This window comes from Rhinoderma darwinii, chromosome 1 (assembly GCF_050947455.1).
Source record: "Rhinoderma darwinii isolate aRhiDar2 chromosome 1, aRhiDar2.hap1, whole genome shotgun sequence".
Taxonomy (NCBI): domain Eukaryota; kingdom Metazoa; phylum Chordata; class Amphibia; order Anura; family Rhinodermatidae; genus Rhinoderma; species Rhinoderma darwinii.
The window spans coordinates 308512882-308574405 of record NC_134687.1 but is presented as its reverse complement, the minus strand read 5'-3'; the positions used below and the strand labels follow the sequence as shown (position 1 = coordinate 308574405).

The 61524-nt window shown below is 44.1% G+C and overlaps 1 protein-coding gene across 1 annotated transcript; it reads right to left on the bottom strand.

Annotated features, from left to right (window-relative positions):
- Positions 1 to 1551: 1551 nt before the first annotated feature.
- PLVAP (plasmalemma vesicle associated protein) lies at positions 1552 to 32231 on the bottom strand. Its single transcript, XM_075851232.1, has 5 exons — positions 31745 to 32231; positions 19045 to 19111; positions 14839 to 15422; positions 10073 to 10120; positions 1552 to 2834 (listed from the first exon to the last, which is right to left on the bottom strand). Exons 1-4 carry the CDS (start codon positions 32117 to 32119, stop codon positions 10079 to 10081), a joined length of 1068 nt encoding a protein of 355 aa, XP_075707347.1. The 5' UTR covers positions 32120 to 32231; the 3' UTR covers positions 1552 to 2834; positions 10073 to 10078.
- Positions 32232 to 61524: the final 29293 nt, after the last annotated feature.

Below are 61524 nucleotides of genomic sequence, written 5' to 3'. Positions count from 1 at the left end.
TATCAGTAGTTTATCTGTTCCTTCGTGCTAACAGTAATTCGCTGCTATTTCCTATCAGTGTACTTGGCACTGAGCTTTCCCAGATTCCTGAATCCAGTAGCCTAAGAAAACTGGATGACAAGCATAGTTGGATCTAGTTCATATCAGTTTTGACAACAGCATTCGTGTGCAAGAATAATCTGCTATATTCATATAACTATATCCAGATTTATGCATATAAATATACAGTGAAACTACTGTGAGACTACCACCAAAATTGCGTCAATGAATGAGTATCGCATGCGTATTCGCTTGTGGAGTGCGGTCTTAATAAGGCACAACATTCTGCGTTTATGTTTGGTGCGACCTTCTAGTTTAGTCCCGCAAAGTATAGACCGACCTATGCAACAGTCATCTGCGCTTTTTAATACAGTTGGATCTGCGGGATCTGATATAGCTCCACCAAACGTATGCCAAAAATATGTTTGCCCATTTAACTCTATGGCCGTGTCAGCATATACACCAGGAGATTTTTCTATCATATATGCCGACATTACACCACAAACCTAGCCTGTTTAGTTGAACTATTTGTTGGATCTGTAATAGCATCTGTACTGGTTGTCATCCAGCCTTGTCAGAAAAAAATATAACCAAGATAATGTTAGAAAAACTAAATTTTGCACAACATTTTTACAACATTCTGAAAATCTGTACAAAATGTTGAATATGTTTGCAACTGCTTTGCTGTACAAGTATATTATATTTTATCCTCCATTCAGAAATATAACTAAATTCTAAATTTTGCTCTATTCCTGATGCCAAGGAGCAGTGCATTGTAGGAGCTCATATAACAGTTAACGCCGTTAACTGTCAGGTCACATGTCTGTGATAAACCGCTGTCTGTTTCCAAGGGCAACCAGCAGAGTTTTGAAAGCAGCTGTGTATATGAATGGAAAAGACATGGAAAATATAAAAAAAACGATGGTTATGTTCCTTTTTAACAACTTGACAAAAGAGAACTAATTGGATTTTTTTTATTTTAGATGGAGCTGCTCTATAATAACCTCTAGACATATTACAGTGTGTTATTTCTCTCAGTGTCTATCTTTTTTATATTATGATATCTTATAAAATCAAACAACAGATAATGTGTGAAGGTTTGCAGAGCTGATCTCATTGTCTACTTATAGGCAAGTCATCTGTTAATATTGCATACAACATACTATACAGAAAACAATCATGATCAATGATGTATTAGTGAAGTAATATTGGTATATATATATATATATATATAAAAATATATATATATATAAAAAAAAATAAAAAAAAATAAAATATATATATATATATATATATATATATATATATATATATCTATCTATATCTATATATATACAAAAATCAGGCAGCACTCTGAAGGTGTGAGCAAAATAGTGATAGTGCTTTATTGGTCCATAGAAAAATACGACGATTAAGCTCAACACAGGAGCCTTTCTCACTTGAGAAAGGCTCCTGTGTTGAGCTGAGACTTCATATTTTTCTGTGGACCAATAAAGCACTATCACTATTTTTCTTATACCACGGAGTGCTGCCTGATTTTTGGATCTACTTGCATTGGGTCCTTTGGCCTTGACCCGGGCGGATCTGCACCCACATACGATTGAGGCTGTGCGGCTGACATTTAGTTTGGAGTTATATATATTTATATATATATATATATATATATATATATATACACATATATATATATATACACATATATATATATATATATATTAAGAACATTCGAAAGTTTTACTAAAGCTATAAATATAATTCAAAAAAGTTTTATTCTTAATCCCAAATACAGTTTTTCTTAATTGTTTTTTTTTCTGGGTTAATCCATGTTATTCTGAATGATCAATGTTACTGTATGTCTGTTACTCTGTCGAAGATATACGTTGGGAGGATTTGGACGATGTATAACTTTGATGAAAGGCTGTGAAGTATATGCATATAGTGGCATGCGTCGCCAATAGGCTCTCATAATAAAAAAAAAAGTATACCGCGCAGTATACGTTTTTTTTTTTACTGTATCCCTCTGTATAGAATAGCATAGTCTACTATGCTATTTTATACTGCAGAAAAAAAAAATGCCCATGCATACCAGTCTGGAAAATGTCAAACGGACAACCTTATCGAGACCTATGGATACGTTTGGCGTATGCGCCGGGAGCTTTCACGCGGCATATGCTGAACGTAGTCTCTGCTCACATAGTGTTAGAGCCCTAACACTCCTATATCAAAAACCAAGAATGGGAAGGCACACCGCCTATCTATGGAATGCAAAGTCTATACCCTAGGGTACCCCTGAGGAAGCTAGGTTTCTCCTGGCGATAAGCGTGGGGCTGATCTTTGTTTTTTAAATGTGCGCCCCTCTTCCTGGCTTGTATCTATTGTCTTATCCTTATGCTGTTTTAGGTATGTGCCATTTTGCATTGTATGTCACATTTATTCATGATCTTTTCCTAAGTTAGGAATTACCACATGTATTGAAGTGGGAACCTTATTAGGGACGTTTGTGTCCGGCAGGTCTGATCTAGTTTGGGGCTCGTGCGCACTTTATGGTGTATCTTGTTATGGATCACTGTTTGAATTTTTGCATAGAATGTTTTTAATTTGTTTTTCTTCTCCTTTTTGGTGTCAATAAAAATGTTGTTACTGTTTTGATATAATTTTGGAGGTGCATGGCAAATTTTTTTGCCCTACTTTCTCTGGTAGTTCTAACACTCATATATGCTCCTCTTCTCCTAGCACGGGTTGCAGGCATCTTCATTTTAAATAAAATCGTGTCTTTCTTCACATTTTTGAAATTTCTGCAGACAAAAACAAACAATCAACCAATTATTATAGAACTTGCAGGCTATTAATAATACTAGGGATAGACATATTTACATTAATGGATTCATTTATTGTTGCTAAACAGTAGCGTCCTTGCACTTTACTTCTTATTGCATCTATAGCAGTCTCACATTCTGAAGCACTGTACTCACAATGTAATGACATCAGTTGCTGTCTCCAGTAAGGTTCGTAATCTTAGGCTATGTCCACGTTTTTTGCATATGTTTGACGTATACGTCTGTTCTGTAAGTAGCTCCCGTCGTATATTTTTAACAGTGGCATCTGTCACCATAGACTTTAATAGTATCCATTAAATGGAAAGGTCATAAACTGGGGTCAAGAGAGGTTATGACGTGCTAAACGGATACCCTTATAGTCAATGAGTGACAGATGCCACTATTAGGCATCCGTTTAACGCATTCATTGCCCATAAACGATAAATATCCGTTTAACGTATATGTCATAACAGGTTGTTGAAAAGCTCATGGCGTATAAATGGTCCGATGTTAAAAAAATGTATACAGTGCAATATAAGTTTTTGGTGGGATAAGGCTAGATGTAATAGCATAGTCCACTATGTTCTTCCATACTTCAAAAAAAAAAAAAAAGTATGCTGATGTATATCAGTCAACAGAGGCCAAGACCATACCCTGTTGGCCTCCATTAGGCTAATGAAGCCCTATAGACACATTGAGCTTTCCCGACTGACACGCTTAACGTAGGGAAAAAACATGATCTAAACAGGGCTTTAGACATACATACTCTAGGGCAAATTGCATAAGAAACGAATCAACCTATTAGGCTAGATTCACACATCTGTGGTGTACTGTCGGCGTATACGCTGGGAAAATCTCCTGTTGTGTAGGTCAACACACTTATGTCTCATGCACAAGACCTTTTGTGCCGGCCGGGTCCCATCAGTGATCCGTGGAAAGATAGGACATGTCCTATCTTTCCACGGATCGGAAAGTCTGGTCCGTTTTCACTGACCCGATTCACCTGCTAAAGTGAATGGACTCGTGAAAACAATCGGGTGCCACTCGGGTGCCATGAAAAACTGCCCGAGTGGCACTCAGTCGTGTGCAACGGGCATTAGACTTTCATAGCCAAAATGGTGTCCTTTTGTTAGACGTTTGGCTGCTATACGTTGGGGTTCTGACGTCCAAACTTTATTGATAAGTGCAGTTGACAGCGTGTTATTTTTTAATGATAGTCAATGGCAGACTTTTGCAACTTTTTAGGTAGAAAGTTGCATAAGTATGTGTATACATTACATTGGCCTGGACCGTTTTAAGCGGTCATATCAATGTAAACACTAAACACAGTATAAATCTAGCCTTAGAATATTTTTTAGACTTTAATAAATCAGAATTCTATTTAAACTTTATGAAATTACTTAAAAAGTCCTGTTAACTATAGTGGGGCTCATTTAGCAAAACTGTCTCAGAAATTGCGCCTTGTTGCCACAGGACCCAATTAGAGTCCACGACACCAGCGTTGCCCAACAGTACCCTTTTAATTTAATGGGTTCTGTCATGGTGACCTTCTGTAGCGTCCATGGCCGCGGGCCGTCAGGTTTACTCACCTCCTGACGCCCGCAGCCATGGATCCGTGAGTGCTGGTCCCCATGTCCTTCCTAGGAGACGCCAGCGCTTACTTCCGCTCCGTTCTGCTGTGTCCATAACATAGGAAATCGTCATCATCATCAACTGCCACAATTTCTTGGTCTATAAGAAGGCCCCAGGCCTTCTGGTCCTTGCCTGAGCGTTGTTAGTTTTCCCAGTCTGTCTTGCAAATGGTCACTTAGTGTTTCCCATTCCAGTTGTTACCCGTACTTTGTTCCCTGTTCCTGCTTCCCATGCTGTGCCTTTAGTATCTAGTCGTGCCACGTCCTGTGTCATCTGCCACGTCCGGAGGAATCCGCCACGTCCTGTGTCATCTGCCACGTCCAGAGGAATCCGCCACATCTGGCGCAACCTGCGGCACCTGTGTCATCCGCCACGTTTGGCGTTATCTGCTGCAACCATCTACATCAGTGCCAGAGCTGCGGCCACCGTCTGGACTATCCAGGTACACTTGTGCGGGACATTGTATTTCTGAGGTTTCCTGTTGTTTGGCCAGCTACCTCCCCGCTACGGCGGTACGGCCTAGTGGGTCCACTAACCCGCTTCGTGACAGTATGCTCAGGCCATGGACCCCGCTGGTCAACCTGAGACTTTGACGACACAAGCCATGCTGGCCGAGATGGAGGATCTCCAGTCACGACAACACCAGCTCCTCCTGTCGGTGAATTCCATAGCCCATCGGCTGCTTGCTCCCACCATAGTCGTCACCGCACCGATTCCGGCGGTTCCTCCTGCTACACGTCCTGTCTGTACCAGTACCAACCCCCTGTGTTTCTTGCCGCTACCTCCATGCTATGACGGAGATCCGAGGTCCTGCAGGGGATTTTTGAATCAGTGCCTGATCAATTTCAGACTACATGCCAGGTCCTTCTCATCGGATGACGTCAGGATTGCCTTCATCATCTCTCTCCTTATTGGCAAAGCCCTGGCATGGGCTAATCCTCTGTGGGAACATCAGGGACCAGAGACCTAGGACTTGCAGTGCTTCTTACAGACCTTCCGCTCAATCTTTGAGGAACCTGGGACAGTTTCTTCAGCTGCTGCATCCTTGCTGACCCTACATCAGGGAGACCTCTCCGTGGGCGAGTATGCCATTCAGTTCCGTATCCTGGCTACTGAATTGACCTGGAACAACAAGGCTTTGGTGGCCACATTCTGGCAGGGACTGTCTTCAGGGATCAAGGACGAGCTGGCTGCTCGCGATCTGCCATCTACCCTGGACGATCTTATCCTACTCGCCTCCCGGGTTGACATGAGGATCCGGGAATGTTCCCAAGAGGTTCTCCGGGAGAGAGAACTTCCTAAGCTGGATTCTACTTTTCATCAATCTTCCTCAGTCGTCCCACCAGAGGATCCGATGCAGAGTAACTTTGTCAAATTGTCTACCCAGGAGAAACAACGCAGACACACTTCTGGACTTTGTCTGTATTGCGGCCCCAGAGGCCATATTGTGCGTTTGTGTCCCCAGAGGCCAGAAAGACCCCATTGCCTAGGATTGGTTGGAGAGACAACCCTAGATGGAACGGTACCTAATAAAGCCTTCTGTTCCAAGTTGACTATTCCTGTGACCCTAGTATCCGGCGAGAGGATGCATCAAGTTTCCGCCCACCTTGACTCTGGTTCTGCTGCAAACTTTATCCAGAAAGAGCTTGTGGATCATCTTCAGTTGCCCACAGTCCCCCTAGAGACGTCTTTGGCTGTTGCCTCAGTTAATGGACTTCCTCTGCCGGATCCTATCGTTTCTAAAAACAAACCGTTGAAGCTCCAGGTTGGAATACTTCATTCTGAACTAATTTCTTTCCTTGTTATGCCCAAGGCCATCAATCCTGTTCTGCTGGGCCTGCCTTGGCTTCGACTACATGCCCCAGTCCTGGACTGGAATTCTGGAGAGGTTCTCCAATGGGGCTCCGAGTGCCATGGTCGTTGTCTGTTGCATATCCATCCTTTCAAGCCTCCTCTGCCTCAGTCATTGGCGGGACTGCCTCCCCAGTTTGCTCAGCATGCAGATGTTTTCAGCAAAAGAGAGGCTGAGACGCTGCCTCCACATCGGACTTATGACTGCCCCATTGAACTGGTTCCTAATGCCTCTCTCCCCCGTGGTCGAGTATATCCTCTCTCCTTGCCTGAGTCTCTATCCATGTCGGCCTATATCAAGGAGAATCTGGAAAGGGGTTTCATACGAAAGTCTTCCTCCCCGGCCAGGGCTGGATTCTTCTTTGTTAAAAAGAAGGACGGATCCCTTTGACCCTGCATTGACTACCGGGGTCTCAACCAGATCACTGTCAAGAACAAATACCCGTTGCCACTTATATCTGAGCTGTTTGATCGCATACGAGGAGCCAATTTTTTTTCTAAGCTAGACCTGCGGGGGGCTTATAATCTAGTCCGGATTCGCCGGGGTGAATGGAAGACGGCTTTTAACACCCGGGACGGGCACTACGAATACCTAGTGATGCCCTTCGGACTGTGTAACGCTCCCGCAGCGTTTCAGGAGTTTGTTAATGATATCTTCCGAGATCTCCTCTATGTCTGTGTTGTTGTTTATATCGATGATATTTTGATTTTCTCCCCAGATCCGACGACTCATCGGAGGTATGTCTGTCATGTTCTACTACGATTAAGGGAGAATCGTTTATACGCCAAGCTGGAGAAGTGCGTCTTTGAGAAGAGTTCTCTGCCCTTCCTGGGCTACATCATCTCGGATCAAGGCCTCAAGATGGATCCTGAGAAAGTGAAAGCTGTCCTGGAGTGGCCACGTCCTCAAGGCTTAAGGGCCATACAGCGGTTCCTGGGATTCGCCAATTTCTATCGGCAGTTTATTCCTAACTTCTCTTCTCTGACGGCTCCCATCTCTACCCTTACCAAGAAGGGTGTGAACGCCAAGGTGTGGACTCCAGAGGCAGAGTTCGCATTTATTAGCCTCAAGAATGCCTTCACTTCAGCCTCGATCTTCCATCATCCTGACGTATCTCGGCAGTTCTCACTGGAAGTGGACGCCTCCTCTGTTGGTGCAGGTGCACTTCTGTTCCAGAGAAGCTCCAAAAGAAAGGCAGTAGTATGTGGCTACTACTCAATACTTTTTTCTTCTGCTGAGCGCAATTACTCTATTGGAGATCGGGAGCTGCTGGCCATCAAATTGGCTCTGGAGGAGTAGAGACATCTTCTAGAGGGCGCTGCTTACCCCATCCTGATCTTCACCGACCACAAAAACCTCACCTACCTTCAGTCTGCACAATGACTGAATCCCCGTCAAGCCATGTGGTCGCTGTTCTTCACCCGGTTTCAGTTTGTGCTCCACTACCGTCCCGCGGACAAGAATGTGAGGGCCAATGCCCTGTCCAGATCGTTTGAGACGGAAGACACGGTGGAGTCCCTTCAGACTATCATAGACCCGTCCTGCATTGTCACTGCCAATCCTCTGCAGGTTAGAGACATCCCTCCTCGGAGGACTTTTGTTCGGTTGGCAGACAGGAGAAGAGTTCTCCGCTGGGGACACAGTTCTAGACTGGCTGGGCACGCTGGTTTCCGTAAAACCCGAGACCTGATTGCTCGTCACTTCTGGTGGCCCACACTACCTAAAGATGTTCTGGACTTTGTCTCTTCTTGCACGGTGTGTGTGCCTCTAACAAAGTTACTCACTCCAAGCCTGCCGGCCTGCTTCAACCTCTGCCTGTACCCAATGCCCCCTGGCAGCACATTGCGATGGACTTTGTCACAGACCTTCCCCCCTCAGCAGGATGCAACACCATCTGGGTGGTGGTGGACCGGTTCTCTAAGATGGCACATTTTATCCCGCTGACCGGCCTACCTTCTGCTCCTCGACTGGCGAGTCTCTTCATTCTACACATCTTTCGTTTGCATGGTTTGCCTCTACACATTGTGTCCGACCGGGGGGTTCAGTTTACTTCAAAGTTCTGGAGAGCCCTCTGTAAACTCCTGGATATGAGTTTGGACTTTTCCTCAGCCTATCACCCCCAGTCCAATGGGCAGGTGGAGAGGATCAACCAGATCATGGAGAATTATCTCCGCCACTTCATCTCAGGTACCTTCATGCTGACTCTGTATATGGAGACTTCCTGCAAATCTGGCAACAGACCCGGTCCTCTATTTTGCTGGCAGTAGATCGCATGAAGCGAAAGGCAGATACAAGGAGCCTCAGTATCTTCCGGGGACTAAAGTCTGGCTGTCCTCTCGAAACATTCGCTTGAGGGTGCCTTCATACAAGTTTGCTCCCAGGTTCCTTGGTCCTTTCGAGATCCTGCAACAAATCAACCCTGTCTCCTATAAGCTGCGGCTGCCTCCTACCCTCAGAATCCCCAACTCCTTTCATGTGTCCCTCCTGAAGCCAGTGGTTGTGAACCGCTACAGCAAGACTTCTAGTTCCACAGTTGCTCCCAGCGGTCCTTCTGATGTATTTGAGGTAAAGGAGATCCTGGACTGCAAAAGGGTAGGAGGAAGGACTTTCTATTTGGTGGACTGGAGAGGGTTTGGTCCTGAGGAGAGGTCCTGGGAGCCAGAAGAGAACCTCAGCGCTTCTGCTCTAATTAAAAAGTTCCTCTCTCACTCTGGGCCCAAGAAGAGGGGGCGTAAGAGAGGGGATACTGTAGCGTCCATGGCCGCGGGCCGTCGGGTTTACTTACCTCCTGACACCCACAGCCATGGTCCCCGTCTCCTTCCTAGTAGATGCCAGCGCTCACTTCCGCTCCGTTCTGCTGTGTCCCGTAGGGTGCGGGCGCACGCTCGTGCCCGGCCTTAAAGGGCCAGCGCATGCACATAGGAAATCGTCATCATCATCAACTGCCACGATTTCCTGGTCTATAAGAAGGCCCCAGGCCTTCTGGTCCTTGCCTGAGCGTTGTTAGTTTTCCCAGTCTGTTTTGCAAATGGTCCCTTAGTGTTTCCCATTCCAGTTGTTACCCGTGCCTTGTTCCCTGTTCCTGCTTCCCGTGCTGTGCCTTTAGTATCTAGTCGTGTCACGTCCTGTGTCATCTGCCACGTCCGGAGGAATCCACCACGTCCTGTGTCATCTGCCACGTCCGGAGGAATGCGCCACATCCGGAGGAATCCACCACGTCCTGTGTCATCTGCCACGTCCGGAGGAATCCGCCACGTGCTGTGTCATCTGCCACGTCCGGAGGAATCCGCCACGTCCTGTGTCATCTGCCACGTCCGGAGGAATCCGCCACGTCTGGCGCAACCTGCGGCACCTGTGTCATCCGCCACGTTTGCCATTATCTGCTGCAACCATCTACATCAGTGTCAGAGCTGCGGCCACCGTCTGGACTATCCAGGTACCCTTGTGCGGGACATTGTATTTCTGGGGTTTCCTGTTGTTTGGCCAGCTGCCTCCCCGCTACGGCGGTACGGCCTAGTGGGTCCACTAACCCGCTTCGTGACATCTTCATTTTGCCGGACAAAATAACGCAGCATGCTGCAATATTTTGTCCGCCATTTTTCACCGGATTTACGATGAAGGCTCCTACGCAACTATGAACATAGGCTATCATTGGTGCTTTATAAATAATAAACAAAAGATAATTACACAGAATATGCATTACAGAATAATCACTTTGAACAAATCTTCTTACCTAATTTTAATTCCGTGGATATAGCACACCAGGCATGCGTCCTGCACTCTAAAAAAAAAACAACAATGTACTAAATGTTATTATTTTACGTCGATATGTTCGAATTCGACATCACAATACATCACGCATCACTTCCATGAGGTGTGTAAACTTGCAAATATTTAAAGAGGCTCTGTCACCAGATTTTGCAACCCCTATCTGCTATTGCAGCAGATAGGCGCTGCAATGTAGATTACACTTAACGTTTTTATTTTTAAAAAACGAGCATTTTTGGCCAAGTTATGGCCATTTTTGTATTTATGCAAATAAAGGCTTGCAAAAGTACAACTGGGCGTGTTGAAAAGTAAAAGTACAACTGGGCGTGTATTATGTGCGTACATCGGGGCGTGTTTACTACTTTTACTAGCTGGGCGTTCTGACGAGAAATATCATCCACTTCTCTTCACAACGCCCAGCTTCTGGCAGTGCAGATCTGTGACGTCACTCACAGGTCCTGCATCGTGTCGGCCACATCGGCACCAGAGGCTACAGTTGATTCTGCAGCAGCATCAGCGTTTGCAGGTAAGTAGCTACATCGATTTACCTGCAAACGCCGATGCTGCTGCAGAATCATCTGTAGCCTCTGGTGCCGATGTGTCCTCGCTCGTCTGACACGATGCAGGACCTGGGGAAGTGACGTCACAGCGTGATCTCTCGAGAACACGGCTGTGTCTGCACTGCCAGAAGCTGGGCGTTCTGAAGAGAAGTGGATGATACTTCTATACACAACACCCAGCTAGTAAAAGTAGTAAACACGCCCCGATGTACGCACATAATACACGCCCAGTTGTACTTTTACTTTTCAACACGCCCAGTTGTACTTTTGCAAGCCTCATTTGCATAAATACAAAAATGGTCATAACTTGGCCAAAAATGCTCGTTTTTTAAAAATAAAAACGTTACTGTAATCTACATTGCAGCGCCTATCTGCTGCAATAGCAGATAGGGGTTGCAAAATCTGGTGACAGAGCCTCTTTAACAAAAACATTTCTTGCAGGTGAAGGCCTCATGAACACATCTTTCACCGTTTTCACGGGCCATAAAAAAAATGGATTCGTGTGTCCGTTTTGACATCCGTATGGTTTCTATTTTGACTCCGCATGTTCCATTACTCCGTATTTTGCGTTCATTGTGCTTCCGTATGTCGTCCATTTTATACGATCCGAAAAAAAACATGGAAGGCAGTAAAATTGAGCTGAACTTGTCACATGTCATAGGGAACACCTGGAAATTGAGCCCGCTCTGCCATTGCTTGGCAACGGATCCGCAAATAACAGCCTTCCGTGTGTGGTCCGTTATTTTGACGGATCCATAGGCTACAATGGGCGAGATGGAACCTCAAAAACGGACAGGAGTAGGACATGTTCTATTATTTGTTGAACGGACACACGGATCCACCAAAATAACGTAAGTGTGCATGGTCCCATAGAAATGAATGGGTCCGTGTGCTATACGTTAAAAAAACGGATAGCACACTGAAGAAAATCACTGAAGTGTGCTTGAGCCCTAAGACTGTTCACATTTGCGCTATGATTTCGGTTATTCTGTTCCGTCAGAGGAACAGAATAGCGAAGAGAAACGGAAACGCCCGATCCGTCGCATGACAAAAACCAACGACTCCCGACTGATATTACAGCCTGGGACTATTTAGTCCCACTTCAGACTAAGGGTATGTGCACACGAGGGCGTCCGTAACGGCTGAAATTACGGGGATGTTTCAGCCTGAAAACATCCCCGTAATTTCAGCCGTACCGGCATGTGCAGGAGCTTGAACCCCGCGTCAATTACGGGCGTAATTGGCGCTGCTATTCATTGGAGTCAATGAATAACGGCTCCAATTACGGCCAAAGAAGTGACAGCTCACTTCTTTGACGCGGGCGTCTATTTACGCGCCGTCATTTGACAGCGGCGCGTAAATTACGCCTCGTGTGAACAGACAAACATCTGCCCATTGCTTTCAATGGGCAGATGTTTGTCAGCGCTATTGAGGCGCTATTTTCGGACGTAATTTGGGGCAAAAACGCCCGAATTACGTCCGTAAATAGGCCGTGTGAACATACCCTTAGAGACGCCGAGTATATACACTGGCGCCTTTTAGATGTGAGTGTAAGAATATTATAAAGTGAAATTACAACTTACCTCTTCCTCCACAGACATTATCACGGTATATATTCTGTCTATGTTGGATCTTACTGTGTGATGTAACTCTGCATATTGTTCTGGTTTGACATATACTACTGTCATTTGTTTGGCCACTTTAGATATGGCTGTTTAGCCGTCTTTTAGAGCCAACTCTTTTTGACACCTATGTGCTCTTTTGTCCTATGTGCAACTTATATGCAGTTGTCCGATTTGAGTTCTCGATTTTAACTATTTGTATTTTGTACTGTGTAATAAAGTTTATACATTTTCTATGCCGTTGGCATGTATAAATCAAGATAGTATATGACTCCTTTTTTCGATTGTTCTGTTTCACCATATTCTGAGAGCCATAACTTTTATATTTTTTCATCGATTGAGCGGTGTGAGGGCTTATATTTTGCAGGACGAGCTGTAGTTTTTATTGCCATAATTTTTTGGTACATAGGATTTTTTTAATCAAATAATTTTTTACGCTGTTCACCGTGCAAGTTAAATAATGGTATATTGTAATAGTTTGGACTCTTACAGACGCAGCGATACAAATTTTTTTTATTTTTTACATTGTGCTTGGGGAAAATGGGAGTTTTTTTTACTTTTAATATTTTTTTATTTTTTTTTACACTCCTGAAAATGTATCTAACTATTTCTTACACATTTTATTAGTTCCCCTAGGGGACTTGAACCAGCGATCGTTAATGTATTGCAGTATATTGTAATTTCTACAGGCTTAGCAGAGGCAGATAGAAGGTAGACCTGGGGGCCTTCATTAGTGCCCCCGGGCTGCCATGACAACCATTGGCGCCCCCAGATCAGGTTGCGGGGGGGGGGGCGTTGGGCTGTCAGAGGGGGCCAGCCCCTTCCTAATGGTTTAAATGCTGCGGCATTTAACTAGTTAAATGGCCAGGAATAGCGTGATCGCTGTTCCTGGCCGTTAGGGCAGCGTGTCAGCTGTAAAACACAGCTGACACCTGCAGTGTATTGAGCCCGCTTTAAACATCACCCCAATGCTTCATGACGTGCCGCCACGTCATAGTCGGGAAGGGGTTAGAGAAGTGGTCAGGGGGATCTGGTGCAGCTGGGCCCCTTGACTGCCAACTATAAGACGCAGGGACTTTTTAGCAAGATTGTTCTTGCTAAAAAGGACGTCTTATAGTACGAAAAATACGGTATGTACAAATAAGTAAAGATGTTAGTCATTTGCATATAGAAGAGTAAGGATGCAATAACATGCGGCACATTTTGTTACTGCAAAACCAAACCCATTCAGATGAATGGAACTGATTTTTAGTCGTAGAAAATTTCCCCAACAAAATCTGCCGTGTGTGACTTCACCCTTAGGCCTTATTCACACGAACGTATAATACGTCTGTGCTACACGCGTGGAAATCACGCGCAGCGCACGGATTTATGTTATTATTTTTACTACTGTTGCGCGAATCACGCGTGGCACCCGGAAGTGCTTCCGTGTGCCAAGCGCGATTTGCATGCACCCATTGACTTCAATGGGTGCGTGCTGCGCGAAACACGGGCAAATATAGGACATGTCGTGAGTTTTACGCAGCGCACATACGCTGCGTTCAGACTGTCAGTGAATTTCACGCAGCGTATGTGCGCTGCGTAAAACTCACGACATGTCCTATATTTGCCCGTGTTTCGCGCAGCACGCACCCATTGAAGTCAATGGGTGCATGCAAATCGCGCTTGGCACACGGAAGCACTTCCGGGTGCCACGCGTGATTCGCGCAACAGTAGTAAAAATAATGACTGAAAACAGAAAAGCACCTAGTGCTTTTCTGTTTGTAAACATAAAAACAGTGTTATAAGGATGCCGGCTGCGCGAAAATCACGCAGCCACGCACCATATGCTGATAACACACGAACCTTTTGCGCGGAAAAAAATGCAGCGTTTTTTGCGCGCGCAAAACGGACACGTCCATGTGAATAAGACCTTAAAGGGCCCATGCACAAGGCAATATTATTCATCTGAGTGGTACAGATTTATAATCCAGCACCTGTAGACTGCTTCGAGTCCATGCTGTACATGACTTATTTTTCTCATGGATTCCACATGACGTATTAGTGGAAAATATAGTGCCTCGCGGAGACAACATATGGAGGCATATGGAGTACCTATGTGTCCTGGGCACACAAATTATTTTGTTTTTTAACCATAACGATGAAGCCTGGAACCTCAATCTCTAGACCCTAGGCAGTAAGAGGAGCTTGAGAGTCACAGAACACCTTATTAGTAAATAGGTTCCTCCATGACCAATCCTCTTTATTAAAACAGTTCAAAGAAATGTTCCCAAGAACCATCTGCAGAAAAGTGCATGTTAGCTTCCTTGCACATGGGTAGAAATTCCGTGGATTTTACCATGAAGATTTGCACACAGAAAATCCACACAAATCTCATTCACATACTGCGGAACATTTTCCACATGGAAATCAGAGCATGCTGCAGATTTCTCAAAAGAAGTAAGGAGGAAATAAAGAAACAAATCGAAGCACCGATGGCATAGATAATGGCTATTAATGAAATAGTTGCATATGAAAAAGAACAACCGCCCTTATTAAGCTCCACCTACCGGCATCTTCCGACAATTCTCTAGTTCTTCCTCCTTTTTCATATATTTGGAGTAAGACTTGGCGAGTTCTTCCTTTTTTTCAGACAGCTGCTTTTCCAGTCCTCCCTTTTCTATGGCCAGATTGGACTTCTCTGAAGTGATAACCATCTTTTCTTGGCTGCATTTCTGAAAACTATCACTTACTCGTAGATTGTCTGTCTTCAGCTGGCTGTTCTCAAGCATGACATTGGTAACATCTTGTTTCAACCTTAATATGGTTTGGTCTATATTGTTTTTAATGTCAGCACTCATGGACCAGCATTTTGTATATTGAGAGGATTCATGGGAGCCGATAATAGTCTCAAGGCGATTTTTCATTCGTTCTAGCTCATTAGCGAACCGTTGATCGATTTTAGTACAATCACTTTGTAACAATTTATTATTAGTTTCCAGGTCTTCCTTCTCCTTCTGAAGCTTTACCATTTCAGAAGTGGCCACATTGGCTTTGTTGGTAGCAGTGACAGTTGCATAGTTGCAGTTCTCTTTTAACCTGTCATGATCTCTTTGAAGAATTAGTATTTCATGCTTTAACTGAAGTGTTTCAACTGCCCACAAAGAAAATGACAATTAGATAAAAGTACATGACACATATTATGTTAACAAATAAAGGACAAACAGATAATAATAATAATAATAATAATAATAATAATAATAATGCTATTATATTACTAAAGTACTATATGGCTGTTGGTATGTCCTAAGTGTACATGCTTTGTCAGTATTTTATGACAGGTTTTAATGTGACAACTTACCATACAATCCGCAGATGACTAGATTACATTTGTATTATGGAATGACCACCCGATGCCCACCAATTTCTGAACAGCTCTGTAAGGGAGCCCATACACATTAGAGGAAAGTTGGCTAAAGCCACCAATTTCATCAGGAACGATCGACTATCTAAGGTGTATGAGGATATCCCAATCCTCCCCCAATGGCAGATTTCAGGGGAAAGAAGGATCGGGCATGTTGGATAAGGCCCCATGCCCACTTCAGTTTTTTCCTTCAGGGTGCTAGCCGTTTTTCTGACGGCTAGCACACTGACCCATTCATTTCAATGGGGCCATGCACACTTCAGTTTTTTTGACGGTCCCGTTGCTCCGTTCCAATCCAAAGTAGAGCATGTCCTACTTTGGTCCGAGATTCTGTGACCGTGAGGTCCATGCAAGTCAATGGGGCCATCAAAAAAACTGAAGGCACACGGAAGGCATCCGTGTGCCGTCCGTGTGTGACGGAGCCATTGCCTTGCAACGGCCGGGCGGGCAGAAAAACATAACAGAAATATTACACTAATCGGCAGCTGATAGAGAAAAGAGGCTGCTGATTAAAAATAAAATAAAAATCAGTTCATACTTACCCGGTCGTTGTCTTGGCGACGAGTCCCTCTTCTTCCTCCAGTCCGACCTTCCAGAATGACGCGGCAGCCTGTGATTGGCTGCAGAGGCCGCTGAAGCCTGTGATTGGCTGCAGAGGCCGCTGCAGCCTGTAATTGGCTGCAGAGGTGGTCACATGGGATGAAGCGTCATCCCTGGAGGCCTGCCTTCTGACGTCATCCTCACGTGCGTGACCGCCACTACAGCCTGTGATTGGCTACAGCGGCGACATGGATGAAACGTCATCGCTGGAGGCCGGACAGGAGGAAAGTAAGTATGACATTTTTTTACATTTTTTTTTTATTACATTAAAATTTCATTTTCCGCGCGCCAAGCATGATACTGTCCAAGGTGCTGAAAGAGTTACCGCTGATCAGTGCAGCCCATTAACTCTTTCAGCACCCTGGACAGTACCATGCTCGGCACACGGAAACGTAAACACGGAGTGTTCACGGAAGTTCACACGGCCGCTAAAACGGCCACACGGATCCGTCACAAACGGGCGTGAAAAATGTGTCGGAAGTATGCACGAGGCCTAACATGGTACAACACTCTGCAACTATAGACAGGAAAGTTTAACCAAACAATTTCTATTGACTGAGCAGACACGTAGGACAGCTACAGTATGTAAATTAATCCTAACACCTTCTTCTGTCATTACTTGTTAAGTTCTTTATTTATTTTTTCTACACTACTAAAAACTTTACTTAACTATTTTTAACATTTTATATTAGGGCGGCGGCGGCAATCGGGCAATCATCTGCACCCTGCAATCGTGTCGCGGGTGGGGGGGCAATGGGCTGTCGGAGGGGGCCGTCCTCCTATTTCTCACGGCCTATGTGTGGCGGTCACTATTGACTACGGCATCTAAATGGTTAAACGGCTCGGACAAGATTTATCTCTTTTCCTGGTCGTAAGGGGGGATTCACACGAACATGATTTGCGTTCGTGCAGCCCGCGTGGTTTTCACACGGGTCGCACGGACCTATGCAAGTCTATGGGGCAGTGCAGACTGTCCGTGAGTTTTGCGCAGCGTGAGTCCGCTGCGTAAAACTCACGACATGTTCTATATTTCAGCGTTTTTCGCGCATCATTGAAGTCAATGGGTGCGTGAAAATCACGCGCACCACACGGAAGCACTTCCGTGGGACGCACGTGATTCGCGCAACAGCAGTAAAAGAATGAATGTAAGCAGAAAAGCACCACGTGCTTTTCTATTTACAAACATCCAAACGGAGTGTCATAATGATGGCGGCTGCGCGAAAATCACGCAGCTGCGCATCATACGGGGCTGACACACGGAGCTGTCATGTGCCTTTTGCGCGCGCAAAATGCACACGCTCGTGTGAATCCGGCCTTAGTGCGAGGTATCAGCTGTAATAAACCACTGACACCAGAAAAGTATTGAGCATGATCAGCCATGATCCCTATCCATACTTCAAACCCCCATAACTAGAGGTACGGTTATGTCCGGTTGCATCGAGAGGTTAAGGAAAATTTTGTTTTTACTGTGCAATTTTTATTTTTGTTAATAAGGGGAATTCACAAAGGGATTGTTTGTAATACCAAAGCATCTGTATACCATTTTTATACCAAAGAATTACTGCCTCTCAGTGTAAAACTGACAGGCAGTCTATTATGCCTAATAGGCATACATCAATGGCAGTCCTGGGGGGCTTTTGCTAGGCCCCCAGCTGCCGTGGCAACCCATCGTGTTCGTGGGCTGCCGATGGGTGACAGAGGGAGCCCCCTCCATCTGTCAATCAACTTAAATGCTGTGGTGGCTATTGACCGTTGCAGCTGGAGCCCGGCTGTCAGTCAACACGGGGTCCAGTGGTGATTGCATAGGCACAGCTTCTGTGCCCGCGCGATCACAATGACGTAGCTGTAAGTCTTGGTGGCTTAATGTAACTTTGTTGTTATATTTCTTGGTGATACATAGAAGACTGAAAATTACTACTAGGGTCAGTTCACACGTAGCGTAAATACTGTGGATTTTCCGCAACAAAATCCGATTTGAAAAAATGTACACATGTGGTGTGGTTCTTTAATCCGCAACATGTCAATTGAATTTGCTTAAACGCTGCTTATCTGTTGCGGGTTTTCCCCATTGAATTCAATGGGGAGGTAAAACCCGCAACAAATAGCAGATGTTGGGTTTTTTTGCTGCGGAATCACAGAGATTCCGCCGCAAAAACGCAACTCAGAAAAAAAATTAAAATCTTATGCTTACCCAGAAGTCTGTGTTTCATTCTCCAGGTGAGCCTCCTGGGATGACATTTCATCCCATGTGATGAAACATTATCCCAGGGCTGCAGAGCGTCATGATGTCAGAGGGACGCGTTGCCATGGTAAGTATCCTTTTTTTTTCTCTGTGTGCAGATTTCCGCAGCAGACATTCCAGCCGGGAAACTGCACCACAATTTAGTGCGGTTTTTCGACCTGAATTCCCAGCTGCACACAGGCCAGATACGCTGTGTGCTTTTACCCAGCGTATCCGCCGCCCTGTGTGAACATACCCATACTGGTAACTTACATTGGGAGCATGATGATGATGGATTTAAAATGGAATTCCGATGACTGATAAGAATAATATTTAATATTATACTCTGTACTTTGTCCTTTATTTTAATCATCTTTGTTGCTAAACAGTTCCTCGCCACATTTCTCTAGGTACCAACATTATACTCGTAGGAAAGAGGTATCAGGAGTCTTATTTGTGGAGAAAGAAAAAAATCTATTAAAATGTCAATGTCTACAAAAAAATTTGATTTAATTTGAATCAATTACTTACTTATGTAGGTTGTGTTAATCCGGTCTAAAGCAATTTGGTAGCTTCTACAGACTTCTTGAAATGGTGGCTAAAAAGAAAAAATTATGCAGTGAATTTAATTAATGTATAATGCTAAAAATACAGATAGTCAGCACCACAATATTTTTGAATACGTATATTAACATGTTTCTTTCTGGTAAAGAAGAACATAAGGCAAGTTACATTTGGTGACCATATACTTATACATTAGGGAATTGTATAAGTAGCATTACCATACTGTGAAAGAAATAAACTAAATCCAGCATTTTGTCTGATTGTTCTATCTTGTTTTTAACTTCAATATAAAATGAATGCTTGGAAAATTACGTTTCTGCTGTGTGCAAGAAAATACTTTGCTGAGTAAAACAAAAATTACTCGACAAGAATAAAAAAAACTTTTACAATGACTAAGGCTCCTTTCATACTACCGTTAAGCTCTCTTCCGTGAGAGGAAGAGAATAACAAGAGTCCAAACAGAAAGCATTGCATCCGTTTGAATTACCATTGATTTAAATGGTAAGGGTATGTTCACACGCAGTGTTTTCAGGCGTAATTCGGGCGTTTCACGCCTCGAATTACGCATGAAAAAACTGCTCCATTACGCCTACAAACATCTGCCCATTGCTTGCAATGGGATTTACGATGTTCTGTTCCCACGAGCCTTTATTTTACGCGTCGCTGTCAAAATACGGTGCGTGAAATGACGGTTCGTCAAAAGAAGTGCAGGACACTTCTTGGGACGTTTTTGGAGGCGTTTTTCATTGACTCCATTGAAAAACAGCTCCAAAAATGGCCGTAAAAAGCGCAGCAAAAAACGTGGGTTGCTACAAAAACGTCTGAAAATTAGGAGCTGTTTTCGCCTGAAAACAGCTCCGTATTTTCAGACGTTTTTGGTCACTACATGTGAACATACCCTAATTCTTTTGTTTCAGTTGGATGCCGTTTTTATTCACAGAACCAAAAGTATTGCAGACTGCACTTTTGCTTCCGTTAAAAAAACCTGAAACGTAGCGAACGGAGGCAAACGGAATCCAAACAAAACAAAAGGATTAGCGTTGAAATCACTGGTATTTCAAACGGGAGCGATGCTTTCCGTTTGGATTTCCGGTCATCAGACCTAAACGGGAGGCAACGGTAGTGTGAACTTAGCCTGTCTGATATGTAAATGTTCAATCTAATTGCTGTATATAAACCCCTGCTATTCTGTGGAGCATCAACCATTTTACTTACATGCAATATGACACGCATGTCATTTTTCTGTAAACCTTCTTGCTTGAACAAATGAATATACATGAATCTGGAGCAACTGTTTTGCTGTTAAATTATCCACGACAATTATGGTGCCGAAACCAGGATACCGAAAGCGGCTGGTGAGAAACCTTTTTCTCATTCGCTTTCCCTTCCTTTGATCCCCAGTCCCTCTGTTCTCCGTCGTGAGTACGGTTTCCCAAGAACCTGAAACAGTTGTTAAATGCACGGACCTGTTTTGATATGTATGTGAATGAATGAATGAGGATGTTGGTGCATAGTGAAAGAGGCTTTTACGACAGAGTGATTAAAACTCCCTCAAGACGCACCTCCTAAGTAAGAGGACCCTACCTTCCTCAGACACAAGTGTTTATTTTTTATTTTTCTGTGTTTGTCAAGTAAACTGTTATTAACCACTGCCTGAGCAGCAGAAGGACAAATGTAAAATAAAGGGTTAAATGTGTTTTGGTGCAGTTACCGTATTTGTCTGTCTTGGTTTGTCAGTACAGGTCCTTTGGGTACCCCCTTCCCTTCGCCTTTGGACATCGCTGATTAAATTCAGCTTCAGTCCACTGTTGCTATTGGGTGTAGGGCAATTCCCTGGGAACGAGAGCAAAACGATCTCTGATCACCTCTTGGTCTGTTGCTTGACAGCCTAGTGTAAGACTGGTGTTGTGTCTGCTTCTAGGTACATTTAAAGGCGTGTAATGAAACTGTACCTGGCTTGCCTCCAGTGGTGTAGCTATAGGGGGCGCAGTTGCGGCCCGGCCTCTTAGCTAGGGGGGCCCACGGGGCCCCTTTGCCACACAGCGCTAACCAGGATAATGAATTCTTTATTCGTGACCCGTCTCTACACTACTGGCTGCCTAGAAATGGATGGGCAGGTCTCCTTAGACTGCACGGTCACATGGTACACTCAATGTACCATGTGACCCTGACGTCACGTGAGGGGCCAATAATGTAATGTATATGTGTTGCATTGTACTGTCTGTGTTTGCGGTAGCAAGAGGAGAGGGGGGCCTGTAAATTATAGCCTCCCTTCTCCTCTCCACCGCAAACACAGACAGCTCAATACAATACATTACATCAGCGTTTCCCTAACTGTGGGTCACGACCCCCTGGGAGGTCATGTTAAGACCTCCGGGGGGTCGCGAGCCACTCACCGATGTCCTGGTACCAACTGTGTCTGCATCCTCAGGACGCAGATACAGTTGATTTCAATGCTGGAGCAAGAAGCTGATGGCTCCTTGCTCCATCATTTTCTATGCCATGAGCGGCTCGGTGGAGACAGGTATGATGTAGTGACGTCATCGCACCGGTCTGTGCCGATTCATACACTGCACAGACCAAAGGAGAAGAAGGATCTCTTCCACTTGTCGTGGGAACGGGGATAGGTAAGTAATTATTTTATTATTTTTCTATTAGGCACTGTTCGGGGAATTATACTGCGTATGGGGAGGGGGGCCGATATGGGCCAATATACTGAATGGGGGAATTATACTGTGTGGGGCAGCTATGGGGGCATTATACTGTGGTGGGCAGCTATGGGGGACATTATACTGTGTGTGGGCAACTATAGGGGCATTATACTATGTGCTGGCAGCCATAAGGTCATTATACTGTGTGGGGCGTTATACTGTGGGGCAGATTTAGGGGTATTATACTGTGTAGGGATGCACTATAGGAGCATTATACTGTGTAGGCAGGCAGCTATGGGGGCATTATACTGTGTGGGGACAGCTATAGGGGCATTATACTGTATTGGGACAGCTATAGAGACATTATGCTTATAGGATTAAAATATATTCCCCTGATAAGATTTTGGTCCTGCCATTGGGCAAGGCGGCCAGGCATAGGCATCGGCAGGGGTCTGGTGGTGTTGGGGAGGGGTAGGGGGCCCAAGCTGAATTCTTGCACCACAGCCCATGAGCCTTTAGCTACGCCCCTGCTTGTCACCCTCATGAAAAATCATACTGCTATCTCAGGAGATACGATACCTTTCTTAGATTGTTTGACATAGATGATATAGAGGGCAGATCCTTTGAGGGATTATTGTTTTGTTGTTTGACATTTGGCTCTGTTGAAAGGTTAGTTTAATGTATACCGAGGGTATACGGATACGTAGGGGATACGTAGTGTAGGACTTTTCCTAACAGCCAATAGCCATAAAATATTGCCAGTGAAAATAAAAACTGAGGGAGAAGGGTATGAGTCCCCTCCATCATAGCAGGGCTATGGGCAACAGTCAAACGAGAATCTGCCTGATCACCAGATCCGAGTAGAGGGCGTCCGCAGGCTCCTCCATCCCCACAAGAGGAGATGAATATGAGGTATGGCCCATGAGTTAGCAAGCATTTGTTAAAATGGTGTTAGCTTTCTAGGGGATTGGGTATTCCAAAGAAAGAAACTGACCGCCTGGGTCTGTTTCTGTAAAAATTGTAAATTGTAAATCAAGAATTACAGAGCCAAATGAGAAAGGAGCTTGGAGTAGATGGATTCAGTGGCGTAACTACCGCCGTAGCAGCCGTAGCGGCTGCTACGGGGCCCGCGGCATGAGGGGGCCTGTGTCGCCCGCCGGCACGGGCCCCCACCATGGCCGGAGGCTCCGCTAGCAGCCGCTATGGCTGCTACAGCGCGACGCCACTGAACACGACTACAGCAGAGCAGGGAGGTATCTCCCCGCTCTACCATTAAACAAAAGACATGTATCCCCTATCCACAGGATAGGGGATACATGTGTGATCGCTGGCATTGATAGGGAGAACGGGGGACTGAAAGTCCCCTGAAGTTCTCCATCACAAACCTCGGACTTCCGGGGTCTGTGTCGGCAGCTCCGTAGAAATGAATGGAGCGCCGGTCGCGCTTGTGCGCATGCGTGACCTGCGCTCCTTTAATTTTTATTGAGCTGCGCAGACGCTGGAGGTTAGTCATGGAGAACTTCGGGGGACTTTCGGTCCCCCGTTCTCCCTATCGCTGCCAGCGATCACACATGTATCCCCTATCCTGTGTATAGGGGATACATGCCTTTAGTAGGACACACTGTAGGTCACATTTTTTTGGGAGGGGGGACGCTGTATGGCGTTCCCTACAGGGGGGGCTGTATGGCCTTCCCTACAGGGGGGGGCCTGTATGGCGTTCCCTACAGGGGGGGCTGTATGGCGTTCCCTACAGGTGGGGGCTGTATGGTGTTCCCTACAGGTGGGGGCTGTATGGCGTTCTCTACAGGGGGGGGCTGTATGGCGTTCTCTACAGGTGGGGCTGTATGGCATTCTCTAAAGGGGGGGCTGTATGGCATTCTCTACAGGGGGGCTGTATGGCGTTAGCGCCATACAGCCCCCTCTGCAGATAACGCCATACAACCCCCCCTGTAGAAAACGCCATACAGCCCCCCTGTAGATAATGCCATACAGCCCCCTGTAGATAGCGCCATACAGTCCCCCTGTAGATAACGCCATACAGCCCCCTGTAGATAACGCCATACAGCCCCCCTGTAGATAACGCCATACAGCCCCTCTGTAGATAACGCCATAAAGCTCCCTCTGTAGATAACGCCATACAGCCCTCTCTGTTTAGAACGCCATACAGACGCCACTGTAGATAACGCCATACAGCCCCCTCTGTAGATAACGCCATACAGCCCCCTCTGTAGATAACACCATACAGCCCCCTCTGTAGATAACGCCATACAGCCCTCTCTGTAGAGAACGCCATACAGACGCCACTGTAGATAACGCCATACAGCCCCCTCTGTAGATAAGGCCATACAGCCCCCTGTAGATAACGCCGTACAGCCCCCCTGTAGATAACGCCATACAGCCCCCTCTGTAGATATCTACAAAGGGGGCTGTTTGTCGTTATCTACAGGGGGAGGGCTGTAAAAAAGGCACTATCTACAAGGGGGTTTGTGTGACACCCTGGGGAGGGGGGCCCCAGTCAAAAGTTTGCTATGGGGCCCAGTCTTTCCTAGTTACGCCCCTGGATGGATTGTAGAGGGTTTTAGAAAGTAACAAAGAGCCCAAGGTATCTTTAGAGTAGGGGTCAGAACAGAATATATACTTTAATAATCTCAGTTATTTTGCGTATTTATTATCTTCATTGGACTGTTTAGCATCCCAGGCTAGGTTTCCACATAGCGTAAATGCTGCGGAATTTCCGCAACGGAATTCTGTGCAGAAATTCCGCCGCATTTACAATAACAACAAAGTGCATGAGATTTAGAAAATCTCCTGTTCATGCTGTGGAAATAAACCACAGTGTAAATGTTAATAAACTGACCTGCGGTGGGGAAATTAAATTCGAAGCATGTCTTCGTTGCTTTTCTGTTGCGAGTTTTCCCCCATTGAATTCAATGGGGATGCAAAACCCGCAACAGAAATTCAAGTGACGCGGCTTTAGCAGCGGAATTGCAGTGATTTCGCCGCAGTAAGAAAAAAAAGTTCTACTTAACCAGAATTCCCTACTTCTTCTCCAGTCTGGCATCCTTGGGTGACGTTTCATCCCAGGTGACCTCTGCAGCCAATCACAGGCTGCAGCGGTCACATGGCTTGAAACGTCATTTTAGGAGGTTGGACTCCTCACAGAAGTGAAGGAGTGGGTAAGTATAAATGTTGTTTGTTTATTTTAGCGCCGCTTTCCCCAGCGGAAATTCAGTTCGAAAAACTGTTTTATGGACAGAATGTGCTGAGGGTTCCAGCTTTGTATTTTTTACGCAGCGTATCTGACCCGTGGGAACCTGGCCTAAGGCCGGATTCACACGAGCATGTGCCTTTTGCGCACGCAAAAAACGCGTTGTTTTGCCTGTGCAAAAGGCACTTAACAGCTCCGTGTGTCAGCCCCGTATGATGCGCGGCTGCGTGCTTTTCGCGCAGCCGCCATCATTATGACACTCCGTTTGGATGTTTGTAAACAGAAAAGCACGTGGTGCTTTTCTGTTATCATTCATCCTTTTCACAGCTGTTGCGCGAATCACGCTGTTCGCACGGAAGTGCTTCCGTGTGGCATGCGTGGTTTTCACGCACCCATTGACTTCAATGGGTGCGTGATGCACGAAAATCGCTCAAAGAACGGACATGTCGCGACTTTTAAGCAGCGGACCAACGCTGCGTAAAAATCACGCACATGTCTGCACAGCCCCATAGACTAATATAGGTCCGTGCGACGCGCGTGAAAATCACGCGCGTTGCACGGACGTATATCCCGTTCGGCTGAATAAGCCCTAATAGTGACAAAAGTATGAAGTCCTTAATACACTGAAGTTAAATGCAGGAGGTAGTTAGAGGAAATTGATATTTTAAAAAGTAAAGTTTAAAGCAAGTAGTTTTACATTTACAAATGACCTTATAGTAAGTTCCCATACTATATAATTTAGAGGCTGCTAGTTTGATAAGAGATGCAGGGAGGTAGAGAACAGCTGCTAGTGTGATAAGAAACGTGATGTTGTTCTTGAAATGAATGGACAAACATAAAATGCTCATATAGCTATTTTGAATAACAATGTAGAACAGCTTTGTGTCATTTGTAGATTAAATCAGGAAAATTGATAAATGTAATAATGTATAAGTAGTTCTTCATGGCCTAACCATCAGACACCTCAGTTTTGTAATCTGAAACCCTTGATCCTGGCATGGTTTTGGTTTCTTATCTTCTGGTGGCAAGGTTGTGAAGCATGCAGACCTCATACAGGAGCTGCTAGAAAAGTTAAAGCTACCTCGAGCCATAGCAGTTATCAAATGCCAGGGTCGTCGGCGAGCAAAAGATCTTATCACTATGGGTAATAACAGGGCAGATGAAGCGGACAAAAAGGTTGCTCTTATTAACCTACAAGAGTCCCCAAAAGATTAACAAAATCTGACAATGGGCACTCTCAGAACCTTGCAAAAACAAACAGGTCCCCATACAGAATCTCATCTCCCATCTCATGTTTCCAAAGGAGGAATGGTTGTTATTATAAGTACATTTTGGGTTGCACCAGGCATCTCACAATTTGCTACACAATGGTGCAAGAAAAACATGATCTGTGCCAAGACTTACCGTTAGCTTGATTTGCAATGAGGTATACCCCCAATGGGAATGCATGGACTTTCACTGTTTGAAATACTGTTTGGCAGGCCACTGCTTACAGTCCTTTTCTTTCCACAGGAATTACATGGACAGTATGCTTCTCTAATTTACTATGTCCTCCAGCTTCATAAGCAGCTGACTAATTTGAATGGCTTAGTCTTTTCTTCTTTACCAGACCCACAAGACAGAACTGGAACTCATTACCTACAACCTGGAGATTGGGTCGTCATAAGAAGAAACGTGAAGAATCATCTGGAACCCCAATTTGATGGCCCATACCAAGTACTACTGACCACTCCTACCTGAAAGTGGAGGGGAAACCCAACTGGATTCACGCTTCTCACTGTAAAAAGGTCAACTTTCAGGTGGGTGATGCAGATCTGTGTAAAAAGGATCAGGCCCCTCAGAACACTTTGTATACAAGTGTATGAAGAATGGCGGAAGAACTCTATCTCGCTTTTACATCAACAAACCGCTAAACACAACTGACTGTTGGATCTGTTCCCATGTTCCAGGAAATCATAAAGAAATCCCTTTAATCGGCGTACCAATATCAATGAATGACCTCAATCTCACAGACTATAGCTATGATGTTGAAATAGATGTACAGTAGGTCACACTGCTCATGATGCTCTCTCAAACCAAGGAACATACTTAGAAATTCCTGGCCTACTAAATACATCCACTATGTGCGTAGGGCTCATGTATGCTGCTCGCATAGCCAGAATTAAAGGTCGCAAAGTCAATTTACATAAGGTGCACATTGGAGTAACAGATTGTAAAAATGCCACATTACTGTTCAATATGTATATAAGTATGATGCAGTAAAATGTGATGAGGTACACGGTAAGGGTATGTGCACACGGCAGCGTCCGATACGGCTGAAAATACGGAGCTGTTTTCAGGAGAAAACCGCTCCGTAATTTCAGACGTAATTGCTCGTCCTCGCATTTTGCGAGGCGTCATTGACGGCCGTAATTTAGAGCTGTTCTTCATTGAATTCAATGAAGAACGGCTCAAATTACGTCCAAAGAAGTGTCCTGCACTTCTTTGACGAGGCAGTCATTTTACGCGTCGTCGTTTGACAGCTGTCAAACGACGACGCGTAAATTACAGGTCATCGGCAAAGTACGTTGGCAAACCCATTGAAATGAATGGGCAGATGTTTGCCGACGTATTGGAGCCGTATTTTCAGGCGTAAATCGAGGCATAATATGCCTCGTTTACGCCTGAAAATAGGTTGTGTGAACCCAGCCTAATTGTAATAACCAATGTTGGTGTGCAACTAGGATAGCGTCTTGTGCCCCCAGGTGTTTCTGTCCTGACAAAGGAGATGATAATAAATGGGACTGGAAGACTAAAGTGCATGACAATATGAGATGGTTTCAAAATTGGTTAGGGAATCATTGTAAAATAGTTCCTAGGGTGATAAAACCAGGGCTATATTATATTTGTGGTAACAGAGCCTAATCTTGGCTTCCTATGGGAGCATGGGGAAATTGCACCAAAGGAAGAGTTGTTCCAGCCACCAGACAATGCCTCAGGACGTAGATACAGTTTGCACCAGGACATACCACTGGCCGCCCGGGACAGCGGGACACCGCCCATAATCCCACTGAACCTGGACAGTTGGGAGGTATGCCGCTGGGAGCCCTGCCTATCGTGAGAACAGGCATCCTGAACCCCAAGATCCTCCTCACTGCACCTCCTGCAGTAAGGAGCAGCTTGAATTGAGTGGTGGTCAAGAATCCTCCCTCTACTCCATTCAATGTCTATGAGAATGACAGAAACAGGCGAGCACTGTACTCAGCTGTTTCCGTCATTTCCGTAAACTTTGAATGACGCTCCATTCAATGTCCTCCTCACTGCGGTTGAGAAGTAAGGAGGAACAGGGGGTTTGGGATCAATGGGACCCTCAGTGGTGGGGCTCTCAGTGATCAGAAAATGATCACCTATACTGTGGATAGATAATAATTTATGATTCTGGGAAAAACACTTCAACAAGTCTGCATTATTAAGCACATGCCCACATCTGAGTTTGTGATTCTGTTTAGAGCCTCTGTCGCAAGTTCCACCACTTTCGGCAACCAGAATAACGCAGTCAATGACAGATTCGGCACAGCATTGTGGCTTCCATTATAGATGGAAGCCACAATGGAGATGTGAACAGAGTCATAATTAACTAAGATGCTGCTGTCAACAGTGTCCATACAATAGAATCAGACCTAGAACCAACTGTATTATATATTCTTTAGCTTTTAATCTTACTTTTGTAAGCTATGAATTTTAATAATTGTGCGAAGTTATTATAAGTAGCAATATATGCATTTTTTCACGTCCAGTGTTCAGTAACACTGCCTATTTAATAAACGTATTTTTCGGACTATAAGACGCACCCAGGTTTTAGACAGCAGAAAATAGGAAAAAAATTTGTATTTTACTACTTTTACGAAGTAAAAACTATTTGTTAAAAAAAATAATTTGTTCAGTTTCACCACATTCTGAGAGCCATAACTTTGAATTTTTTTCATCGTTTGAGCGGTGTGAGGGCTTATTTTTTGCTGGACGAGCTGCAGTTTTTATTGGCACCATTTTTTTGGTACATACATTTTTTTATCACTTTTTAGTTCATTCATTTTAGCGCTATGATGACCAAAAGACAATGATTCTGGGGTTTTCATTTATTTTTTTTACGCCGTTCACCGTGTGAGTCACATAATGCTATATTGTAATAATTCAGACTTTTACGGATGCAGCGATACCAATTTTTTTCCCAAAAATTTATTTTTTACATTGTGCTTGGGGAAAAATGGGAAAAGTTTTTGTTTTTTTTAACTTTTAATATTTTTTTACACTCCTGAAAATGTATCTAACTTTTTTTTAAACTTTTTTTTCCTTCTGGCACATACAGGAGCTGTGACAACTGCTGTCTCGCCGCAGCACCTTCAGCTGGGACCAATCGCCGTGTGCAAACGCCGTAAGACATAAAAAAATAAAAAATAAAAGAAATTGCTAAACATATAGTCTCGCCGTAATCGTATTGCCCCGCAAAATAAAGTGAATGTGTCAATTATAGCGCACGGTGAACGCTGTAAAAAAAAAAAGGAATATAAAACAATAGTAGAATTGCTGTTTTTTAGTCACCACACATCCTAAAAATAGAATAAAAACTAATCAAATATTTGCATGCAGCCCATGAAAACTACAATTTTTTTTTTTTCAATGGGTCTAGTTTCCAAAATGGGGTCACTTTTAAGGGGTTTTCCCTATACTGGTACTTCAGAATCTCTGCAAATGCGACATGGCGCCCAGAAACGCATCCAGCAAAATCTACATGCCAAATAGCGCTCCTGCCTTTCTGAAAGATGCCGTTTGTCCAACCAGCAGTTTATAACCACATATGAGGTATTTCCGTAATCGGGAGAAATTGCTTTACAAATGTTGGGGTGCTTTTTCTCCTTTATTCCTTGTCAAAATTAAAAATTCGTACCTTTTATCGGAAAAATTTGATTTTCAATTGCACAGCCTAATTCCACAAAATGCAGCAAAAAACCTGTGGGATCTAAATTCCCACTATACCCCTCGATAAGTTCCTTGAGGGGTGTAATTTGCCAAATAGGGTCACTTTTGGGCGGTTTCCACTGTTTTGGTACCACAAGACCTCTTCAAACCCGACATGGTGCCTAATAAAAAGAAGGCATCAAAATCCACTAGGTGCTCCTTTGCTTCTGAGGCCGGTGCTTCAGTCTATTAGCACACTAGGGCCACATATGGGATGTTTCTCAAAACTGAGGAATCTGGGCAATAAGTATTGAGTTGTGTTTCTCTGGTAAAACCTTCTGTTTTCTAGAAAAATTTAATAAAAAGGATTTTCTAACAAAAAAAAAATAATTTGTCAATTTCCCCTTTACTTTGCTTTAAGTTTCTGTGAAACACCTAAAGGTTTAATAAACTTTCTAAATGCTGTTTTGAATACTTTGAGGGGTCTAGTTTCTAAAATGGGGTGTTTTATGGGGGGTTTCTAATATATAGGCCCCTCAAAGACACTTCAGAACTGAATTAGTATATAAAAAAAAAAGAGGCTTTTGACATTTTATTCAAAATATGAGAAATTGCTGCTTATGTTCTAAGCCTTGTAACGTCCTAGAAAAAAAAAAGAATGTTCAAAAAATCATGCCAACATATAGTAGACATATGGGATATGTGAACTAGTAACTATTTTGGGTGGTATAAACCTTTGTCTTACAAACAGATGCATTTAAATTCAGAAAAATTCTATTTATTTTTCACAAATAAACACTGAATATATCGACCAAATTTTACCCCTAACATAAATCCCAATGTCTCATGAGGAAACAGTCTCAGAATCGCTTGGAGAGGTATAAGCATTCTGAAGTTATTACCACATAAAGTGGAATATGTCAGATTTGAAAAATGGTCTCTGAGTCTTAAGGCCAAAACTAGGCTGCGTCCTTAAGGGCTTAAACCAGGACATGAACATATTGCTAATACCCCTTGAAAAAGCTATCTATGCGAAACTTATGTTGGGGTGCTATTTTGCGCAAACAGGCCATGCTTTACTAATGAGTAAGACACTTGTCTAGGGTACCTATGTAAGACTTATCTTCTGTTTAACATATTTATGTATGTGCGGCTTTTAGGGTTTTAGACAGTGAGAGTTGGTTCAGCAATGACCGTGCTGGTATGCATGCTGACTTTGGTCCTCTTGGAGGCTGTACTTACAGTGATACTTTTTGTGCCCTTCCCTTTTGTGGATACTTATACTTTTTTCCATGACTTATCGATGTACAACAGTAAATTGTACAGGCTCTACATAGTTATCTCTAAAACTAGTCTAAAGTGTTTTTGGATCTGCAGAAGCATGCCCAGCTTCTATGAAGTCCTTGACATATTCTTTGATTGTAGGTACCTTGGACACTGGCCAAAGGTAAAACATTTTTTATAGTTTTATAGTTTGTGAATTTACATATGGTCAACATTCCTCCAATAATTTTATACATATATCATGAATATTTTACTTATTATTGATGGTGTAATTCAGCCCAGATATTGGTAACCATTATGATTTATTATAATTAAATAATTTAGAAATCCTTCTCACTGTGTCAAACATACCAGTCGATTATCAAGACACAGCAATGTATGGTCAATTGTAACAATGGTCACAAGTAAAGTGCTAACAAAGATATATAAGCTAGAAATTCTCAATCTTTATGTTATCTAGTATTTTCTATATTCCTGAAAAGTATTCCGTTAAACATGACAGATATGTAACTACTTTTATGGTCAAGAGTTGATGGCTCATCAATAATAATTAACACAGCTCAAATTGACATACAATTCTAGTACTCACCATTATAACAGGTCTCCCAATGAAGGTTCTGTTTTGCAGTTGTTTTACTGCTGTAGTTAATAAGCTTGAGCAGTTTAGATTTTCCTTCTCCAAGCTGGTAAGCTTACTTTTCAACTGAGAGAAATTACCATTTAGCCAGGAGTAATCGAGCATCAGGTTTTTGTAACGACTCTCTACACTTTGCAGCCGAACTTCTGTGCCAACATGGGCATTTCCATACAACATGAACAGAACCAGGCCAAGGATAATGAGGAACTGGATGATAGATAAGAAAAAGAAGAAATATTTTGTATAATACCAGCAGCCTCTCTGCTTAGACTTGAGGATATCCTTGGACTCCAATCCAAACTTTGCCATTGCATAGTTTGGGTCCATGGCTGTTTCTCAGCTAATGTCTCTTTGGCCACTTCGATCCTTTCTCACTGCAGACTTGCTACATTTAGCAGTTTATCTAGAAGAAGGTTGTAGGACAGGGTGGGGTCAGTGACATTAAGTTTTCGAAATGACTGTTTATGTTAGGTTTTTTTTTTTACGTTCCCAAGCCTGGCTCTTTCCTGCTGCTCAGGATGCATCCAGCTTCCTTTTTGTCATACAGTCAGACCTGTGAAAAGACTTGACATTAATATTGCGTGTAATGGACAGCACGCAAGCAAGAAAGCAATGTGGTACCAACTATAGCCTAACCCATAATAATAATAATCTAGAATGCTGAATTACAGGCACATGTAAAGATTGTACAGTGAAATTCCTTTATTCTGCCATTTGATAATCCAGAAAGTTTGATAACCTTTAATTGCTTCCATGACTGCAATAAATGGTCGAATTTCACTAGACAAAAACCATAAGGGCTCATTCAGATGAGCGTAATACTTGTCCGTGTGTTGTGCATTGGAATCACTCATAGCCAGGGCTGGCCTTAGGGGTGTGCGAGCTGTGCGAACGCACAGGGCGCTGCCCCCTCCAAGCATGTAGGGGGCGCCACTGGGCTCTGCCTCTACTCTGTGCTCTGTTCTTAGTTACACACACGGACTAAGAGCCGAGAAACAAGAGAAGAGGAGGAAGCTCCGCCCACAGCCCGTCCTGCACAAAGCCTGTGATCCTGTCAGAATGGAGAGATGGTAAGTGTCTGTGTGTCTCTGTGTGTATATGTGTGTGTATACAGTATGTGTGTCTGTGTGTATACAGTATGTGTGTCTGTGTGTATACAGTATGTGTCTCTGTGTGTATACAGTATGTGTCTCTGTGTGTATACAGTATGTGTCTCTGTGTTTGTATGTGTATATGTTACAGTGTGTGTGTCTCTCTCTGTGTGTATACAGTGTGTGTCTGTGTTTGTATGTGTATATGTTAGTGTGTGTGTGTGTGTGTGTGTGTGTGTGTCTCTGCATGTGTTTATGTATCTTTGTAAAAGTTTGTGTTCATAAAACAAAGATATCTGTGCTGCATCCTATATAACCTGCTGCCCCCTTTATACCCGGCTGCCGCTATATATCCTGCTGCCCCCTATTTATCCTGCTGCCCCTATATATCCTTCTGCCCCCGATATACCCTGCTGCCCCTTTATATCTTGCTGCCCCCTATATATCCTGCTGTCCCTATATTTCCTGTTGTATCCTATATATCTGCTGCCCCCTATATATCCTGCTGCACCCTACATACCCTGTTTCCCCCTACATACCCTGCTGGCCCTATATACCCCGCTGCCCCCTATATATCCTGCTGTCCCCTATATATCCTGCTGCCTCCTATATACCCTGCTGCCCCTTATATACCCTGCTGCCCCTTATATAATCTGCTGCCCCTTATATACTCTGCTGCCCCTTATATACTCTGCTGCCCCTTATAAACCCTGCTGCCCCTTATATACTCTGCTGCCCTTATATATATATGCCTCTGTGTGTGTGTTTAGGTGTCTGTGGGTATAGTTATCATCTACGACATTATCTATACTCAGAGAGTTATCACTGTGTTATCAGCGGTGTTACATAGGACTGCAGGTAACATCTATGACATTATCTGTACTCAGAGTGTTATCACTGTGTGTTATCTGTGGTGTTACATAGGACTGCAGGTAACTTCTACTACATTATCTGTACTCATAGAGTTATCACTGTGTTATCAGTGGTGTTACATAGGACTGCAGGTATCATCTACAACATTATCTGTACTCAGAGTTATCACTGTATTATCAGCGGTGTTACATAGGACTGCAGGCAACATCTACTACATTATCTGTAGTCAGTTATTACTGTGTGTTATCTGTGGTGCTACGTAGGACTGCAGGTAACATCTACTATATTATCTGTACTCAGTTATCACTGTGTGTTATCTGTGGTGTTACATAGGGCTGCACGTGAAATCGATGACATTATCTGTACTGGGTATATATGGGTCTGTTTGTGAATGTGTCTTTGTGCTTGTATATATGTGCCTTTTATGTATTTGTATATGTCCCTGTCTGTGTATTTATCTGCCGGTGTGTGTATGTATATGTGTCTGTACGTCTATATATTTACCTGTATGTATATATTCCAGATGTGTGTATGTATATTTGCCTGTATGTCAAAATATCTGTCTTTATGTATGTACAGTATATATGTTCTAGTATGTGCGTGTCTATATATGTGGTTAATTTTTGGTTTGTGTAGGGGGCTCCAATAGAGAGTCCAGCACAGGGCGCCATCCAACCTAAGGCCGGACCTGCTCATAGCACATGGACCAATGCAATTCAATGGGGCCATTCACACATGAGTTATTTTTCACGCAGCATGTCCGTTGTGTGAAACTCACTGCATGTCTTATACTAGTCACCCATTGACGTCTACGGGTGCGTGAAATCCAGACAGCACACGAATGTCAGTGTTTCACGCATCAAATACATTGAAAAGCAGAGAAATATTATTTTTTTTAATTAAGTGCTTGCACGGACGTGAAAAACGCATGCCACACGCAAAGCACACTTTTGCCAATACGCAACGCACATGGACAAGAAATGTAGGAAAAACGCTGCGTTTTTACGCACCCAAATAGGACACGCTCGTCTGAATGTAGCCTAAGACTACACAGTGATAACTAAGTAGAAAATTCAACATAGTTATAAGAGTATATTTTGGTTTACATTTTACTTCAAGCTTTTTTCTTGAACGTTCACTACCTTTTTAAATGAGTTTATACTATTCTATGACTGTCTGATAATCCAGAGTATCTGATAATCTGACACCTATCAGGTGCCATTGATCCCATATTAACTGTATATGCATGTATTTTTGTGGAGCTGACTTGGTGCAGATTTCAGACATTTTACAAATTCATCTAATTTTATAATTGTGTTAAAGATAATACTAATTGCTGCTTATTCAATACCCTTAAATTATATAACTGCTCTAAAGTAGTAGCTTGTTTTACAGTATTAATAAAGTTTGACTATTTTAATACATGTTTTTTTTTTTACATATGGATCTGGAGAGTCTTGGGCAGAGAAGTGGCAATTAAGGTAAATGTAAGGTTATGCACGTGGGAAAGGAAAATACATGTCACCGTTACATACTAAATGGGAAAATAATGGGAAAAACTAACATAGAAAAGGACTTTTAGCAGCTGACAGTACACTTAACTGTAGCAACCAGTGTCAAGCAGCTGCTGCCAAGGCAAATAAGATAATGGGGTGAATTAAAAGGGGCATAGATGTACATGACGAGAACATAGTTCTACCACTTTATAAATCTCTAGTAAGACCGCAAATGGATTATTGTGTACACTTTTGGGCACCAATGCACAAGAAAGACATAGTAGAGATTGAGTGGGTTCAAAGGCGGCAACTGAAGTAATAAATGGAATTGGCGGACTACAGTACCCAGAAAGACTATTAAAATTAGGGTTATTTAGTTTAGAAAAAAGACGGCTGAGGGGTGACCTAATAAGTATGTATAAATATATCAAAGGTCTCATGATCTATTTCATACTTGCCAGCTATCCCAAATTTGTAGGGACTGTTCCGAATTTACAGAGACTGTCCCGAATTTACAGAGACTGTCCCGGCAAATTACTGTCCTGGGACTTGACCCGGCAACTGCTACATTCAATTGTATCTGTGTCCTCAGGACACAGATACAATTGAATACTATGGCAGAGCAGGAAACTATCTGCTTCCTGCTCTGCCATGGACTCCTCCTGGAGCGAAATCCCCGACCAAAGCGTTGCCGTTGCCCTGGCCAGGGATTCTGCTGATAGAGGGAGCCACAATGGCTCAATCTATAGGGGTGGGGGATATCTACACGGGGAGTATGTGGCACTATCGACAGGGGGAGTATGTGGCACTATCAACAGGGGGAGTATGTGGCATAATCTACAGGGGAGTATGTGGCATCATCTACAGGGGGAGTATGTGGCATCATCTACATGGGAAATATGTGGCATCATCTACAGGGGGTCCGTGTGGCATTTATGGGGGGTCCGTGTGGCATAATCTACAGGGGGTCCATGTGGCATCATCTATGGGGTGGTCCGTGTGGCATCATCTATGGGGGGTCCATGTGGCATCATCTACAGGGGGCTGCGTGGCACCATCTACATAGGGCATTGTGGTATTATCTACAGAGGGCACTGTGGCATAATCTACAGGGAGCAGTATGTGGCAATTTCTACAGGGGGCCATGTGGAACTATCTACAGGGGCACTGTGGCATCATCTACAGAGAAAAGTGTGTAGCAATATCTACAGGGAGCAGTGTGTGGCAAAATCTACAGGGAGCAGTGTGCAGCACCATTTACAAGGAGCACTGAGTTTGGTACTATCTACGCTGGTTTTTATGCTATCGGTACTGGTCAGCACAGATCACCTAGCCCTAGTGATAAAGTGAGACATCACCTGCCTGTAAACAACCAGATAACCAGAGAGATACCGGCCACCATAGTAGTTGTCAGCCAAACTAGTGCAGACATTTTGTTCGTTTTTTTGGATACAGACATTCTGAAAAGCTACGCCCCACTAGCCATACCCACCAGGTAAACCATGCCCCCATAAGACACACCCACTAAAGACGCCACACCCTAAGTGTCCCTGGAAAAAAAATTGACATTTTGGCAACTATGCTATTTATACCCAGGACTGTAAGTTTAACCAGGGGGCATCCTTTATGTGTAGAGGAAAGAAGGTTCTACCAAAAACATAAAATGGGATTCTTTGCTGTAAGATCAACGAGACTATGGAAGTCTATGCCACAGGAAGTTGAAAGAAGACAAAGAAATGGATCCAGCGCTGTGTCCTTGAAGTCTTTTAAAAGGAAACTATTTCCAAGTTTTATTGATATATTAAGAAAAAATTAAAAACAATCGCATTGTAGGTAGATATTCTCAAATGAAATAATGGATTTATGGCAGTGTGAGCGGTGCCACAGGAAGTTGTTATGATGAATTTACTGAGAGTTCAAAAGGACACTAAATGCTTTTCTTGAGTATAATAATAATATTACAATTATGTTACTAGATTACTTTAGATGGGTTGTTGATCCAGGGATTTATTCTGATTTGCCATATTGGAGTTCGGAAGGAATTTTTCCCTAAGATGAGGAAAATCAGCTTTTGACTCTTGGGGGTTTTACCTTCCTCTGGATCAACATTGCAAAATAATAGGCGGAACTTAATGGACATACTGTATGTCTTTTTTGGCCTTAAAAACGAAATTACTACGGTATTAGAAAGTAATCCTTGTAATATTGCTCAGTTTCACTTCTGCAGCTTCTATGTATCACTGTAGAAGTACAATGGAGAAACATTTTTAATAATACTCTATTACAAAAGTTATTTTATGCTAAAACTCATCCATTTTATATACAAAAAAAAACAAACTACTAAAGGTTACCATAGCCTTTAAAGATAATTCCCCTATATTCCAAGAAGAATTATATATTCCACAGCCAATAGCCTAGAAAAAGAGCCAAGAAACCAAATTGTATACACTAACCACTCAGACATAATGTAGATTGCCAAATAGCACCCAATACCCAACTGCCCCAATGTGTGCTTTGCCCATTTGCTTCTTCCGAAGAAAATAGGGCAGTGTGTAGACTGTATATACTTTAAAGAAATTAATAAATACAGGTAGGGCTGGGCGATTATGACCTAAATAAAAATCACGATTATTTGAACATGTAACCTCGATTACAATTAATAAACTAGTTTTTGGCTACACCCTTTTTGCATACCTCGCCCCCTATTTGCATGCCACGCTATTGAATTAATATGGATCCCTTGAGCCTTCTGTATACTACTGTATATAATATACCCCCGACACTGCCCATCACACAGTATAATGCCCCCATAGCTTCCCCCCACAGTATAATGCCCGCATAGATGCCCATACACAGTTTAATGTCCTTATAGCTACCCCCATACAGTATAATGCCCCATACAGCCGCAATTGTGCCTAATAAAAATAATAAGATACATATTCACCTATCCCCGTTCCAAGCTCTTATATACAGGGATGATGGGGGTCCCTGTATATTACCCCCATCATGCCTGTATATAGCAGTCATCAGCCCTGTATATAACCCCCATTATTCCTGTATATAACCCCCATCAACCCTGTATACAAGGATGATGGGAGTTATATACAGGGATGATAGCTGTCTAGTATATACAGGGATGATGGCTGGTATATACAGGGATGATGGGGGTTATATAAAGGGATGATAGCTGTCTAGTATATACAGGGATGATGGCTGGTATATACAGGGATAATGGGGGTATTATTCAGGGATAATGTGGGGTTATATACAGGGACCCCCATCATTCCTGTATATACCAGCACGCCATCATCCCTGTATATAACCCCATCATCCCTGTATATAACCCTCATCATCCCTGTATATACCAGTCCGCCATCATCCTTGTATACAGTGAAGGAAATAAGTATTTTATCCCTTGCTGATTTTGTACGTTTGTCCACTGTCAAAGACATGAACAGTCTAGAATTTTTAGGCTAGGTTAATTTTACCAGTGAGAGATAGATTATATTTAAAAAAAAACTGAAAATCACATTGTCAAAATTATATATATTTATTTGCATTGTGCACAGGGAAATAAGTATTTGATCCCTTTGGCAAACAAGACTTAATACTTGGTGGCAAAACCCTTGTTGGCAAGCACAGCAGTCAGACGTTTTTAGTAGTTGATGATGAGGTTTGCACACATGTTAGATGGAATTTTGGCCCACTCCTCTTTGCAGATCATCTGTAAATCATTAAGATTTCGAGGCTGTCGCTTGGCAACTCGGATCTTCAGCTCCCTCCATAAGTTTTCGATGGGATTAAGGTCTGGAGACTGGCTAGGCCACTCCATGACCTTAATGTGCTTCTTTTTGAGCCACTCCTTTGTTGCCTTGGCTGTATGTTTCGGGTCATTGTCGTGCTGGAAGACCCAGCCACGAGCCATTTTTAATGTCCTGGTGGAGGGAAGGAGGTTGTCACTCAGGATTTGACGGTACATGGCTCCATCCATTCTCCCATTGATGCGGTGAAGTAGTCCTGTGCCCTTAGCAGAGAAACACCCCCAAAACATAATGTTTCCACCTCCATGCTTGACAGTGGGGACGGTGTTCTTTGGGTCATAGGCAGCATTTCTCTTCCTCCAAAAACGGCGAGTTGAGTTAATGCCAAAGAGCTCAATTTTAGTCTCATCTGACCACAGCACCTTCTCCCAATCACTCTCAGAATCATCCAGATGTTCATTTGCAAACTTCAAACGGGCCTGTACATGTGCCTTCTTGAGCATGGGGACCTTGCGGGCACTGCAGGATTTTAATCCATTATGGCGTAATGTGTTACCAATGGTTTTCTTGGTGACTGTGGTCCCAGCTGCCTTGAGATCATTAACAAGTTCCCCCCGTGTAGTTTTCGGCTGAGCTCTCACCTTCCTCAGGATCACGGATACCCCACGAGGTGAAATTTTGCATGGAGCCCCAGATCGATGTCGATTGACAGTCATTTTGTATGTCTTCCATTTTCTTACTATTGCACCAACAGTTGTCTCCTTCTCACCCAGCGTCTTACTTATGGTTTTGTAGCCCATTCCAGCCTTGTGCAGGTCTATGATCTTGTCCCTGACATCCTTAGAAAGCTCTTTGGTCTTGCCCATGTTGTAGAGGTTAGAGTCAGACTGATTAATTGAGTCTGTGGACAGGAGTCTTTTATACTGGTGACCATTTAAGACAGCTGTCTTTAATGCGGGCACCAAGTTGATTTGGAGCGTGTAACTGGTCTGGAGGAGGCTGAACTCTTAATGGTTGGTAGGGGATCAAATACTTATTTCTCTGTGCACAATGCAAATAAATATATATAATTTTGACTATGTGATTTTTTATTTTTTTTTAATATAATCTATCTCTCACTGGTAAAATTAACCTAGCCTCAAAATTCTAGACTGTTCATGACTTTGACAGTGGGCAAACTTACAAAATCAGCAAGGGATCAAATACTTATTTCCTCCACTGTATATCCCCCATCATCCCTGTATATAAACGCAATCAATACTGTATATAATGCTCAGTATCTGTGTATATACCATTGGGGTAGGCACTGTCCGCTCGTGCGCGGGCATTGAGGTTTAACAAGAAGTGAATAGGACGGGCACTGGGGACACCACGGACCAATGGGATTCCCGAAACGCCAGTATACGCCAGCAACACAGGGGACTCTGAAAATATGCGTGCCAAGTTGCTCACAGCTCGGTACAGACAGGCGCGAGGCAGTGACGTCATCGTGCCTATCTGCGCTGAGCCGTGACACAGTGAATAGTATAGCAGGGAACTGACGGTTCCCTGCTCTACCTTAGGATGCAGATACAGTTAAAAATAGGCTTTCGGGTGGCTTTACAAGCCTTGATCGTAATGCATACGATACAGTGATTCAACTAATTGTTTGACTACATCTTCTGATATGTCTTTGCCAATAATTCTATATTGAAAAGAAATCAAAATCATAATCACAATCATTATTGTGAGCGTTCCAACATGGTTTTGCATGGCAACATCCTTTTTAATAGCAGGACCATTGAGCAATTGCATTTACAAACAGAAATTTGCTGATCCTGCAATCAAAATTTTAGCCCTCCTGAAGATTTGCAATCATGATTTTGACTATCTAAAGTATCCGCTTAGTCTTTCCATGTTGAGACGATAAAAATTAGTCAAAAATTGTCAAACAGTACATATTATCAAAGCTTGTAAAGCCACCCTTAGTAAAGAGTTAGAACATGGCTTACATTTTTACATATCATGTTATTTGTGATTTAAGTTGGCATTTTGGGCTACACTGAGAAGTCCCTCAGATGTAGTAAAGTATAATAAATATACACATCTACTTTTATATTATATATAACATAATAAAGTAGCAGCAACAAGTACCATTAATGGAGAAAACAACCGGGAATACTAGTACAGGGCAGTAATTGGTCAGGACACTTAATTATTATTTAAGAGCATTATATCTCTTCACAGTTTCCAGCCCTTGCATCACCAGCTTCAAGAACTTTTCCCAGCACGTATTGATCATTCAGAGTCCAACTGTTGGGACCTGAGCCAATCCCTAGAATACAGGAGCTGTGGCCCCTTCAACTGTTTCTCTGCACAGTGCTGCTCCCAACTGTGTGTGCTGTGTAGAGAACTGCAACGTAGACCCATTCAAATAAAGTGAAATAAATCTGTAGTGGCCACTGCACTTTATAGTGTATTGGCCACTACAGTGTAGTGGGGGTCTTAGCTGTTAGACCCCACTAAGGCACATCCTAGTGTGGTGGAAAAACACGTATAATAACTGCAATGTGAATGGGACACAGTAGAGTATGGCCTTTTCTGTGGTTTTAATTACATTCTATGTCCCATTTTTTTGTATATCTTAGATTTTGGAACGAAAAGTTCTAGGTAGGGACTCGCAAGTGTGGGGATCCGTGACGTGGATTGCGAGCTTGCGTTTTTTTGGCCAAAACAACAACTAATACCCCATGTTTTTTCATGGTTACTTACATTGTACATACTTTTTTTCAGGACGCGCCCGGGTCTTATGATGCTGGGATAGCCTGGTGTGCGGATGTTTGGCACTGCATGCAGGGCAGCCCGCTCTCTTACAGTATGGGCGTTATAAATAGGCTGCTATTCGGCGATATATGCTGTGCCTCACTATCCAAACACTATGCCTCCATGTTTTACACTCTACACTCACTTTTTTTGTTTCACTCACAGCCCTGATTTCTACACACTACACTTAGTCATGTCCCCTATACCTCACATGTGCACTATACACAGTACTTTATTATTTATTTATTATTATTACACATTTACTTCCATGCCCAACACACCACTCCCCTCAAGGTTAGTGGGAGTGGCTATCATTATTTAAACACACCTGGGCACTTCCCATCAACAGCATTCTCTGACCTGGTTGCGTCCTGTTTGGAACGGGTATTTTACCCACCACCTAATCTGTGAGTATGGCCTTTTCTGTGGTTTTAATTACATTCTATGTCCCATTTTTTTGTATATCTTAGATTTTGGAACGAAAAGTTCTAGGTAGGGACTCGCAAGTGTGGGGATCCGTGACGTGGATTGCGAGCTTGCGTTTTTTTGGCCAAAACAACAACTAATACCCCATGTTTTTTCATGGTTACTTACATTGTACATACTTTTTTTCAGGACGCGCCCGGGTCTTATGATGCTGGGATAGCCTGGTGTGCGGATGTTTGGCACTGCATGCAGGGCAGCCCGCTCTCTTACAGTATGGGCGTTATAAATAGGCTGCTATTCGGCGATATATGCTGTGCATCACTATCCAAACACTATGCCTCCATGTTTTACACTCTCCACTCACTTTTTTTGTTTCACTCACAGCCCTGATTTCTACACACTACACTTAGTCATGTCCCCTATACCTCACATGTGCACTATACACAGTACTTTATTATTTATTTATTATTATTACACATTTACTTCCATGCCCAACACACCACTCCCCTCAAGGTTAGTGGGAGTGGCTATCATTATTTAAACACACCTGGGCACTTCCCATCAACAGCATTCTCTGACCTGGTTGCGTCCTGTTTGGAACGGGTATTTTACCCACCACCTAATCTGTGAGTATGGCCTTTTCTGTGGTTTTAATTACATTCTATGTCCCATTTTTTTGTATATCTTAGATTTTGGAACGAAAAGTTCTAGGTAGGGACTCGCAAGTGTGGGGATCCGTGACGTGGATTGCGAGCTTGCGTTTTTTTGGCCAAAACAACAACTAATACCCCATGTTTTTTCATGGTTACTTACATTGTACATACTTTTTTTCAGGACGCGCCCGGGTCTTATGATGCTGGGATAGCCTGGTGTGCGGATGTTTGGCACTGCATGCAGGGCAGCCCGCTCTCTTACAGTATGGGCGTTATAAATAGGCTGCTATTCGGCGATATATGCTGTGCCTCACTATCCAAACACTATGCCTCCATGTTTTACACTCTCCACTCACTTTTTTTGTTTCACTCACAGCCCTGATTTCTACACACTACACTTAGTCATGTCCCCTATACCTCACATGTGCACTATACACAGTACTTTATTATTTATTTATTATTATTACACATTTACTTCCATGCCCAACACACCACTCCCCTCAAGGTTAGTGGGAGTGGCTATCATTATTTAAACACACCTGGGCACTTCCCATCAACAGCATTCTCTGACCTGGTTGCGTCCTGTTTGGAACGGGTATTTTACCCACCACCTAATCTGTGAGTATGGCCTTTTCTGTGGTTTTAATTACATTCTATGTCCCATTTTTTTGTATATCTTAGATTTTGGAACGAAAAGTTCTAGGTAGGGACTCGCAAGTGTGGGGATCCGTGACGTGGATTGCGAGCTTGCGTTTTTTTGGCCAAAACAACAACTAATACCCCATGTTTTTTCATGGTTACTTACATTGTACATACTTTTTTTCAGGACGCGCCCGGGTCTTATGATGCTGGGATAGCCTGGTGTGCGGATGTTTGGCACTGCATGCAGGGCAGCCCGCTCTCTTACAGTATGGGCGTTATAAATAGGCTGCTATTCGGCGATATATGCTGTGCCTCACTATCCAAACACTATGCCTCCATGTTTTACACTCTCCACTCACTTTTTTTGTTTCACTCACAGCCCTGATTTCTACACACTACACTTAGTCATGTCCCCTATACCTCACATGTGCACTATACACAGTACTTTATTATTTATTTATTATTATTACACATTTACTTCCATGCCCAACACACCACTCCCCTCAAGGTTAGTGGGAGTGGCTATCATTATTTAAACACACCTGGGCACTTCCCATCAACAGCATTCTCTGACCTGGTTGCGTCCTGTTTGGAACGGGTATTTTACCCACCACCTAATCTGTGAGTATGGCCTTTTCTGTGGTTTTAATTACATTCTATGTCCCATTTTTTTGTATATCTTAGATTTTGGAACGAAAAGTTCTAGGTAGGGACTCGCAAGTGTGGGGATCCGTGACGTGGATTGCGAGCTTGCGTTTTTTTGGCCAAAACAACAACTAATACCCCATGTTTTTTCATGGTTACTTACATTGTACATACTTTTTTTCAGGACGCGCCCGGGTCTTATGATGCTGGGATAGCCTGGTGTGCGGATGTTTGGCACTGCATGCAGGGCAGCCCGCTCTCTTACAGTATGGGCGTTATAAATAGGCTGCTATTCGGCGATATATGCTGTGCCTCACTATCCAAACACTATGCCTCCATGTTTTACACTCTCCACTCACTTTTTTTGTTTCACTCACAGCCCTGATTTCTACACACTACACTTAGTCATGTCCCCTATACCTCACATGTGCACTATACACAGTACTTTATTATTTATTTATTATTATTACACATTTACTTCCATGCCCAACACACCACTCCCCTCAAGGTTAGTGGGAGTGGCTATCATTATTTAAACACACCTGGGCACTTCCCATCAACAGCATTCTCTGACCTGGTTGCGTCCTGTTTGGAACGGGTATTTTACCCACCACCTAATCTGTGAGTATGGCCTTTTCTGTGGTTTTAATTACATTCTATGTCCCATTTTTTTGTATATCTTAGATTTTGGAACGAAAAGTTCTAGGTAGGGACTCGCAAGTGTGGGGATCCGTGACGTGGATTGCGAGCTTGCGTTTTTTTGGCCAAAACAACAACTAATACCCCATGTTTTTTCATGGTTACTTACATTGTACATACTTTTTTTCAGGACGCGCCCGGGTCTTATGATGCTGGGATAGCCTGGTGTGCGGATGTTTGGCACTGCATGCAGGGCAGCCCGCTCTCTTACAGTATGGGCGTTATAAATAGGCTGCTATTCGGCGATATATGCTGTGCCTCACTATCCAAACACTATGCCTCCATGTTTTACACTCTCCACTCACTTTTTTTGTTTCACTCACAGCCCTGATTTCTACACACTACACTTAGTCATGTCCCCTATACCTCACATGTGCACTATACACAGTACTTTATTATTTATTTATTATTATTACACATTTACTTCCATGCCCAACACACCACTCCCCTCAAGGTTAGTGGGAGTGGCTATCATTATTTAAACACACCTGGGCACTTCCCATCAACAGCATTCTCTGACCTGGTTGCGTCCTGTTTGGAACGGGTATTTTACCCACCACCTAATCTGTGAGTATGGCCTTTTCTGTGGTTTTAATTACATTCTATGTCCCATTTTTTTGTATATCTTAGATTTTGGAACGAAAAGTTCTAGGTAGGGACTCGCAAGTGTGGGGATCCGTGACGTGGATTGCGAGCTTGCGTTTTTTTGGCCAAAACAACAACTAATACCCCATGTTTTTTCATGGTTACTTACATTGTACATACTTTTTTTCAGGACGCGCCCGGGTCTTATGATGCTGGGATAGCCTGGTGTGCGGATGTTTGGCACTGCATGCAGGGCAGCCCGCTCTCTTACAGTATGGGCGTTATAAATAGGCTGCTATTCGGCGATATATGCTGTGCCTCACTATCCAAACACTATGCCTCCATGTTTTACACTCTCCACTCACTTTTTTTGTTTCACTCACAGCCCTGATTTCTACACACTACACTTAGTCATGTCCCCTATACCTCACATGTGCACTATACACAGTACTTTATTATTTATTTATTATTATTACACATTTACTTCCATGCCCAACACACCACTCCCCTCAAGGTTAGTGGGAGTGGCTATCATTATTTAAACACACCTGGGCACTTCCCATCAACAGCATTCTCTGACCTGGTTGCGTCCTGTTTGGAACGGGTATTTTACCCACCAACCAATCTGTGAGTATGGCCTTTTCTGTGGTTTTAATTACATTCTATGTCCCATTTTTTTGTATATCTTAGATTTTGGAACGAAAAGTTCTAGGTAGGGACTCGCAAGTGTGGGGATCCGTGACGTGGATTGCGAGCTTGCGTTTTTTTGGCCAAAACAACAACTAATACCCCATGTTTTTTCATGGTTACTTACATTGTACATACTTTTTTTCAGGACGCGCCCGGGTCTTATGATGCTGGGATAGCCTGGTGTGCGGATGTTTGGCACTGCATGCAGGGCAGCCCGCTCTCTTACAGTATGGGCGTTATAAATAGGCTGCTATTCGGCGATATATGCTGTGCCTCACTATCCAAACACTATGCCTCCATGTTTTACACTCTCCACTCACTTTTTTTGTTTCACTCACAGCCCTGATTTCTACACACTACACTTAGTCATGTCCCCTATACCTCACATGTGCACTATACACAGTACTTTATTATTTATTTATTATTATTACACATTTACTTCCATGCCCAACACACCACTCCCCTCAAGGTTAGTGGGAGTGGCTATCATTATTTAAACACACCTGGGCACTTCCCATCAACAGCATTCTCTGACCTGGTTGCGTCCTGTTTGGAACGGGTATTTTACCCACCACCTAATCTGTGAGTATGGCCTTTTCTGTGGTTTTAATTACATTCTATGTCCCATTTTTTTGTATATCTTGGACACAGTAGAGAGTTGCATTTTTTTTTTTTGCAATTTTTTTTTATAACAGTGGTCTGGACAACTTAAAGCTATGCTAGTGTATGCCAACATTGCAAGCTGTCTGTGATACCACAGTGATAATTCAAGGAAAGGCCATATCTAAATGCAGTAAGTGACACTGCTTGGCACCTGCTTTAGGGATAGTAAAAGTAAATAGGGGCCTATTGTAGGCAGCATGATATTATGGCTGCTACTATGAGCAAATCTGGCCTTTTTGGTTAGGGTATCATTAAACAGGTACATGTTTTGAGTTGGAGAAAGGTGGACGTAAGTGGTGATTTAGCAAAGAAAACAAAACCAGAACCTCTGATTAAAAAGGAGGGTAAGATTCAAATCGATACTACTATACATGTTCTGTCACTCTGAAAGCACTGAGACCCCCAACAATCGCTAAAACTAAGCAGCAGAAGCGCTTGTGCGAGCGCTCAACCGCTTTGTGTCTGTTCGGCTTTCTTCAAAGACTTTGAGCCCAGCGCAGATGCCACTCCTCCAGAAGGGTCTGTCATATCGTCCTTCCTACCAATATGACACCTTCGGGATGGACATGGACCTCCAGAGACTGTTTAGGACTATTAGACTCAAAGTTAATTTTTTAGATCCACATCCTAGAGACATCGGCGTTACCAGAGCTGCCAACACACTGGAGGATCTGAAAACACTGGGTCTGTACAACAAGAGTACGTTTCTTCCACCCAAAAACATCCCGGCCATAGAAACCTTTGTCCAATTAGTTGAGGGGGATATAGGAGAGTTTGAAGAGGAGCTCTCTAGAGGAGCACACAGATACCCATCTAATAGCAACAACTTAGACAGACAAGCATTAGATTCCTTGATAGAAGATAAAACTATCATCATAAAACCAGCAGACAAGGGGGGGGGGGTGCATTTGTAATCATGGATAGGTCAGACTATGTTAGAGAAATCTATCACCAACTCCAAGACACATCCGTTTATGAGAGATTGACACAAGATCCTACAAATAAGATTTCTCGGAATATACGCACTATCTTAGCACCCTACCTTAGTAGGGGTATTATAGATATACCCATATGACATTCCTCACTAATCCACACCCAATTACCCCAGTCTCCTACGTGCTACCAAAGGTACATAAAAGACTCGATAACCCACCAGGCTGACCCATAGTGGCATCAGCAGACCAGATTCTGTAGCCCCTTTAAATCTTTTTGGTGAAAATACTAACACCCCTTGTGAAAACAACTAAATCCTTTTTGTTAGATACATCAGAATTCCAACAAATCATTAGATCACTCAACTCTCTACCAGAGCAATCACTACTGGTAACTTGGGACATAACCAGCTTATATACCTCAATTAAACAAGAGAAGGGTCTTCTAGCGGTTAGTAAACTACTTTTAACAGCAGAAGTTGCACCAGATCTGATTACATTCTATATGGATTTACTTAAACTCGTGTTGACATCTAATTTTTTCATTTTCCAGGACGACTTCTACTTGCAGAAACAGGGTACGGCGATGGGGTCCAATGTAGCCCCCCATATGCAAATTGCTATATGGCCGATTTAGAAGAGGCATATGTGTATACACACACTCTTTTCATCAACCATTCCATAGTTTGGAAAAGACACATAGACTACATATTTTGCATATGGGGGGCACATTGGACTCCCTCAACATATTTCATGCATATCTAAACTCCATTTATCCATAAGTTTAGCTTACACTCTATCAGGACCCACAATCGATCAGCTTCTTAGATAAAAAAAATTCAGAAATCATCATGAGGTTCCCTATCCTCAGACCTTTTTAGGAAAGGGACTGACCGAAACAGTCTACTACATTTCAGTAGTTGCCATCCCCTGACTACCAAGAGGTCACTCCCCCCGTTCTCAATTTGAGAGCGTGAGAAGCAGGGGCGTAACTAGAAAAGACTGGGCCCCATAGCAAACTTTTGACTGGGGCCCCCCTCCCCCGGGTGTCACACAACCCCCCCCCTTGTAGATAGTGCCTTTTTACAAACCCCCCCTTTTGATAACGCCATACAGCCCCCTGTAGATAACGCCATACAGCCCCCTTTGTAGATATCTACAGAGGGGGCTGTATGGCGCTATCTACAGAGGGGGCTGTATGGCGTTATCTATGGGGGCTGTATGGCGTTATCTACGGAGGGGGGTGTATGGCGTTCCCTACAGGGGGGTGTATGGCGTTCCCCACAGGGGGGACTGTATGGCGTTCCCTACAGGGGGGGAGTGTATGGCGTTCCCTACAGGGGGGGAGTGTATGGCGTTCCCTACAGGGGGGGGGCTGTATGGCGCTATCTACAGGGGGGGCTGTATGGCGCTATCTACAGGGGGGCTGTATGGCGCTATCTACACGGGGGCTGTATGGCGCTATCTACAGGGGGGACTGTATGGCGCTATCTACAGGGGGGCTGTATGGCGCTATCTACAGGGGGGCTGTATGGCATTCCCTACAGAGGGGGCTGTCTGGCGTTATCTACAGGGGGGACTGTATGGCGTTACCTACAGGGAGTCTGTATGGCATTCCCTACAGGGGGGGTCTGTAGGGAACGCCATACAGCCCCCCCTGTAGGGAATGCCATACAGCCCCCCCCTGTAGGGAACGCCATACAGCGTCCCCCCCTTGTAGTGAACGCCATACAGCCCCCCCTGTAGGGAACGCAATACAGCGTCCCCCCCTGTAGTGAATGCCATACAGCCCCCCCCTGTAGGCAACGCCATACAGCGTCCCCCCCTGTAGGGAACGCCATACAGCATCCCCCCTCCCAAAAAAAAACAGTGTGTCCTAATAAAAGACATGTATCCCCTATCCACAGGATAGGGGATACATGTGTGATCGCTGGCAGCGATAGGGAGAACGGGGGACTGAAAGTCCCCCAAGTTCTCCATGACTAACCTCTGACTTCCAGCGTCTGCGCAGTTCACTAAAAATGAAAGGAGCGCTGGTCACGCATGCGCACAAGCGTGACCGGCGCTCCATTCATTTCTCCGGAGCTGCCGACACAGACCCCGGAAGTCCGAGGTTTGTGATGGAGAACTTCAGGGGACTTTCAGTCCCCCGTTCTCCCTATCGCTGCCAGCGATCACACATGTATCCCCTGTCCTGTGGATAGGGGATACATGTCTTTTGTTTAATGGCAGAGCGGGGAGATACCTCCCTGCTCTGCCATAGTGTTCAGTGGCGTCCCGCTGTAGCAGCCATAGCGGCTGCTAGCGGAGCCTCCGGCCATGGTGGGGGCCCGTGCCGGCGGGCGACACGGACCCCCTCATGCCGCGGGCCCCGTAGCAGCCGCTACTACTGCTACGGCGGTAGTTACGCCACTGGTGAGAAGGATTGTAGATGATGCCCCCACACAAAACATTAGACTTGAAGAAATGGCAGAGAAATTCTTAGAAAGAGGTTATCCCCAAACGATTATAGAGCGCAACCTACAACCAAGACCACAGACTAGACCCCCGATAGGCAAGAGGATACCATTTGTGCATACATACCATCTGGTAGCCAACAAGGTACAGAATATCATTAGGAGACACTGGAACATCCTCTCCAAAGCCTATCTCTCTATAGAAGAGTTCCAAGTACCGATCATGCCATTCAATCGTAGACCCAGAAACCTCATGGACAAATTAGTGAAGGCAGACAAGGAGTCCAAGATGAGGGTTCCCAGACAACTCTTTTGAGGTACTCCAAAAAGAGCAACATTCCCATGCCTACATTGTGCGCAATGCTCAAATATACTCAAAGGGGATAAGATACACCACCCCACACACAGGGAAAACCTTCCCCGTTAGTTTTTTTTTTTACATGTGACGTCTACCTCATAAAATGTCCTTGTGGTCTTGGGTACGAAGGGGAAACTGCCCAAACTGTGAGTGATCGAATTGGCAAGCACAAATCAACCATACGCTTTCAAAATTCGTTGTTACCTATCCCCTACCATTTCCCTACCTACCTATCCCCAAATACAAATATTTTGCAACTTAAATTCCAGGTCCTTGAACATGTACCCATGTTAAAAAGAGGCGTTAATAGAATCCAAATACTAAAAAAGAGTTACAATGTCATAAATTACAATGCCTTACACCGCGTGGTCTCAATCGAGACTATGATATCTACAGTTTCCTATGATTTAAGATATTAATCTCTCTTTTTTTCTCTCTTTATATATACACATATATCTCCTGAAACAGGGGGAGAAAGTTTTTGCAGGTGGGATATGAACTATGTCTATGGAAGATGTTCATGAATTGCAGGCAGATTTAAACAAACTAAGTGTTTGGGCGTCCACTTGGCAGATGAAGTTTAATGTAGATAAATGTAAAGTTATGCATCTGGGTACCAACAACCTGCATGCATCATATGTCCTAGGGGGAGCTACACTGGCGGATTCACTTGTTGAGAAGGATCTGGGTGTACTTGTAAATCATAAACTCAATAACAGCATTCAGTGTCAATCAGCTGCTTCAAAGGCCAGCAGGATATTGTCGTGTATTAAAAGAGGCATGGACTCACGGGACAGGGATGTAATATTGCCACTTTACAAAGCATTAGTGAGGCCTCATCTAGAATATGCAGTTCAGTTCTGGGCTCCAGTTCATAGAAAGGATGCCCTGGAGTTGGAAAAAATACAAAGAAGAGCAACGAAGCTAATTAGCGGCATGGAGAGTTTAAGTTATGAGGAAAGATTGAAAGAATTAAACCTATTTAGCCTTGAAAAAAGACGACTAAGGGGGGACATGATTAACTTATATAAATATATTAATGGCACATACAAAAAATATGGTGAAATCCTGTTCCTTGTAAAACCCCCTCAAAAAACAAGGGGGCACTCTCTCCGTCTGGAGAAAAAAAGGTTCAAGCTGCAGAGGCGACAAGCCTTCTTTACTGTGAGAACTGTGAATCTATGGAATAGCCTACCGCAGGAGCTGGTCACAGCAGGGACAATAGATGGCTTTAAAAAAGGGTTAGATAATTTCCTAGAACAAAAAAATATTAGCTCCTATGTGTAGAAATTTTTCCTTCCCTTTTCCCGTCCCTTGGTTGAACTTGATGGACATGTGTCTTTTTTCAGCCGTACTAACTATGTAACTATGTAACTATATCCCTGTATAATTCAGCCTCCTGCTTGATAATTCACAATGTAATTTAATACAGATAATATAAGCAAATGGACTATCCATCACAAACCCTCCTTTTTCTCATATTAAATTACAGAAATTATATATTATGATTATAAACCTAACAACTTAATAATATAATGCCATCACCAATCTCAGGTTTGGGTATAGGGTCCCATCAGTGTATTGATAAGTCCTGTACATTTTCATCCTCTTCTGTTCTTCACTGACTGTCACCCTTAGAGTAACCCACACAATTATGGAGTCAGACTGTACGGTGTTGTCCAATGGGGATTTATTATTACCCGCCTCCTGGTCACTTATTTATCTTCTGCTGTAGGATACTTGGATGTTGCTGACTGGTTCACTCAGGTCTTTGACCTTTACTTCACCTTCACGATTGCTGATCTCAGCAGGACTTGGTTTGGTCATCTGTCAGTCACTGTCTTTTGTTAGTGTCACCGGGCTGTACACAGCACCTTATACTTTGAGCCTGTGGTGAGTTCCCTCGTAAGGTGGATTAGTGGAGTTTTATTATGACTGCCACAAAACCCTCTGTTCATCTATCCTCTTCCATCAGCAAGTTGCTTGTGTGCACGGTTGCTTAGAATTGTGACACTTCTGTCAGTTCATGACAAACGTGTTGTATTGGCTCAGGCTGTGCCTGCCGCATCTCAGTGATGGAGTTCATCATGTTAAAGTCTTTTAGTTCAAGTTTTTTGGCACTTGCTGGTGACCCAACCCTTATCAATTGTTAAAATACATGCTCATCTGGTGATAACATCTGTATACTTTATAAAAGTTCTTCTAAGTTCATCTAAGTACATACAATAACAATGTCAGGCCTTTAAACTAATTCAAACAAACACCTTTATACAGTATAAGAAAAACTTCAGGCCAGCCTGAGAACAGTTCTACGCATACGCACACATTTTCATACACACCCACCTCGGGTAGTTTTATGTTCTGCCGCTGGAACGGGTAATCTGGCCAGGGTGCACTTTTTATAGGTACCTTTGCTGTTTTACCTATGACATGCCATGGGCGCATATCATGCAGGCTGCTACAAACCTAGTGGTGGCATTATTGAATGCAGGGACAAGCCAATTTGCTGATACCTGGCTGCACATACTCTTCTTGCCAAGTGTGTCATCTCTTGCACACTCATTTGGCTTACCCGATGATCCAACAAAGGTCCTACTACATAATCGTGGGCGATGCCATAAGCGTACCTAGAGTCAGTGTAAATGTTGGCCGTCTTACCTTTTGCCATGTTAAAAGCATCAGCGAGCACCTCCAGCTCCGCTCCTTGAGATGAAAAAGAAGGTGGGAATGGTTTCTGGATGATTTACCTTGTGCATCGTGACTATCGTGTATCCTGCCTTGTATATACTGTATATGATTAAGTATCTCTACATTACAAATTTACATGGAAAACCCATGTTGCATATAGATAGACTATTTCAAAAGGGGGGAGTATTATTTTTACACATTCATCTTGTAAATCCCACCCCCATCAGGTCCTGTAAATACCTAATTAATACAAAAAGAAACAAAATTTACTTTACTAAAATCTGGCATAAAATTAACACTGTTGAGGCAATTTTCACCTCCTTCCCATCTAAATCTGTAAAGACTCATCTGTGAGGGACGTCACCTCGCCCCTTCTGTACAGATTTGCTGGAGGGGAGTGATCTGTTACACAATACCTCATATTGGGCGGAGACTAGAGCACAGCATACCCAGTGTCATATTTACCATTCTGGAAGGATCTGGAACAATCTACACAGAAAAACTTAAAACCTGGGTTACTCTGTTAAGGCTACATTCAAACGACAGTGACGTCACACGGCCATTTTCAGAACAATAAAGTTCTATGGGTGTATTCACATGGCCATTTTTTTAACGGCCCGTGAATATTAGCCATCAAAAAAATAGGACATGTCCCATTTTTAGCCGTATTCACGGCCAGACGGCTCCCATAGAAGTCAATGGATCAGTTTTTACCGCCCGTTTTTTAGGAAACAATTCTTGTAATGGCCGGTAAAAACTGATCCTGGCCGAGGACTCCCCACACACAGTGCTACTTTGAGCGCTGAGCCCTGGGGAAGCCCTTGACATTACTGTCCATAGAAGGACAGTGAAATCAGGGCTTTCAACAATTGAATCCCCAGCCAGAGCATCGCAAGATCTCTGGCTGGGGACTTCAGTCTTGTAGCTAGCATTTGAATTAACTACAAAACATTACAACATTAAATCTTATCATATCATAACACATGAATATGTAACGTAACTTTTATCTTTTATGCAGACAAATTCAGCTTGCTGTAATATTTTACTCACTCTGTGTACTTACGGACAACAGTGCATGCACAGAGATAAGAAACATTCTTTTACACAGAGAAGAGGAACCGATTACATTTATGACTCATTATTTAATCCCATACACAAGACACTAAAATTTTTAGACAGTACTGCTGTTAAAAATAAGAGCATACAATATAGATCTGCTATAATGTGGCAACTAGTTTCAAACTTCACACATGTTACATAACACACATGTCGCACACATCACACAGATGTCACATTACACCCGTTCTCATTACACTCCCCCCGTTCTCACCCACATTAGTCACTGCAGTGCACCTGGCTGTTCAGTTTTCTGCCCTCTTCCTATCAAAATTTACACCTGAATTCCAATTATTCTCTCTCATACCAACTTACTTGTAACCACCTGTAATCATTTACACCGCGTTCCAAATTATTATGCACATTGGATTTAAGTGTCATAAACATTTAATTATTAGTTTTTCAATTAAACTCATGGAAGGTATTGTGTCTTAGGGCTCTTTGGATCATTGTAATCAATCTCAGACACCTGTGATTATTAGTTTGCCTGGTGTGCCCAATCAAAGGAAAACTACTTAAGAAGGACGTTCCACATTATTAAGCAGGCCACAGGTTTCAAGCAATATGGGAAAGAAAAAGGATATCTCTGCTGCCAAAAAGCGTGAAATAGTGCAATACCTTGGACAAGGTATGAAAACATTGGATATTTCAAAAAAACGTAAGCGTGATCATCGTACTGTGAAAAGATTTGTGGCTGATTCAGAGCACAGACGGGTTCGTTCAGATAAAGGCATAATGACGAAGGTTTCTGCCAGACAAATTAATAGGATTAGGAGAGCAGCTGTTAAAATGCCATTGCAAAGCAGCAAACAGGTATTTGAAGCCGCTGGTGCCTCTGGAGTCCCGTGAACCTCAAGGTGTAGGATCCTCCAGAGGTTTGCAAGTGTGCATAAAGCTATTATTCGGCCACCCCTAAACACTGCTCACAAGCAGAAACCGTTGCAGTGGGCTCAGAAATACATGAAGACTAATCTTAAAACCGTGTTGTTTACTGATGAGTGCCGTGCAACCCTGGATAGTCCAGATGGATGGAGTAGTGGATGGTTGGTGAATGGCCATCATGTCCCAACAAGGCTGCGACGTCAGCAAGGAGGTGGCGGAGTCATGTTTTGGCCTGGAATCATGGGGAGAGAGCTGGTAGGCCCCTTTAGGGTCCCTAACGGTGTGAAAATGACTTCTGCAAAGTACGTAGAGTTTATGACTGACCACTTTCTTCCGTGGTACAAAAAGAAGAACCGTGCCTTCCGTAGCAAAATTATCTTCATGCATGACAATGCACCAACTCATGCTGCAATGAATACCTCTGTGTCATTGGCTGCTATGGGCATAAAAGGAAAGAAACTCATGGTGTGGCCCCCATGTTCCCCTGACCTTGTCAGGTCCGTATATCAGGGAAGCTCCTTTCTCCCCGTCATTTCACACCGAATAACCACCTCTGTAAATTGAAAGCTGAAGGCATGCCTGGAAAGAAGTGAACGAGTCAGAAATGTTCGCTACACACTTTCCCTTCATCAGAAAAGAGGAGAACTGAATTTTATTCAGAACAAAGAAACAGACAGAGGAGACACATGCCCCTCCCTCGAGATGTGGGACTTGCTTAAGTCCCATTGGCTCCTCTGTTGTAAGTTTTCCTGTACATTCTTCTGCACACTCCTCTTTGCATTCCAGGGGGCGGTGTCTTCCATAGGCGTGTTATGCAGACTCTTTGTGCTCCATGAATCCAATCTCTTTGTGTAATATACTGACTATATATATATATATATATGTAAGGATAATATTTTTCAAACAATATACATGGTAATGATCCCTGACAACCTCAACCCTATTGAGAACCTTTGGAGCATCCTCAAGCAAAATATCTATGAGGGTGGGAGGCAGTTCACATTAAAACAGAAGCTCTGGGAGGCTATTCTGACATCCTGCAAAGATATTCAAGCAGAAACTGTCCAAATACTCACAAATTCAATGGATGCAAGAATTGTGAAGGTGATATCAAAGAAGGGGTCCTATGTTAACATGTAACTTATTTTTGTTATGTTTTTTTTGATTGAAAGAGCTTTTGATTTCTGTAAAAATTACCTCCTGATGCTGCAAATTCAACAAATTACCATTTTAGTTCTCTTTACAACCTTTAAAATGTTTTGATCTCTGTTGTGCATAATAATTTGAAACTGTGCATTTTGAGTTTTTTACTTCTAGGAGATTTGTTCACTAAAATTCGCATTATACTCCAGCGGTTGATGGCTTGAAGATTATACTGACTGTCATTTGCATCGACTATTTAGGAAAATCTGCGAAAAATAACATTTGCATAATAATTTGGAACGCGGTGTAGTAAAGAGGTTTTCCGGAACCAATTAATCCAATCCTGTTAAACTAAACATGTCAAACCAAATCTTTTTGCAATGTACTTGCATTTGAAAAGATGTTCCTAGCGGCGTATCTCATCTTCTATCACGTGATGCCTCGCTAACCCGAAATCCTAACTTCTGCCTCAGCCCGTCCATGAGCTCTAACTTCCATTTTCTGTCAGTCTGAGTGTACAGTCACGTCATACATGACGTAACTGTACACTGTGTTAAGGGGATGTACCATTTTTTCTCTTACTCCTATTCAGAGCATGCGTGGTTGATACATGTCACGGCTCGGGGTGTGGATCCACTGGGCCGTACCGCGTAGCGGGATAGCAGCTGGCCAAACAGGTACAATACAAAGTCTATAGTCCAGAAAGGGTACCTGAGGCAATGTAGATAGTAGTGGTGATTCAGGCTGAAGATGAGGTTTCGGCAGCAGACAGACACCCAGCGGGGTGTGACACAGTAGATGCAGCAGAAGACACAACTCGACTTCAACTCTAGATGGCACAGAGGCATGGTAGCACGGGATACAGGGTACAGGCAGCAGGAACGGGTAACACTGGGAACAGGAAAACACTAGACACAAGACCATTTGCAAGACTAACTTTAGGTACACAACAACGCTCAGGCAATGATCAAGAGGGCAGAGCCTTTTTTTATAGTCCAGCATTCTGGACTGATTGCAGATCTCCTGCAATTGTGCGCGCATGGGCCCTTTAAGGCTGTGCACGCACGGCCGCGTGCGCCCTGCGGGAGACATTCTCTGAACCAGGAAGTCAGTGCCGGCATCTCCCAGGAGGAGATGGCGCCGAGAACTCACATGTCCATGGCTGTCAGAGGGTAAGTCAGAACGACGGGCCGTGGCCATAGACATTACAATACACACTCCGTGTCCAACATGCATGCTCTATTCCAGGGTTCAGCAACCTCCAGAACCCATGCCGGCGGACCTTGAACTCTGGCATGCTCTCCCCGTGTTCAGCGCCGTTGTATGCTGCGGCGCTGAAGTCAGGGAGAGACTTAGGGGCAGAGCGGATACACACAGTGCTAGAGCAGGGAGACGCAGGTGCATAGAGGATAGACAAAGGGGCAGAGCGACACACTGGCATGCTCTCCCCGCGTTCAGCGTTGCTGTATGCTGCGGCGCTGAACACAGGGATACTCAGGGACGCTCTGCATAGACACAGCAGCAGAGCGGGGAGACTCAATGACAGAGCGGGGAGAGACAGGGGCAGAGTGGGGAGAGACAGTGACAGAACGTGGAGACACACTGGCATGCTCTCCCCATGTTCAGTGCTGTTTTATACTGTGGTGCTGAACACAGGGAGAGACTCAGGGGCAGAGCAGATACACACAGCGTCAGAGTGGGGAGACGCAGTGGTAGAGTGGGGAGAAACAGGGGCAGAGCGGAGAGACACAGTGACAGAGCGGAGAGACACAGTGGCAGAGCGGGGAGACACACTGGCATGCTCTCCCCATGTTCAGCGCTGTTGTATGCCGCGGCGCTGAACACAGGGAGAGAATCAGAGGCAGAGCACATAGACACAGGGGAAGAATGACACAGTGGCAGAGCGGGGAGTGACAGGGGCAGAGCGGGGAGACACAGGGGCACAGCGGAGAGAGACACACAGGATCTGCAGTGGAGAGAAACTACTAGGGGAGGGAAACATCGGCGCTTTGAATCATGGGATTTGTAGTCTTTATTCACAATAGGAAACGGCCGGTCACAGCAAAATAGCGATGTACCCAAGTCCTCTCCTCGGGCTCGTATCCTCTCCAATGGACCAGGTACTGGAGGGAGCCTTGGATCATCTTGCTGTCCACAATCTTGGCCACCTCGAATTCCACCCCCTCAGGGGTGAGGACGGGAACAGGAGGTCTCCTCGAGGGAGCCAAGGACGGGGAGCAGCGTTTAAGGAGGGAGGCATGAAACACGTCGTGTATACGAAAAGACGGGGGTAACTCCAGCCGGAAGGAGACAGGATTGAGGACCTCAATGACCTTATACGGCCCAATAAACCGGGGAGCAAACTTCTTGGACGGAACCTTGAGACGCAAGTTCCTAGACGACAACCACACCAGATCCCCGACCATAAACAGGGGGTTAGCAGAACGTTTTCTATCAGCCTGAGTTTTTTGTATGCTCTGGGACGCCTCTAGGTTCTTCTGAACCTGGGCCCAGACTGTGCACAGTTCCCGATGAACGACCTCTACCTCGGGATTGTTGGAACTACCAGGTGAAACGGAGGAAAACCGTGGATTAAACCCAAAATTACAGAAAAAGGGGGAGACCCCTGACGAGTTACTGACCCGGTTATTAAGGGAAAATTCGGCGAGGGGAATGAATGAGACCCAATCATATTGACAGTCAGAGACAAAACACCTTAAATATTGTTCTAGAGATTGATTAGTCCTCTCAGTTTGGCCATTGGTTTCAGGATGGAAGGCAGAGGAGAAGGACAGATCAATCTCCAACTTCATACAGAAGGCTCTCCAAAACAATGAAACAAATTGTACCCCTCTGTCCGAAACAATATTGACAGGGACCCCATGGAGACACAGGATGTGTTTGGCAAACAAGGTAGCCAACGTCTTGGCGTTGGGTAGTTTCTTGAGGGGCACAAAGTGGCACATCTTACTGAAGCGGTCTACTACCACCCACACCACCGACTTGCCTTGGGATGGAGGCAAATCGGTGATAAAATCCATGTTGATATGTGTCCAAGGTCTCTGGGGAATGGGCAACGAACGCAGTAAGCCCGCTGGTCGGGACCTGGGAGTCTTGGACCTAGCACAAACCTCACAAGCGGCGACGTAGGCCTTAACGTCTTTAGGCAACCCAGGCCACCAATAGTTTCTAGTAATGAGGTGTTTGGTACCCAGGATGCCTGGATGACCAGATAGTGCGGAGTCATGATTTTCCCTAAGTACCCTTAGCCGGAATTGCAGGGGAACAAACAGCTTGTTCTCAGGAAGGTTCCCGGGAGCTGAACCTTGATCAGCAGCAATTTCAGAGACTAAATCAGAATCAATAGAGAAAATGATTATACCTGGAGGCAAAATACAAGCAGGATCTTCCTCCGAAGGAGGGCTGGCCATGAAGCTAGGCGACAGTGCATCAGCCTTAATATTTTTAGACCCAGCCCTATAGGTAACCAAAAAATTGAATCTGGTAAAAAATAACGCCCATCGAGCTTGTCTCGGGTTTAGCCTCCGGGCAGATTCTAGGAAAACCAGATTCTTGTGGTCGGTAAGGACCGTTACCTGGTGCCTAGCCCCCTCCAGGAAGTGGCGCCACTCTTCAAATGCCCATTTAATGGCTAAGAGTTCGCGGTTGCCAATATCATAGTTACTCTCAGTTGGCGAAAACTTCCTGGAGAAGTAGGCACAGGGGCGGAGATGGGTGAGGGACCTGGTACCCTGGGACAAGACAGCCCCCACTCCCACCTCAGATGCGTCAACTTCCACAATAAATGGCTTCATTTGGTTGGGCTGAACCAGCACCGGGGCCGAGATAAAGCACTTCTTAAAGTCAGAACAATACTCCTCAACAGGTCTCTTACCCTGACGTAAGGTCACCAGCTGACTCTCGGCAAAGGCAGTCCTGTCAGTCTCGTCATAAATAAGTCCGAGAGCAGAAAAGAAACAATCAACGGAGGAAAGTTCAGGGGCGTCAGGAGCCAAGGAGAAGGCCCACTCTTGGGGCCCTTCCTGGAGCCGGGACATAATTATACCCACCCGCTGGCTCTCAGAACCTGAGGAATGAGGCTTTAAACGAAAGTAAAGCCTACAACTCTCCCGAAAGGAGAGAAAAGCCCTCCGGTCCCCTGAGAACCGGTCGGGCAACTTGAGGTGTGGTTCAAGAGGTGAGGTGAGGGGAACTACCAAGGTAGCATCAGGCTGGTTGACCCTCTGAGCCAGGGCCTGGACCTGTAGGGAGAGACCCTGCATTTGCTGAGCCAGGGTCTCACGGGGGTCCATAGTGGTGTCAGGGACCAGGGTAGACTAGGTATGGGCTTGTGATTATGTAATGACGGGGGGTAGGGAAACGGACAAGTGAGCCCTAGTCTACCCGCCACTCTGTCCCTGCCTACTTGCAACGACCCGCCCTAGGCGACGGGGTACAACTGGGCGGCGGTCCCTGCGCTCAGTAAGTGCACGACAAACACGACAAACATACAAGGGAATACAAGCAAGGGAAAGGGGCAGTTGCCCACGGCAACACCGTGAGCAACCAGAGTGGTGAACGAGCCGAGTCAAGCCAGGAGTGTGCGAGGTACCAAACGAAGAGCAGAAGAGTAGTCAGTAAGCCAGGGTCTGTATGGAGCAGTGTAAAGGATCTGCCAGGCACAGCGGGGTTAACTCCCAGAACTAATCAGTCAGCACCTGAGAATACATCCCTGAGACTGACTCCTGCTTCCACCATTCAGGCTGGCAGGCTTAGGAGTGGGAGAGCCTATCGTAACCTGGCCAGACTCAGCTAGCTCCCGCCCTCGGTCTATTTAAGCCTGCACTTCCTGTCCCTCGGTGCTTGTTATTGCTTTTGTTTCTTTCCTTGTGGTTCCTGGCCCAGCTACAGCTCCTGCTATTTTTGATCCTGCTCCATACCGACCCTGGCTTACCGACTACTCTTCTGCTTTTCGTTTTGTACCTCGCACACTCCTGGCTTGACTCGGCTCGTTCACCACTCTGGTTGCTCACGGTGTTGCCGTGGGCAACGGCCCCTTTTCCTTGCTTGTGTTCCTTGTATGTTTGTCGTGTTTGTCGTGCACTTACTGAGCGCAGGGACCGCCGCCCAG

Bases quoted from the DNA above. Each gene is read 5' to 3' on its own strand.
- PLVAP (XM_075851232.1), bottom strand. From the start codon at position 32,119: ATGGACCCAAACTATGCAATGGCAAAGTTTGGATTGGAGTCCAAGGAT. The intron at 19,112-31,744 runs GTGAGTACTAGA...TTTTCTTTTTAG, and splicing joins TTGGGAGACCTGTTATAATG to CCACCATTTCAAGAAGTCTG. The intron at 15,423-19,044 runs GTAAGTAATTGA...CTTTGTGGGCAG, and splicing joins GATTAACACAACCTACATAA to TTGAAACACTTCAGTTAAAG.